Source organism: Protopterus annectens, chromosome 7.part0 (assembly GCF_019279795.1).
Source record: "Protopterus annectens isolate FY-2018-M chromosome 7.part0, PAN1.0, whole genome shotgun sequence".
In the NCBI taxonomy this organism is placed as follows: Eukaryota; Metazoa; Chordata; order Ceratodontiformes; family Protopteridae; genus Protopterus; species Protopterus annectens.
In genome coordinates, this window is record NC_056739.1 from 1,595,931,232 (window position 1) to 1,596,003,320 (window position 72,089).

Sequence of the window (72,089 nt, forward strand, 5' to 3'; positions counted from 1 at the left end):
TCTGATCATGTGCTTCACCTACAAAAGCCTTGCTGCAATATATTCAAAGCAGCTCATTCCAGCTACTGGAGAGAGAGAGAGAGAGAGACAGAGACATACACACACACACAATCTCAAAGTTGTGTCTTTCAGCTTTTCCCGGTTAGGGGTTGCCACAGTGGAACTCTGGTCTGCTAATGATTGGCAGTTGATTTTTACATGCTGAGTTGCCGGCCCTAATGCACAACCTTCAACGAAGGTACGGCCATTCATGCATGTCTCCACAGTAGACGCTCTAGCTGAGAATCGAACGGGAAACGTCTTGCTGTGAGGTGACAATGCTACCGCAGCACCACCACCGCGGATACACACACAATCTCAATAAATAAAGAAAAATAGCTGTAGGCTAAGCCAGGAATAAAAACAAAGTTTTGAACAGACATCACTCACATAACAGGTATGTAAAGTATATATGCATGTAATTGACTGTAGTACTTGGGCCGTAATAATGGGATAGATGATGTTGAATGATTTATATGTGCCAGCAGGTGTTGTTGTTGTTGCAATGATGTTCAGGTGAACAAATGCTATGGACACTAGAGTATGTTCCTGTGGGTGGTAGGCCATACTCATCGACTGTGCAGAGCAGCACTGACTGACAAGATGTAAACCATCATAGTGTGTGTTGTGTAATAGAAAACATGTCTAGTAGTGTGGCCAATAGCCAGTGGTGGAGGTAATGGCATAATGATGGATATGTGGACTCCAGAGCCCACCACTTGCAGGATACTCAGGTTAATGTGTAATGTAGCATGCTGAAAGGCAATAGGTGTGCAATAGGTGTACCTGCAATCTGTCCATGTATATACCCCCCCTTAATGTTAAGCTGTGTCCATATGTGGCACCTGTCTGTGTTGTAGCAAGGCAGAACACTCCAGCTGTGCAGGAAGGAGAGTCAGAGATTGTGGACCTGATGTCTGAATGTACCCTATATATGTATAGATCTACAGATCTACAGACACCTACATGTATATATAAACACATATATACAGCATAATATATATCTATACATATATAGAGATATATACATGTCTGCGTCTACATATATACAAGCACACACACATATGTACACACACATATATATATATATATATATATATATATATATATATATATATATATATATATATATATACACACACACACACACGCCCAGTATTTTGAATCACACTGCTGCATGCTATGTAGGAGGGGATATCACACATATCAATCCACACAAATATACAGCAGTAAATGTGTGCAACATGGACAGGTATGTCACTTGTGAAATCCTTTTTGGGACCACATTGTACTTATCGGTGAAGGTGGGATTGTTAATCTGGGTAAGGATAGCAGGTATATTTGTGGAGGTGGGTTGGTAGATAGAGAACAGAGCCTACAGGGGTGGTATATGACACATGTGGTGGGTAAACACACTGGATGGTGAGTGTCATATGCAATATGGAAGCTATATGAGCCCCCATATGGAAACAATGGGAACAAGGCTCCCACTCATTACCAGTCACAACAGCAGTTGCACAGACCTGAAGGTGCCTTGGCTGGAGGCTGAGCAGGAGTAGCATATGGACCATGCGAGTGTGTACTGAAGGCTTCAAGGTTCTGTAGCATATCCCCCTGGTTTGTGTGTAGCTCCCTATGCACCAAACCCTGGACCTGACCACAGGTTACAGGATCATGTCTGTGTATGCCCTCAGAGGGGGACACACCACCCCTTGAGGAGGTTCCACCTGAAGGTAGTGCAGACCAGTAGTTGAGGAGGCCCCAGGGTGGGTCATGCAAGTAATGTGGTCTGGTAACATGGCCAGATGAGGTTGGAGAGGTGGCTCTGCTGCCAAATATCCCCCTAAACATGCTATTGTGTCACTGTTATAGAACATACGTGGGTAGTAATATTCTACACAATCCCTGAACATGTCCAAAAGCATGCATAGACATACCTCCCAACTGTCCCGAATTACTCGGTTTTTACCGAGTTTTGTGGTCCAAGTAATGGGGTGCCACGATTCCCGAGTGGCACCCCTTCATTTCCGATTTTTTTTCCCTTATTTATTAGTTTTTTTATTTTTTGCGCTTTAGCTGATGTCATCGCGTGTGCGATGACGTCATCTCATCAGGGCTTCCAGCCTGTCGGAAATGAACTTGCAGCGCATGCATTTCCGGGTCTCTGGCTGTTTCAAAATGCTTTGCGAGCGGGAATGAACCAGTCGGAAAGGTAAGGAAGGAGAAGGCGACACGAATGGAAGGGATTTATTTTATTTACAAGGCTCGGAAATGAACCAGCTGGAAAGGCAAGGAAGAATTTATTTGATTTAGAAGGTGACACGAATGGCTCGGCTCAGAAGACAAATGGATTTTATTTAGAAGGCTCAGCTCACGGAGAGGAAGGAAGGATTTATTAGTATGGAAAGGTAATCTGAAAACTGTGTGTGTGTGTGTGTGTGTGTGTGTGTGTGTGTGTGTGTGTGTGTGTGTGTGTGTGTGTGTGTGTGTGTGTGTGCATGTGCGTGTGTGTCTGTATTAAAAAGTTACTGTCTTTTTAATACTTCTAGCTAGCTTAGATCCTTGGTGGCTAGCAAAAAAAAAAGACTTAATATTTAGCCTGGATATTGCTTAACCTTTTAAAGCTGGATCTTTCTCATGGGCTTTTTAGGTGTCAATAATGCAAGGTGCACATCCAAGAAACCATTAAGGTTTGTGAGCCAATGTGCTGAGCAAAAAAATAACCTTGGATTTCTGTGCCTTATGGAAACAAGATTGGATACCCTTTCTACCTTTCTTTACAATGGTGCAAACACAGGTCTGTGGGTTCCATCAGTCTGCATTTGAAAATTTAAGGTATATTTATTAAAATAACTAGTTATTTAGAGATATTTTCTTATTTTAATAGTCACTACCTACATGATGTCATTGCCATATATAGAATTAATGATCATTAAGCCAGCTAAAATGGAAGCAAGGTAACAGTGTCATGATGTCATTGGAGAGAAAAAGTGCCTGACTTACAGTGTATGCAGTACAATATGCAGGTTCACGTATTTAAAGTTTAATGTACGCTTTATAAACATTTGGTCTACAGTTTCTTCAGTGAGTGGCTAAGATGAGAACATTTATTAATAAAGCACTTTGTTTTCAGATCTTTTTCTCCATAAGCAGACATCTGCTCTGTTGATAGAGTAAATAATTTGAAGCCAGACACTTCAATAATGCAGCATCTGTACTTTATTATTTGTATAATACTGTCCACAAGGGAACAGTTATTGTAGCTACTAACCCTCAGATGTGGTGTACAGTTCTGTTAGTGAGTAATCTAATCTGGTTGTATTTTGCACTATAACTTTAACCTGTGCAGATGTAAATAAACTAATCGCCATGTATTTTTTTTTTGATGAGCATGACTTTGTTTTTTCATACACTGAACTGCCCTTTCATTGTGGATGCAATTAAACCTTCCCTCTTTACTATCCTGTAGTTAGCAGTTATCTCTAAAATCAAACTCAGTAGGTAGTAAGCAGGTGTATTTGGGGAAAAAAATCTTCAGACAGTAGCCTGGATGTTGTGAGGTTATGTGACATAAAAATACATGCAGAAGTGTAATCTGAGGAAACTGCTTAAATTCTGTATGTAAAGCACTGTGATTATTTGCTTCTAAATGGTTTTAACTTTCTGTTTTTATACACACATTGGGAGTTTTCTTCTGAAATAACTGTTCCTATAAGATCATTTCTCCCATGTAACACACTTCATTTAAAATGCCTTTGCACAGTGCAACATTACCTGTATTACTGGATCTATAGTTTAGTAAATGCAGTTGTATTACTTTTAACTCAAGTCATGAAAGAAAAGGGTCCTTGGACCAGTTTACTTATCCAGTTAACACATTTAAAATGTAAAATAAAAGTGGTGAACATTATATAAGACCTGCAGCAGGCTAGATACCGTTGAACATCTGATTCTGGTAAAACAATTTTTTTTTTTTAAATATTTTTATTCATTTCCAAAAACAAGAAAACATGAATGCAGGTTATTTATGACAATGAAGTATTTACAAATTATTTAAAAAGGTAGGCTAAAACCTCTAAACAGATATCAAATATTAAAACCAAAATAAAGTATTTACAAGGGTGTCTATTGTTGACATATAATTGACTTTCTATACAATTGTTTCCTGATTATAATCTGCTGCAGTCATTATTCTCCAGTATTTCAGTTACTTTTTGCCATGCTACGTATAATTATGTCGTTCTTTCAGTTCTTCCTTTAATAGTGTTCATTTCCAATTGCGATACTGCTGACACCATATTCATGAATTGCTTAAAAGTTGGAGAAGCTTTGGATTTCCAGTTTGATGTATTGTTCTTCCTTGCAATAGCTAGGAGAGTCCATAAGATTACATATTTTGTTCTTGGCACACAGTCGGTACAGGTGCATTAAACAAAATAATAGATTTGGAAATCTGGAATTTATCATTGAATAGTAAAACAATTTTTTAACAACTAGTCTTTGCATTAGTAAAGCAGTATGCACACATTAGTGTTTATCATAAATGGGTGAAATAGCCAGGTAATGGGACATTTGAATGGCTGCAGGGGGACTCTGGTGCCATATTTTGGTTGTCTGTTCTTCAGTTTGCATTTGAAAGATGGTATCCCACAATCCCATTGGAGTGGGTGAGGTTACATAATTATGTATGCAACTTTTATGTTAATCAGCGTACAGATTTGTACCTATTTTTTTATGGGCCTTGTCCAGATTTTTAATGTTTCCAGGTTGAGAGGTATGTGCATAGATATTCCCAATAACACAGAATGTCAGATGTGCAGCAATCACATAGCAAGCATACCACATGCATATATGGAACCATAGTGGCCCTGACAATGCTATGCAGGTGAATAGTCTGTAACACACCAGCAATGACAGTGTCCACACAGGGAACATGGCCACAGACACATAGCATAAAGTGTGTTACAATACAATACATATATATCCCACTGTTAGTTAAGGTGTGCCATACCTATTAAGTTGTGTGAATAGTTTGTTGTTGCAGATTTTGGGGGGGGCAGAAATGTGTATTAAGAACTTTGGTAACCTTGCTGTATGATTTGCTGAGACCTGTTTCCATCTTTATGTCTTTCAGGCAAGATGTCCTTAGGGCGGCTTCCATCATATTCCACAGAGGAAATGGAGATCATCCTCAGCTACCTCAGCAATCACTATGCATTACTGTTTGGCAGGCATGCACATGAGCAGCAGGAGCGGACCACCCTGTGGAATGACCTCATCCACAGGGCAACGATGTTGGACACCATAACCAAAGTTAGGAGCAGATCTGGCATTGTTACTCTGACCTGTTTCTCAATGCCTGCAGGCATGCTGCTGCTGCAGTATGGGGTGGGGGTCACCTCGCAACAGGGGGGGATCATGCAACCCATCACCCCCTGACACATGTGCAACAGCTCCTCAGCAGCCTAGGGGCACCTGACCATACCAATGTACAACAAGTATCAGACAGCATTTTGGAGATGGGTGTTACCCATACCCCACCTGAGGAGTGTGCAGGTAAGGCCACAGGGAACATCAGTAGACCACATGTGCATATGCATCTGCATCTGTATAGGTGGAGCATCTTCATCTTCATTTGGCTTTTCCCAGTTAGGGGTCACCACAGTGGATCACCTGTTTCCATTTCTTCCTGTCCTCTGCATCTTGCTCTATCACACCAACCACCTGCATGTCCTCTCTCACCACATCCATAAACCTTACCTTAGGCCTTTATCTTTTCATCTTACCTGGCAGCTTCATCCTTAGCATCCTATTCCCAATATACACAGCATCCCTCCTCAGCACATGTCCAAACTAAAGCAATTACACCTCTCTGACTTTGTCTCCAAACTATCCAACCTGAGCTGACTGTCTAATATACTTATTCCTAATCCTGTCTACCCTTGTCACACCCAGTGCAAGTCTTAACATCTTTGACTCTGCCACATCCAGCTCTGATTCCTGCCTGTTTCTCAATGCCACTGTCTCCAACCCATATAACATAGCTGGTCTTACTACCCTCTTGTAGACGTTCCCTTTCACTCTTACTGGTACTCGTCTGTCACAAATCACCCACTCCACCCTGCCTGTACTCTCTTCTTCACCTCTCTACCACACTCGCCATTACTCTGAACTGTTGATCCCAAGTATATGAACTTATCCACCTTCGCCAACTCTACTCCCTGCATCCTCACCATTCCTCTATCCTCCCTCTCATTCACACACATATATGCTGTCATAGTCCAGCTGACCTTCATTCCTCTCCTCTCTAGAGTATATCTCCACCTCTCCAGGGTCTCCTCAACCTGTTCCCTACTCTCACTACATATCACAATGTCATCTGCAAACATCATAGTCCACAGGGAATCCTGTCTGATCTCGGCTGTCAACCTGTCCATCACCACTGCAAATAAGAAAGTGCTCAGAGCTGATCTTTGATGTAGTCCCACTTCCACCTTAAATGCATCTGTCACTCCCACTGCAGATCTCACTGCTGTCATACTACTCTTGTACATTCGCTGTACCACTCTTACATACTTCTCTGACACTCCCGACTTCCTCATACAATACCACAACTCCTGTCTAGGCACTCTGTCATATGCTTTCTCTAAGTCCTGAAAGATACAATGCAACTCCTTCTGACCTTCCCTGCACTTCTACATCAACAGTCTCAGAGCAAACTTTGCATCTGTAGTGCTCTTTCTTGGAATGAAACCATACTGCTGATCATTAATAATCACCTCCCTTCTTAAACCAGCTTCCACTACTCTTTCCAATAATTTCATGCTGTGAATGATCAATATTACCCCTCTGTAGTTACTACAGCTCTATATATCACCCTTATTCATATAATCCAGTACCAAAACACCTTTCCTCCACTCCTCAGGCATCCTCTCACATTCCAAGATTCCATCAAACAATCTGGTTAATCATGTCACCGCCATTTCCCCTAATCACCTGCAAGCTTCCACAGGTATGTCATCTGGACCAACAGCCTTTCCATTCTTCATCCTCTTCATAGCTATCTGTACCTCTGCCTTGTAGAGCATGCATATTTGATATGTCATAACTATTGTTTGTTGATGCATAACAGATGTGCATACGTGCTAGTATTGTGGACTTGTACTGTTGATGTACTGTAATGCTGCACCCACCCTGTAGCAATGCCATAGCTATGGCCATTAACACTGCATCTCTCACACTCTTATGCAGGTCCCTCCACTATATCACCATGGCAGCAGCCTGTAGCTGATGAGTATGGTTTATATTGATGCTTGACAATACACCGAGCATGTACTGACTATGGTATATGCCATGCACACATCTAACACACCTACCCTTAATGCATGCTGTATATGTTCACATATTATTGCTGTTACATGCACTGCGTCACAGTGGTGACCATGATGGGGTATTGGAAAGGTATGTCAGACACCTGTGGGATAAGTAATGTCCTGTCATTGTGAAATTTGTCCACAGGGATTAACATAATGGTGGCACACACAGACTACAGTAGGGACACGTGTGAAACATCACCCCTGTACAGTGCACCAACAGTTATATACCAGTATTACAATGGCAACTGTTACAGATGTACACTATGCCATAATGTATTAGTGTGGTCCACATTATTAGCTGGGACTTGACTGTAACATGTGCTGTTCAGCGTATGGAACACTGCAAACTGACACACATGTGTAGCCCATACTTGTCAAGCATCTGCAAAAAGCCTGAAGATGGGGAGGGGATGTCAGCATGACACACCAGTGCACTGCAGCAGGGAGCCATAAGGATGGTAAGAAAGGCAGCATCTGCACACAGACTGGGTCAGTAACTGTGGCAGACATAACTCTACGCCCACAGAAATAGTGAGGGCAGTGTGTGATCACCAAGGGGTGTGCATATCAGTAGACCTTCCAATCATGCAGAGTTGGGAAACATGTGTAGGGCAGACTGACCATACACAAGCAAATGCAGATGGGCTAGTATTCCCCTGACAGGAATAGTGACTGCTGTAATACACATAACAATGGGTGCAACAAAACATCATGATAATCGTGTGCACAAATAGGCACACACACACGACTGTATGCAATGTGGTTAGCATCTGCACACCTAAACACCTTTAGTAGACACTGCATGTGGATGTACAGGACATATGGCACATATCAGGCTCGTGTACTGTTAATATATGTAGCGATGTTGTCCCATGGCAGATCAAGGAATGGTACATCACATCAATAAGAGTGTGTAGACTCCCCATAGCCACAGTATGATCTGGCAGTTGTCTGTGTAATACTGTTGGATTGTTCATACATGGTCTGCTAATGTTGAGCGCTGTAAACTACACATCAAGCATTCACAACTACCATCTGACCATGCATCATCCCAGGTATGTTTTGCTGGAAAACATAGGGTCTGTGAGCATTACAGCTGATATAACTGACACAGTACTACACATTCAGCAATGGGATGTACACCTGTGAGTTGTGGTGTACAGTACATGGCAGGGTGCATAACAGGTGCACAACAAAACTGTGTACATGGGTGCAGTGTTCCCCAGGGGAAGGGGCATCACCTACTAACACAGGCCATGCCTCACACACATGTATACTGTTGCTAGTATGGATTGACTATAGTTGCACTACATGCTGTTGTGTACCATATATTATGCATGTTGACAGATGGGTAATGGGAGGACTGCGTGTGTACTATCATTGTGCAACCTCACCTGTATGTATGTCTGTGTGTGTGTGTCTCTCTGTGTGGGTGGGTCTTCATGTTGTCTGTAGGTTCAATGTGGTGTAGAGGAGGGAGGATGTTGCATGTAGGATGTGTGTGTGGTTGTGTGGGTGTCCATGTATGCACACATGTGACTGTGGAGTTTATGATATGGCAGTACTTCCCTTTGTGATAGTGCAGTACATGAACATGGACTGACACAAGACACAACAGGAATAGTTGTTTGATATGTAATCACAGGACAGCTGATGGTCTAATAAGGTCTGTAGCATGGGAAATGCATTGGGAGGGAAGGTAGATACCTGGTATACCCTCAATATCGCATACAGCAGAGAGGTGAATGACGACCCATGTAGGCAGCACTACAGATGCATTGGGGAATTACTAGACAACAGCAGGGAGTGTATACATATATCACAGTTATCACATGAAAGGTTGATTGAGCAGCATGTCAGGCATGTACTGAGCAATGCCTACACATGACACTACAGTGTGTGACATTATGGAGGGAACATATCAACCTCTCACATATAGGGGCCAAGCTCACAAAGTCCCAATATACACAGGGTGAACACTGAATGACAGTAGTAAGGCCATGTAAACAGTACTACACTCAGGTCATGGAGTTAATGGAGTAACAGGTCTTGTGTTGTGGCAACTTTTGTAGGCATTTAGAGGAATGAGATGTTAATTAGTGACATTAATGAGTGTATGTCACCAGGCATGATGCATGATGGGCAACTTAAGGGAATATATGTGGGACTGTCAGTAGCATCACAGATAGGTAGGTATTAAGGTGGAGTGTGTGTGTGTGTGTGTGTGTGTGTGTGTGTGTGTGTGTGTGTGTGTGTGTGTGTGTGTGTGTGTGTGTGTATTGTTATGTAATGCTGGACAGGTCTTAAAGTGTGTTTCCTTTTATCTCCCACAGGTGGCAAGGTGGGTCAGCAACCTGTTGTTGCTGTGCACGCAGACACTGACAATGATGAGACCATGATTGAGGCACACATGGGTTTGTCAGGGGTCGACACAGTGCCAACATTTGACATCCCTCTCTTAGCCACCCCACCCGCACACACAGTTTCAGTGCCTATACATACCCCATTACCAGTGGCCATAGCTGAGTGACAGTTGGCAGTTAGTGGCAGTGCACAGGGTAGTGTGGTTACCATGCCAGCTGTATCTGTCCACATCAGGCATAGCAAGATGTCCAGCAGGCCACCACATAGGTGGATGTACCAGGGTGCTCATGGTAAGGCTGCTGGTCATCCTGCCCCTGGCAGAAGTGCCACAACTGGTACCACCAGGTGCATGCTTCAGGCTGTCAGTGAGGCAAAGACACATATAGAAATGTACAACAGACAGGGCCTGAAGCTGCAGAGGGCTGCCTACTCATCTGTAAGTGGCAACATCTGTGAACTTGCTGCTGCCCTCCGTGAACAGAACGAGATCATGGATAGGTGGTGGGGTGAGATGATGGGCCTCTTCGGCCGTGGTATGTCTGTGCTTGAAAACCTTGTGGGAGTGGTGCGATGGCCACATGGATGTAGATCAGAAACAACATCTGATGGTCAACGTGGATGTGTTAGGACGACAAGCCGTACTGGAAGTAGTAGCCCCAGAACATCACTGGGGGTGCTGTCCACACCACACCAAAGCAGGCCTCATGCACGTGGCCCTGGACAGTCCCAGGCAGGACATGGTTCCAGCGGACATCTGTCATCATCAGGGGAGAGCAGCACCTTGAGGCCTGTACCTGCACATGCCCATGGAACCCTTGGCAGGCACAGTCAGCATGTCTGTGGCCAGAGGTGGTGAACTACACACCCTGCCAGGTATGGGCTTCAGCCATTCAAAAACACCTGTATGGGCAGCCACATGGCAGAAATGTGTGCATGCATACCCACACACTATACAAACACATGTAGGGCAACCCTATACCAACATACACCACATCACCACACCCCATCCAAATAATTAAACCCCTCACCCACACACATGGTATCAAATGTATGGACCATCCTCGGCCTCTGGCAAATCAGCAACACACCCTGTGCATATGATGATGCCTGTGCCACATCCCTGCCATCCATAACATCGATGCAGGGACAGGCTAATATGGTTATGATGCACACAGTGACTGTAATACAGTGCAGCAATGTACTGCAGTGTAACATGTTGTCTGGAGTAATGTGTAATGCACACATGCAAGGTAGTTTAGCCATCCAGCTATGATGCATGTCAGCTGTTAGTAACACTGGATGATTGTGATCTCCATAATGTTATCCATTTGTGTTGTAGGTGTACATGTGTCAGCAGGAGGATGGTTTGCAGTCATTTTCCACAAGGGTTATGGCACTGTGGTGACACCATGGCTGTGGCTTATATTATTATGCACATATGTCACAGGATTGTCTAACAGTTATTGCCTGTGCCAGATAGACAGGTGACCCACTGGGACATGTATAATATGCTACCGTATGTAGACCCATCCACATACACGCACACTCTTACATGGCAACTCTGTGACTAGACCCCTACCTAGGTATGTAGTGCTACTGAACTGTGTGGCTTTCATTGCACACAGCAGACAACATTTAGGGTGAGGTGTGTACCAGGTTACATGCTACATGCAGAGCATCCACAGACATATACAGTATGGTAATGGTGTATGTAATGGTTGTATATGGATAACACATAGTGTGACATACCATTATACACACATTGACAGACACATAACAGGCATACACACATCCGAGGGACCTGGGCCTAGTGGTGCTAACTAGTCCATGTGTCCAATGTGTCACAGGTAGGCTGCACACAGCACATGTGTAACTGGGCTGTATTGTGGTTTCAGTTACCTGTATGGTTGATGGTGACAGTGGTCACCATAAAGTGGTATATGGGGCATATACCAGGTGTACCATGGTGTATTGGCAGTGTACACAGCACCCACATCCCCCAGTGGTTATTGTATGCACTGGAACCCATGATGATACTCTGAAATACCAACTATCACACATTGCCCATGACTGCAATACAATCCATTATATATCACAACAGTGGTACTGCAGGGATATGCACCTAATGCAAATGCCACAGGCATAGTAGTGTGTTGCATTGCCATGCCTCACCTTTGGGGGGGGGGGGGCGACAACACTATCTGTACTACTGTGTGGCAAGGTGTAGTGTAATAGGAGTATGTGGCCTCAGAATGGTGTACCCTACAGATATGCAGACATGCACACATACACACACTTGCCAGACCTCAATGGGTTTCACATGCCAATCGACCCATTTGTACAACACTGTTGTGCTGGTAATGCATGGCTCATGTAGCCATTAGGGTGAGGAGTGTAAAAGGGTACATGTCATGTCCAACACAGCAGCAGCAACATTTGACTATGGCAATGAGTGTTGAGGTGGTTGTGAAGGCCGTCATGGAGTTCCAACCTACAGGTGTACTAACACACAGACACTGCTATCCTCAGTAATCCACACATACACATGTGTCAGTACTGTGGTGCATTGCTGTAGGCGGTCATAGCTGTGTCCATGGCTATTGTCCATGATGAGATGGGTTATGTAGGGGTTGTGTGTACATTGGTATCATGCTACCTGCCATGTGCCAGCAGACAGTCTATCGAAAGACACCACTTTGGTGACCATCAGGGTGAGAGTGACATGCATCAGCCAATCCTCGGGGTGCCTTCTGCACATGGCCACTGAGGTGATCCAGTTGAAATGTATGCAACATGTATTACAACACATGCTTAGTGCCTGTGTTGGAGACTTGTACCCAAGCACGTTCTGTTGACTGTGGTAGTGTAGTGTAGGTACCCATGGCTGGTGGTCCATACAGGTTGTTGTCTCCTATATGTGCCAGTTAGTACACAGCTGGGCAGACTTGTCAGTGTCAATCAAGCATAGGTTGTCTGTAAATATCCCAGCTGGATACCTGCCATCTATACATCTGTAGAGGGACTCATAGACATCAGCTTGGCAAGTAGCTATGCAGTAGGATGAATGTGTCGACAGATGGATGTTTGGCAACAATATGTATGCCAGTACTAAATGTTGTATCCCTCACTAACATGTTTTGTACAGACAGTACTCTACAGTGGCATTCCACATGTCTGATCATTATCCATTAGGGGATATACATGGTGACACAGCTCACACATCAGGAACATGAGACTGAGGCCTCAGAGTCCAGCTATGCCTGCAGGTGTGCTTGTTGTCAGTAGTACTTTTAGCACTCTACCCTTGGCTGGGATAGTACTGTCAAAAGTAGTACCACCATTTTACACTAAATGCCAGTGTGATAGCATGTACCCTGGGTTACTACCCCTGCACGTAACATATTCATATGGATAACAGTGCTGTGCACATCTCATATACTTGTGTGTCCCAGACATGACACTTCCACCCCCTGCCACTGTAATGACAGCACATAGACACATTTATTATACATGGCATTACATGCATTTATTACAGATGTCAATACCCAGGGTTTGACATGGCCTTGTATTTTAAGCAGAGATTGTCTCTGAGTATATAATATGCCACAGAGTATAGCTGGAGGTTTTTGAGATGGTTAGCATAGGGCATGTGCTTTAGGCCTGTGATACTTTTAGTGATGTATTTCTGTGGCCTTTGCAGCTGTTGTAGATGTCATGTGAGGTACATACCAAATGGGGCATTATACTCTATAATGTGTGTAATGAGGGATGAGTACAGTGGAACAACTACCTCTGTTTTCCTGGATGAAAAGCCCATTAGTGATGAGTTGTACCACATAGAAGGATCACCTCACAGTTGTGGCATGTTGTTATTGAATGTGACATCACTGTCCACCTGTGTCCCTAAGTCTGTCATCACACCTTTGGTGTTTAGTGTACTACCACCTATGTGGTAATTCATGGGTACATGGTACATTTCTGGCCATTAAGCTTGAGCCCATGGCTCTGGCACCAAGCATCTGTTTCTGTAATGCCCTTTAGTAGAATACCCACATCATTTGGGGATTCAACAGTGGCTCCCAGTTTGCAGTCATCTGTGAACTTTGTTAGACAGGGTCCCATAGTGTTTGCATGTACTTCAGAGAAGTAGATACCAAACATGAGCGGTCCCAGGATTGAACCCTGCGGTACTCCACTTGTCACTTGTTTGTAGATAGTAATGGAGTCAGATACTTTTACAGTGTGTGTGTTCTACCAATAAACCAGTTTGCAACCCATCGTGTGACATGGAAATGTATGGCCAGCTTATGTTTCCAGAGTGGGAGATGGTGCTGAAGGCCTTGGAGAGGTCCAGAGAGGCCATGTGGACTGCCTTACCCCCTTCCATAGCTCTAGAGACTGATTCAAAGAAGTCAATCAGGTTCAGGAGACATGATTGCCCCTTCACAAGGCCAAACTGGGTGGGGTCCAGTGTTTGAGGCTTGCAATGTCTTTGTTTATATGTTCCATTATAATGCATTCCATGCCCTTGCAGATCAGGCTCAACAGACTGATGGGACAGTAGTTCCTGGTATCCAAGGTGGATCCCCCCTTGTGGAGTGGGATAACTGTAGCTGTGTGCCACTCAGTGGGCAGGAAGCCTGAGGCGAGGCTATGATTACACATGACACATAGGTGAGGTGCAAGTTAATTTTGTAGCTCATGTAGTACACAGCCTGGAATGTCATCTGTTCCCATGGATGCTGCATTCTTAGCTGTGAAGAGTGTGGTTTCTACCTGTGTGGCCATGATTACTTATATTTTGCAATACTTTGGTATTGAGATGGGCCCTTTAGGGGGTGACAGGGGGGTGAATGTGGCAGCACATTGATCTGCCAGGATATTAGCAAAATCCTTGGGATCAGTATATTTAATGCCATTTTGTTGTAGCTTAGATCAGTTCTGAGCATTGCCAGTTAGATTCTAGACATAACTATAGAATGACTTGTTGTTGTCTTTGGAATCTGTGGCTATTTTATATATGTAACTAGCTTTGGCAGATTCTATGAGGGATCTCAGCTTCTTACTGAGGCTGGTAAGGGAGTTGTTTGCATCCTGGAATTATCCCTCTGTCTTCAACAGTCCCTTCCTTCTGTTGTACAGTTTGTTTATGGCAGGGCTCCACCATATTGGCTGTCTTTGTTTGGAGGGGGGCATCTTGGTTCTATTTGTGATGGCATGATACATGCACGAGTGGATGTGCTCACACAGTGCCTCACTGTAGGATTCAGCAGTTGATCTATCATCTCCCATCTACATGGGTGTATCACAGTTTCTCACGTCTGACTTCAGTAGCATGAAGTTGGCTTTGTAGAGGATTTTTACGGGGGTGTCCTTCCTGGGGTTTGGGGGTGGGATGTGTACATTGACAGTGAATAGCTTAAGGTCAGACCTGATCAATGAGGGGGTGACCACTGGTGTGAAGCATCTATCTCCCAGGTTGGTAATGACCAGGTCTAGGATATTTGAGCCCCTGGTTGGACAATGGATTACGTGATCCAGGGCGTTAGAATCCATGACCTCCAAGAACTATTGGGGAAAGGCATTGTTACCTGAATAGTTATCCCAGTTAATGAAAGTGTAGTTTGAATCACCCAGTATGAGGGTTTTTGGTTACATCTCAATAATTTCAGTACGTTTAGTAAGGTTTAGTGAGGATCTTGGATCATGGTGGGGGATCTGTAGCAAGCTACAATTTGGATTGCAGTCTTACCTAGTGTTAGTTGCACCAGGAGATATTCAGATGCATTGTGTTGGGAACCAGCCTGGATGTGTGAATAACCTTGTTGAATATGGACACTCCTCCTCCTGTAATGTTGTGGTCTCGTTTTGGTGGCCAAAATGTGTGGTAAGAGTGGTAGCCTGGTATTGCAGGGGTGCTCTCTGGAGCGTTGAACCGGGTCTCAGTTACTGGGCAGATACCGATGTTCTCCATTTGTAGGTGTGCCTTGAGAGAGTGCATGTTTAGGATAAGATTTCAAGCTTTGAGTAGCATTACCTTCAGTTTTGCATGCTTGTATCTGTTACATTGGTGGTTTTGTCCTTTGAACCTTGCCTAGAAAAGGCACTATGGGGGCTGGCAAGTGCATTAGCCAGTAATCTAAATCCCAGGGGCAACAGGTGCAGACCATTTCTGCAAGGCATTGTGATTTGTCAATCATGTCATCCCAGGCAGACAGATACTGGATCCCCTTTGAATGACATCAGAAGTTTAGTCAATTGTTGATATCATTGCTGTGTATATGTATATATGTGAGTGTTTACATGTATATATATGTACATATATATCTCCATATATGTACTTGGATATCTATATATCCATATACGTATATGGATATGTATATGTGTATATATCTATACAGATATGTGGGTAAATATGTGCACATATATGTTTACCATATGTCCAGAACATGGAGTGGAGACCTACCTCAACACCAGTAGTCCCAACCGCTTAGTGCAAGGGGATGTCATGGATGTATTGCAGTTATATATGTAGACTGTTGCTACTGTAATAGGGGTTATCTTAACAGACATGTCAGGTGTGGGAGGTCAGATGTGCTGTAGACATGTGCGCCATTGCATATGAACAGACATCTTAAGGACATCATTGTACAGTATCACTGCTAGTACAGTAATGATCCTGTGGACTACATCAGGGATATGACCAATATATGTGGACAGTCTGGCACTCTGTGGGAAGTCCTGAAGTGTACACATGTCCACTTCATGCATGACATATGGACCACACCTCACAATGGGGATGTGACTAGCCATGTACATGGGTATAGCACAATACTGGACTACATATGCCCACAGAGTTTCTGCACGCACACACGCCAGTCTGTCCTGACACATAATACCTGGTGGTGCAGAGGTCACATACTACCCAGTAGATGCTGACATACATCTGTACAGCACACCACTGCTTTGTCAGAAATACACAACAGTTATGGTGGCCTGGCAGCAGTATGTCTTGCAAATAAATGGACATAGCACACTGGGCATGTCACTAAGCACTGTGCAAACTACAGGCAGACTGCCACAATACTGGACTATATTTTGTATAGGGGAATACACATGTACCTGCGATTATAGTGGGTTTCACACTCAGGTCACAGCACCAGTGTGAGAGACACCTGTGCAAGTGCATACCCACATCCAATGTCAACCCAGCCACAAACACATGCGATATACAAGCTTAATATGACACTATAATGACTGTCTGTTAAACACCATCCTCATATGTGCCACTCACACAGTAACCCTATATGCACTGATCATGGCACAGTGTGGTCCGATGGCTGTCTCTTGTATGGGACACATGTGTGTCTCCCCCTACAGACATGTGAGCCAGTAGGGTACCATACACTGGAGCAGCATGTAACATCAGATAGAACAGAACCATTAGCAATGGCATCTACCACAGTCTGTGCACAGCCCAAGGTACGTATTCGCAATACACATACTGACGTCAATAATCCTAACTTGGGGTTCTGCAACCTGTGGCTCTGGAGCCACATGTGGCTCTTACAACCCACTGTAGTTGCTCCCTGTACCTCTGAGGATTAATGGCCACAGTACCACACCACCCACATACACACACACACACACACACACACACACACACACACACACACACACACACACACACACACACAGATCAAGCATTCCCAACATACGAACACAACTATGGACGTACGTCAGGTATTGTTCTTATACACTTAGTCCTTTTATATTTAGGATAACTATATGTGTAACCTTATATGCTCTGCTAGCTTCATTTTAGGGATCAAATAGCTGTTGTGGCTCCCGATTACTTTCATTTTGTGGAGGACGGGCCATACATGGCTCTCTGGATAGTGAAGTTTGCAGACCCCTGCCCTATGTACACAGACCACAGTACTGTACACACAACTGCCGAATGTCCAAGTAATATCCTCAGAAACACCACTACTATACACAGTATGTCCAGCAGTCTGTTATCTGACCGGCTTGTTATCGGGTATGATGTCAATCAATAATGGAGTACAGAACATATGCACCATATATATGTGGGCTTCATCCGCACAACACATGTGTGCCCCTCTGCAGTCTATAGGTCAGTGTATGTAACAGTGTTATATGCCCCTGTAAGTCAGTCTATGGGATGGGGTATGCACCATAACTATCCTAGGGTGTCACAACATGTGAGGTATACCAGTATTCAGCTGGCTTAAGGTATACGGATGTACATTACCATACATTTCACCTTGTGAACATTGCTGGCCTACTGCTTACTGCCATATGGACTCTTCTGTTTGTCAGTGTGATTGTGATGATTGCAGGTATGCATTGTTGTGTAGCAGATACCTCCCATTGTGTCAGCCTAGGTATTTTCCCCCAAGGGGTTGCATACACAGTGTATTTAGAGGCTGCTGGGACATACATCTGCATCACTTACTGTTGAATGATTTTTTTCCTGTGGACGAGTCTGTCTTTCCTGTTGTACTGCTTGAAGGCTTTGGTGTGGACACCAACATATGTTATGCTTTTGGATTAATATATTAAATGATCTGTTTGAGAGTTGCATTCATCTGTTTGTACGTATTTCAAAGTCTACACAGCTATATGACAAAGTATTCCTCAAACCCAGAAGGAATGACACCGCAGGAGCAATAATACGTCCTTTATTAAGACCACAGCTCGCCAACAAAAATTGTAGCAGTATACAGAATATAAAAACTAGTATTAGCCGTGGCATATACCACTGTAATAGTGCACAAATAAATTTTTAGAATGTATGCAAACCTGTGTGTGGTGTTACATTCTTTGACTTCTCTGTAGGTACATGTTTCAGGCAACAATTGTTGTTTGTATGGGTGACTCATGCACTATCCATCTAATGAGGTTGCAACTGCTAGGGATACTGGCTGTTGGTGTGCAACCACTAATTATGTATCATCCTAGACATACCTTTGTGTGTGTATGTGTAGTTACACGCATATATATATATATATATATATATGTATGCATACCTGTGTCTGTGTATATGTATCTTAGGAATGTTTATTGCTTACACATTGTACATTCACTATGGTAGCCAGACTGTACTGTATGATTCGTTATCGATACGAGACTCACATCATTCAGGTGGCATGGCTTACTGTTAACATCTTGTGGCCCAACATCTCACTCTCACCTGAAAAAAGGGCAATCTGTTCCCACAAAAAATCTTGCCTCATACATAGCTGTCCATTCCACACACATGTCCACTGGACACATGTAATCTGGTCTAATTGGCATCACAATTTATTTTTGTTGACCTCACCCTCTCCCAGGAGTTTGAGCGTCCAAATCTACCTCCAAATTCAGTGTGTATGCACAGCTGTGACTACACATTCACACACAGAGATATGTACCATAAGATACATATGTAGGAGGTGCACAAAATATGGAACAGCCACTATTCCTACAGTTCACACCTGAACAACTGGACACTGTATGGGCCACCCATACAAATGACAACCATTGCCTGCAACATATACCCACAGAAAGGTCATAGGAAAAAACACCACACACAGGTTTGCAGGAATGAAAAACCTTTATTTGTGTACTATTACAGTTCTATATACTATTGTTACTGTAATTGGGATTGTATTCACAGACATAGTGTGTGTGGGGTGTCACATCTGCTTTCCACATGTGTGCCATTGGCTACTGACAGACATCCTAAGGACATCATAGTAAAGTACCACTGCTAGCACGTACTGCCCCTGTTGACTGTAGCAGAGATATTGGCCAGTATGTGGGGACATTTTGACACACTCCGTACAGTCCAAAGGTATACACAAAACCCCTTAGTGCAAAACATGTGTACCATGCCTGACAACATGGATGTTAACAGTCATGTAGATGGGTATAACACATAACAACTGGTATACATATGCCACCATAGGTTATGCATTCACACACACCTGTCTGGCCTGACATGTAATACCCACTGGTACAGGGGTGCCATGGCCACATACTACCCACTAGATATTGACATACACCTGTACAGCATCCCACTGCTCTGTCTGACATGACTGTTAAGGGAGGCCCAGCAGCAGTACATCTGGCAAGTATCTGCACACGACATCTCACTGGGTAAGTACACCAAGCTGCTAGGCATGTAACAATGCACCGTGCAGGCTACAGGCAGACAGGCTCAGCACTGGCCTACATCTCCTATGGGGGAATGCACATGCACCTGCATATATAGCAGGCTGTACAGGCATGTCACAGCACAGGGTAAGATACACCTGTGTGAAAGTGCATAACCACAACCAGTGTTGTATATATTACAGTATATGGACTATCTGTTCAATACCATCCTAATATGTGCCACTCACACACTAACCCTACACATACTGGGCCACCACACAGTGTAGTCTGATGGCTGACTGTGGTATGGAACATGTGTGTGTATGACCCTACAAACATGTAAGCCAATATGGTAACATACAGTGGAGCAGCATGTAGCATCAGATAGGATGGGGCCTAGGACAATGACAACTACCACAGTCTGTGCACAGGCCAAGGTACATATTAACAATACACACACTGGTGACATTCACCATAAGTACACATATCTCAGTACTGTACAAACAACCACAGTATGTCCAGGTTATGTCATCAAATATAACCCCTACTGTACATAACATGTAGCAGTCTGATATCTCACTGGCTTATTATCAGATACGATGACACTAATTATGGTGTACAGCACATATGTACCGCTTCATGCATAACATATGTGCAAAGGTTGACAAAGTTGGGGCTGGAAGCACATACACAGGGACAATATTGACATGTTGCTGTGATAACCTCATACATTTAGTGTTGTAACAGGGTTTGTTGCAACATATGTCCTATGAGGCATATGAAATCAGTAACTGTCACGGCTTTCACCATCTACAGACTGCAGTCCTCACACTACCTTCTGCAGTCCACAGATGCATGTTCCGTTGGTAACACATGAAACCAAAGACACAACACACTGCCCAGTCTGCAGATGACCATGCAGATAGGGATTCCTCATAAACATAGAACTGACATGGCAGGTATTGAGACATGTAGGACAGCCATATCCACACACACACTGTGAAACCAACATTACTCCAAATGCAGTATAACAGCACTTACAGTCTGTAGTCAGATCAGGCACAGCCCCCTCCTGTGTGTTGCCCTGTTTCCACAGTGTATGTTGTTAGAGGTAAATCCCCAATCCATCTGAGATACTGTTTGCCAAACACCAGATCTAGTTCCTACTCACAGTGAATGAAAAGGGCCAACACCAACATGATGTTCCAAGATATTGGAGTGTGTTTCCATGCAATTGGCTATGGGAAAGTTACCACAGCTGTTCCACATGCAGTCAGCTAGGGGAGGGCTGCAATTCATGCAGAGGCCATCAGCTGATCATGAACATCACTTAAAATACACATGCTGCTGCTTAAGCAAAGCAGGTTTAGGTCTCCACATCCACCAGAGAGGAAGTGGGAGAGATAGACAGAGACAAAGACAAGTCAGGGAGGGGTGGGAGAGTAATACCTAAGCATGATTGTGTCACATGCCTACCAGCAAAGGGGTATCAAACCCCTGACAACTATGTAGTGTTATCACAGTTCTATGCAGTAATTGGATGCACCACATGGGTTACCTATTGTGGAGCCCTGAGAACATATATGTGATGGTGAGTGACATCAGCAACAGGGATACAGTAGCTATACGGTAGGTGATGTGCATGTGCCTGTCCGCATGAACAGGTGCCACTGTCAACACAGCCACACTCTCACAGTGAAGCACACACATTAGCAAACTTGGCAGGGCCAGGATTAAAACTCATCAGTAGTGGGATTGCCACAGCACATCATTGTGCAGGTATCACATGCACCACATGGGTCATATGGAGGTTGTATGAGCAAAGGGTATGGGGAGGTGTCTGACATCAGACAGCATACTTCAGTATGCCAATGGGGGTTGTAGTCAGTGTGGATGTGAACATACGCACCATACAACACACACTCAAACACACAGGGTGCCAGTACTGACATGCATGGGAGCATGTCTGCACGGGTGTGTGGTGGTCGACTGTGCCAGATGGCTATACAAGGCTAAGCAATGGGTATATCTTGGCATCAGGCCACATGACAATGGTCTGCATTGTGTCTCAGGGCTGTGGTTTCTACATTTGCCCACACAGGTGGGTATTGTATCCCCCATCCAGTCACCTGGGTGACTATTGTGTGTGGCCAATGCTTTGCATCGCTTAGTCCATGACATGGATGGTATCTGGGATGTGCAGACCTCCCACATGCATGTACAGTGACATGTGGAACTGTACCTGGGGTGTCTGGCCCATGTTGTGAACACATATTTTCATCAGATGTGCCAGTCTTGTCCACCTGTGGTGGGAATTGTAATGGGCAGCATGTTTACCCTGCACCTACATTTATAGCATGCTAACAGCATTCCCTGGTGTCAGTGGCATCTGTCCATACAGGGCATGTTGTCAGGCATAGTGTGTCCTTTGTGGGTCACATGTGATAGCACCACAGGTGTTGCAGATGTCCATTGGGGAACATGGGGAGGGTACATTGTCTGTATGTAGGTGCATATTTGACAGATGGACAGGGTGCCCTGCCCTCTGTAGCCCACTGCTATCACTCCATTGTTACTATCAATGATCAATATGCAGTGTACTACCCACATATTGGATGTTGCCTAGGCATGTGTGTGTATATAAGACATGGGTTGAGAATGTGCTCTGGGTAATACCGGGGTTGCTAACTGTGATTGCCTGGCCTTGATGTGACATGTATGGGTATAGCTTTTCACCCCAACCTCCCAGCTATTTCACATCTGTTATCCCTGTATGGTGGACATTGTGATATATAGTAGGGTCACCATATAAGAATTATGCAAAAGCTGCTCCACATTGGCCACACACTCACAACCACCTCCACACAGGATGCAAGTTACAAACACACAAACACACACACACACACACACACACACACACACACACACACACACACACACACACACACACACACACACACCTGTTATGTCTGGGAGTAGAACCCCTACCTAACTAGTTTATTACACTACATCACTACGCAGTTATAGTACATGCCACACAGATTACTGAAGTACTCCTTTCCCAAAGGCGTATATCACATTGGATGACATCAGCAGGATTCCCAAATTAGGACATTCTTATTGTAGTGAGTATGACTAGCCTAAAATGCATTGCTCCCTACACAGACAGTGACAAACACACAAAACATTCACAACTGATATGTGTGGGTATAGAACTCCTGACAGTGGTCTATATCACACTACAGCATGGAGCTGTTGTAGGACACACCACGGGGATTACTGGAGAACTTCTTCCCCAAAAGTGTATTTCACAATGAATGACATCAGCAGGATTGCCAAAGTAGGACATTTGAATTGTAGTGAGTGTGACTAGCTCATAATGCATTGCTCCATACACAGACATTGAAACACACACAAAACATCCAGAACTGCCATGGGTGGGGATGGAACCCTGCCGCAGTTCTAAATCACACTTCAGCAGTACACAGTGATGGCACGTGCTATGGAGATTACTGAACTACAATTTTCCCAGAGGTGTATTTCTAGGTGGGTGACATCAGCAGCCTTACTAACATTGAGTATATGAATTGTAGGGAGTGTGAGTACCCTAAAAAGTATTGCTCTCTACACAGACAGACACACACACTTGCCATGTCTGGAATTAGAACACCTACTTAACTACTTTATCACACTACAGCAGTATGCAGTTACAGGACATGCTACAGAGATTACTGGGCTACAACCTTCCCAGAGGTGTATTTCTAGGTGGATGACATCAGCAGCCTTGCCAAAGTTGAGTATATGAATTGTAGGGAGTGTGAGTACCCTAAAAAGCATTGCTCTCTACACAGACAAACACACACACTTGCCACGTCTGGGATTAGAACACCTACCTCACTACTTTATCACACTACAGCAGTTTGCAGTTAGAGGATGTGCTACAGAAATTACTGGGCTACAACATCCCCAGAGGTCTATTTCTAGGTGGATGACATCAGCAGCCTTGCCAAAGTTGAGCATTTGAATTGTTGGCAGTGTGACTACCCTAAAAAGCATGGCTCTCTACACAGTCAGACAGACAAGCACACAAACACACACACAGTTCCCAAGTCTGGGATTAGAACTCTACCTAACTAGTTTATCACACTACAGCAGTGCACAGTTATGGGACATGCCACATAGATTATTGGGATACAGTACTTCCAAAGGTGCATTTCACATTGGATGACCTCAGCAGGCTTGTCATAGTAGGGCTATGGGGAGGGCAGTGTGTGTGCATGGGCCATAACCCATTCATCTAGGGGTTGACCCATCACATGCAGGCACACACAGGGTCATATTTCACAGGTACGTGTATACAGCTGCTAGATGACTACTTCCTTGTACAGTCATGTTGCACAGCTGGCATGTGCACCACATAGTCTGTCATGCTGACAGATACTGGTGGATAGTATCTGCAGTGAGTGACATCTGCACCTCATGTGTTTGGGGCCCTTTGGCTGTGTGCTGGGTGGGACAGGCCTGGATGGCTCCTTGTCACAGTCACCCTCTTCCACACATTTATGTCCACCTACCTTTGGCTTATTATAGTGTGTTGTCCTTACATATATGTCTGTATTCCTATCCACAGTGTGTGCAAGGCATGAGTGGTGCATACTGACGAGTGTCAGCACTAACAACTGTGACTGTCATATATGTCTGGTCCACTGGTGTTTGCAGACATGGCCTCTATGTGTTTAAGTGTGTGAGCATGCCCAGTATGACCTTTCAGTATGTTGCTGACTGACATTGCCTTCATTTCTTTGTGTGTGAGCATGCCCAGTATGGCCGTCTGTATTGCATGTGTAGATCGGGTCCAGGTAGTTTGTACTGCAATGCTGACCTTTATGTTGTACACCGACAGGTAGCATGCTGTCTCTGCAGGATATCCATCAATCATTTCACATTGACTGTTACTACATTTCTGCATAGCGGGGGGGGGGGGTACACCTGACTGTTTCTACAGTTCTACACAGGAATGGGGGGGGCACACCTGACTGTTACTATATTTCTACATAGGATGGGGGGGCACACCTGACTATTTCTACATTTCTACACAGGATTGGGGGGCACACCTAACTGTTACTATATTTCTATGTAGGATGGGGGAACACCTGACTATTTCTACATTTCTACACAGGATTGGGGGGGCACATCTGAATGTTACTATATTTCTACATAAGATGGGGGGCACACCTGACTATTTCTACATTTCTACACAGGATTGGGGAGGCACACCTAGCTATTACTATATTTCTATGTAGGATGGGGGGCACATCTGACACTTGTACACATTTGCTAGGACTGTACTGGTATGTTGGGTACTCCATTTCAGTCTGTAGTCTTACCTATCGTGCTGGCTAGAGGCATACCAGTGTACTACAGATCTTAGCTTTTAATTACATACATATTAGTTTCTGACATCCTACCCTTCAGAACTTACATCCCACTGCCTGATCTGCTGAAGTCTGTCTGTTTAGGCCGGGGGGGGTTACCCATAGGCCTCATTCAGAGGCCATCGCACAGCCTTTGTTTGTGTTTGTCTACACCTGTCTTGCTGGCTGTGACTGTTGTTGGTTATGTGACCCTCCCGACTGGCATGTGTGAGTCACTTACCTTGTGGGTGTCCCAGTATTGAGGGTGGTGCTGCAGGGCTGCCTATGTAGGATGCACATAGTACACTTCCTTCACATGGTTAGGCACAGGTAGTATAATGTCTGGTATCCCTTTTACTGTATGTGAGAATCAGAGAGAGGTGTTATTCCTTGGGTCCCTCCCATGTCAGTTTATGTGCTATGCGTTGCCTCTTTGCCAAGGCCAGGGCATACTGTGCACACCTCCTTCTGCCTACTAGGGCAGGCTCAGGTTGTTCCTCCTCAGAGTCACTCTGTGCCTGTGCAGGCCTTGCCAATGGTGGGGGGCTGTGTGGCCCTGCCCTGTGCTGTTCCTGCTGCAGCTGTTTCTGTAGGATCATATTGTGTAGCATGGAACATACAAGGACGATTTGGGTACATGTAGCTGTTGAGTACTGCAAGGCTCCACTGGATGTGTCCAGGCACTGGAACAGTGACTTGAGCATCCCAGACACATGCTCTACTATAATTCTGGTCTGTGCATGAGCCTCATTATGGAGTTCTTGTTCAGATGTATGTGCATTTCTGATGGGTGTCATCAGCTACGGCTCCAGTGCGTATCCAGCATCCCCCACTAGGTGACCGTGAGGGATGTCCCCACTGGCAAATCTCTGGTACAGGTGGGTCAGATGCCAGATGTGGGAATTGTGATAGCTTCCAGGGCAGCCAGCACACACATTCATTATTATACCCTGGGCATTGCACATGACCTGGCAGTTGATGGAGAGGAAGCCCTTGTGGTTGATATAAACCCTACCCTGCTCAATGGGTGGTGCTTTGATGCGTATGTGCATGCAGTCTATTGCACCCACTACCACAGGGTATTCTGCTATTTGGTGGAAGAGATGCATATTGCTGACCAACGCCTCATGGGTGTTGGGGAAATATACGTGCTCACCGACATGTACTGACATGGCATCCAGGAACTGGTGGAGTACCCTGGATGCTGATGCCTGTGAAATCCCCATCATATCTCCAGTTGGCCTTTGGAAGGTACCTGCAGCTAGTATTCTTAGGCCTACACATACCTTGGTATCCACTGGGATGGGTTCTCCTCTGTTAATTTTTGTGTGTCAGGCGTGGCTGGCACAGCTCAACAATTTGCTGTAGGAGGTCACTGTCCACCCTATAGCACTTCACTATCTCCAGCTCATGTAGCCCCTGGTAGGTTTCCCTGGGTCTGTACCCTCTTCTCCATTTCCTCACTGTGGGTTGGTCAGCAGCATTCACATTCTCACCACCCTCAGCCTCTTACACAAGTTGTATGATAGTTATTGCAACCCCTAGCATTTTGCTGTTGTGACTGTTAAACGTTCCCTGCTTGTTTACACCAGTGGTGTAGAGTGTGGGAAAAAACAGAAGGGGAGGTATTTGCTTAGGGCTGGGCTGGTCTGCTGCCTGTGTAATTGGCTGATTCTGATACATTTCACCTGCCAGCTAAACTAGTTCTCCTTGATTACCTTCCTACTGCTGTTTTCCCTTCCCATTGCCTTCCTGTTTAAGCCCATGTGCGTGATGCACAGAGTGCTCAAATGTGCACACTGCTGCTCTTTCCAGGTTTAGCCTCTTTTTTCTTCCTGTAAAGCCTGGTGCGTGGCATGCACACCAGCTTAGGCTTTGTATAGAGTGCTAAGCAGGTTTAGACATACCACCTAGCTAGGAGCAAACCTGAGCCACAGGCTCCAATCCACTTATAGTATGCCTGACACCCCCTCCATGATGTCACCTAACTCCTAGGCTTGCACCAGGCTGTTCCTACTCTTACACTGTTGGAACCTGACTCACATGCTGGGGAAAACTGGGATTCATTATCATTCCCCTCATTTGCATAGGATTGCCTGCTAATGCATAGTTACATGTCTCACACTGAGCCTCCCCCCTTAGCAACCACTACTCACTGGCCAGATTCTCTTCTGCCTGCCATTGACTTGCATAGCAGAATACTGATTTTTAGTTAGAATGCTTATTTTAGGTTTATTTTATTATTTTCCCCTGATCCTGTTTGCGCGCTGCTGCCCTACGCTTAAACAGCCGAGATTGGCTAAAAATAAATAAAAGTTGATTTTGTTATTTTTATGTTTTGTTTGCAATGCCAATGGCCTTATACCTGGCCATTGGCATGCTTCCTCAATGATATGCAGCCTTTATTTGGAGCTGTCACAGTTCCATTTTGGATTTTGCAGAAATGTACTTGGTTACTAACCAAGTACATTTCTACAGATTGCACTAGTCCTGCACATACAGTCGCAAGTTTCCTGGATCTCAAAATCACCTAATTTGCATGAATTTCTCCTGAAAATGGGGTGATTTGTATACAAGGGCTTAATCTATGTAGGATTATTGCAGGAGCTCTCGTGCACACCCCTGCAGGCTGTTCCTGGATTGCACAACAGACATATTTCCTGCTACAGCTCCTGCACTGATCCTGCATTCTGTACAGGGCATAGCGAATCTGGGGGATAATGTTTCATTTATTTTAATTAGCTTTGAGCACATTTGACTTATTTTTCCTGTAAATTACCCGGAAGCCATTTCATGTACCAAAGCTGGAGCTTGAACTGCTTTTTCCTGAACAGCTGTGGGATTCTTTCCAGACAGTGTTTTTTCTTCACTTTTTCTAGTTGATTTTCTTTCAGGCACTCTAAGTGCTCTGGCTTTTCTTACCTGCCCATGTAGTCAGCTTCTCTCCATGAAAACATGAGAACAAAATGTACAGCTGAGGACTTCTCAACTCAGACTGAACATTTATTTACTAAAGGAAAACTTTTCATTACATTTAGTGTTTTCTAATTTACTTTCTTACACAAAAATATTAGATTAAGCTAAGGGTATTAATCCAGTCATTCAACCATGTAGAAGTAAGAGAAAAATATCAACTCTACATATATTATAATCTGCGCACCTTTACACTCCACCCCACCTCAAACCCCAAGATTACAGCATATTAACTTAAACATGCTTTTGCCCAGCCATTCTTCTCTTTCTACATTGTAATGCCTACATTTCTTAAAACTAAAAAAAAAAAAAAGGTGCTTGTTTACTTTAGTATCTTTATTGTGTGCAAAAATAACAGAAAATGCTTTACTATGTAACAGGTAATTTATATCACAAAATGTTTTATACAAATACTGTTTAGAACAGAAATTGTTTAAGAGTTACTTTTTTTCTTTCATAGGTTCATAGGTAGGTACTAGGCTATCGGCCCAAGGGCCTACATAAGCCTAGCCAACAAGGTTCCCTGGCTTACGCCACCCAAGAAAGTTATTTTCCTGTGCCACTGTCGAGCAGAGACACAGAAGTGATCCCCGGGGTGTATTTCCTATTTCCCATCCACTCATCAAGATTTTTCTTGAAAAGTGCTAATGAAGAACTTTGCTTGACATAGATGGGTAGCTTGTTCCAGAGTATGGGAAGTCTCTGGGATAGGAATCTATCCCTCCAGCATGTCCTGTTTATTGTGGTGACAAGGTTTAGGTCCCTAGAGCGTGTAGCTTGGAGGGATTGGGATTTCTTTAGGTGTAGCATGTCCAACAGCTCTGGGTTTGACACAGCTTTATATGTTAGGCAGAGATCACCTCGGAGAAGGCGATATGCTACGGAGTAAAGCTGGAGTTTTTTGAGACGGTCAGTGTAGGGCATTTGTTTGAGTCCAGTAATCCTCTTTGTGAGGTACTTCTGTGGCCTTTCCAGCTGCTGCAGATGTCTTGTGAGGTACATTCTAAAAGGGGCGTTGTACTCTATAATGGGTCTAATGAGTGTCGAGTAGAGGGGAACGATGACCTCTTTTTTCCTGGATGAGAACCCTTTTATGATGAGGTGTGCCACGTCGAAGGACTTCCTGACTACTGTGGCGATGTGACTATCAAAGGAGAGACTACTGTCCACCTGGGTCCCAAGGTCTCTTATCACGCATTTGGTGTTAAGTAGATTGCTGCCTATGTGGTAGTTCATGGGTACAGAGTTTTTACCAAAGGAGATGACACTGCACTTTTTGGCATTGAGCTTGAGGCCATGGCTCTGACACCAGGAATCTGTCTCAGAGAGGCCCTTCTGTAGGATGTTCACATCATTTGGGGACTTGACTATGGCTCCTAGTTTGCAGTCATCTGCGAACTTCATTAGCCAGAGGCCTTCTGTGTTAGCCTGTACTTCAGAGAAGTAGATACCAAACAAGAGCAGTCCCAGGACGGAACCCTGTGGTACTCCACTTGTCACTGGTTTGAGGTCAGATTTGGAGTCTACAATTTTTACAGTGTGGGTTCTGTCAGTGAGCCAGTTGGCAACCCATTTTGTGATGTAGAGATTTATGCCTATTTTATTGAGTTTAGCTATAATTCCAGAATGGGGATGGTGTCGAAAGCCTTGGCGAGGTCAAGATAGGCTGTGTGAACTACCTTACCCTCATCTACGGCTTTGGTGACTGCCTCAAAGAAGTCGATCAGGTTCAGGAGGCATGATCTGCCTTTCACAAACCCGAACTGGGTGGGATCCAGAGTTTGGAGGTTACCAATGTCTTTGTTTATGAGTTCCATGATGATACGTTCCATGGCCTTGCAGACCAGGCTCATCAGGCTAATAGGTCTATAGTTCCTTTTAATGCCCTGCCAAACATTAATGAGATGAAGTGGGGTATATGCTTTTTAGTAACTCATAAGATTAATAAAGTTTAACAATGTAAGCCCAGTCTTTCCACTTTTTCTTTCAAATCCATATTTGACAAATGCGACTGATGCTTTATAATCTTACATTAATTCACTAATTTCAGTGTTGCTGGTCTTCTTCCTGTTCATCTCCATCTCCCAACCCTAGACTCTGCTTCAAGTCAAAGGTAAACCTGATTATTCTCATCAGGTCTTATGCTTTTTTTTCTATCTCTCGAGCATTTTCCTTTCTATTTCCTCCTTAGCCAGTTCTGCATCAAAAACATTACTATGATCCTCCTGGAGAAAATATTCTGAAGACAGCTGGACACAGCAACTTGAATCTCATACCTGCAGCACTCTCTACATTCCCTTTTTTTGCTAGGATAAATTTGCTTCTCTTCTGCTTGGTGTACAGCAAATAATCATTTTCAACAAACACTCTACTGTCTCCAGTTTTTAATACTTTGCCCTTCCACATTTTTTTTTCAGGATTGACTCTTTCTGCTGGTATGGTTGTCTCTTTACTTATACACATCTTGGCTTTGTCATGGTCAGGTTTGCAGCATGCACATAATGTGCCCCCTTATTAACAAATCCTGCTGTGGAATATCAGTCGAGTTGCTGATTAATACAGTTTGTTCCTTCCAGTTTCCCTGGTGCAGCAGAAAATCTCAGGTTTTCCCTACATGCTCTGTCCTATAACTCTACAATTTTCAAAACAGCTCTCCTTCAGCAGTTTCATACTTAGCCAGCCTTTTCTTCATTTTGACCTTAGACTTTTGCAGTTTTATAAGTTCATCTGAATAACTGTTTAAAGCTCCTACCATTTTTCCTAGCATTTTGTTACTTCAGCTGATATGAATCTTTAATGTTTCATTTATTTTAATCTCTGAGTACATCTTCCTCTAGATTATGGGAAGCTATCTCTTGGACTAAAGCTGGAGCTTGAGCTGCTTTTTGCTAAACAACTGCAGGATTCTTCCGTGTCTTTGTTTTCTCTTCACCTTTTCTAGTTAATTTTCTTTCAAACTCTCAAGTTTCTTCTTTTCTGGAATCCAGGCAGTGTACTAAATAGCTAGTAACTGAATTTACCAAAATTGGTAGAGTTTTTGGCCATTATCTCTGGGATTCTTTCTTCATACTGGGAGAGCTGAAATTAAGCTGTTGATCAGTGTGCAGCCATCTTGAAAGTCCTTTCCCTTCTGTGTTTTGGACATAATTTTTCAGCATTTGTGATGCTTGGGATTTTGCTGTTTGGTGTTCCAAAGCAGAACTGCCATGTTGCCATTTCAGGAAAATCCTACCACATAAAGAATTTTTGCAGCCGCAATAATGGTAGAAATCATGCAACTGAACTAAATAAGATATGAGCGATCAAATGATCTGGAGAAAGAAGCAAGAAAGTAGCTTTCCCAAAGCTATGCACATTCACATACACATTCAAGCAGATACAGTGGGCAGCCCATATAAAGACACCACAGGAATGAGCCAACTGACTTTATTATATAAATGGGAAGGAAATGGGAAAAAAAAGACAGTCTGAAATGGGAAAGTGTAGCCAGAAGAACATACAGGAGGGCAATGGGAAAGTAAAAGTGGTCTGGGGTTGACAGGGGAAGTATATACTTATTTTGGGACAGGTGCACATTTTTATGAAGGGTAGAAGGAGAATCACACATGGAGAAGATGTGAGTAATAAGGGGGTGTAAGAAATTGAGCAGATTCAGACAAACAGAACACAGTCAAAGACTGACAGGGAGGTAGTGGCACATAAGAGGGGACAACAATGGAGAGTCATGGACTGACAAAGGTGGACTACAAACAGAAGAAGGGGAGTGACATAAAAGGATGCAGAACAAAATGATGTAGAGAGGGAAAGAAAGGTAAGGAATAACTACCAAGCCATCCCAGAGGGGAACTCACCCAGAAGTATCTCCATGGCTAAGATCATAGTTGGGCTCTGCCTCTGATGGCCTGATGGTCAGTGCCACACAATCACATGGCTTTACAATCCAAACAGTAAGATCACCAAGGTGCCAATTTAGGCAGTCACTGGTACATGTTGGCACTCACTAGCTACCACACCTCATGGCTGGTGGCTCAAGCAAGCCCATCTGCATCACTCTCAGATGTCGAACCTTCACCTACACCTGACAAGTAGCATCAGATACCACCACCAGGCCTCAAGGTCATCTCCTACAGGATGACCTTGGTGTCCCTGCAGAGAGACAGGACTAGCACTGCTGATGACCCAGTCACTGATGCTGTTGTTGGTGAAGAACCCTGTGGTTGCTCCTCACCTCTGACTGTACCATGACTGATCCTGCAGAAGAAGAAAATAAACTGAGAAAAATAAAACAACAAAGGAAAATAAAAAAAAAAAATGAAAACATGAAAAAAGAAAGGCATAGGTACAACTTCTCAGTTATATATAATAGAGCGGGAGTGCTACAGAATCCTGAAAGCCCAAAGGTCTAAAGACCAAAATCCTGAGACCAAAATCTCGAAAGTTCAAAATACTGAAAACTCAAAAAACTGAAAACACACAAGATAACAACACTTACTATATTCCAGCACAAGTACATACAGAAACAAATAAAACACAAACGGGTCTATATCAGTAGTTCGAATGCACAATTGTCCAAATGCTGTTACATTGAACTGGGAAGTTCGAAATGTCAAAATAACGAAGCTGCGGAACACCAAATTTTTTCCTAGGGAAAAAAATTGGTGGGTCGTTTCCATGGCTTTGCTATTTCCTCCATTGTGGTGCGATCTCAGAGTTGATATATTTAAGTAGGGGGGACATTGGGGTGTGTGGGGGGCGAAGCTCCCCTCATTAGGACCAGTTTGAAGTATACATGTGTTTTTTTGTTTTTTGTACCGGAACAGCAATTTCTTTCCCTGAGAAAAAAAAATCACTGTTCTGAGCATTCAAAGTTATTGCATTTCAAACTTCCGGGCTCGACATGTACATAGTCAAACTTATTGCAGTTCGACTATGTGATATAGACCCAACACAAACCATATTACTCTTCTCCAAGTATAAGCAGGGGGGAAAGCCCCCCTGCACCCCCCACACCCCCTGCTGCTTAAATATATCAACTCCAAGATTGCACTTAGTGTAGTGAAGTGCAATCTCGGAGTTGATATATTTAAGTAGCAGGGGTTGTGGGGGCTCATGGGGGCTTGGCCCCCCTGCATATAGTTGAAGGGTAATATGTTTCTGTATGTACTTGTGCTGGAATATAGTAAGTCTTGGTATCCTGTGTGTTTTCAGTTTTTTGAGTTTTCAGTATTTTGAACTTTCCAAGTTTTAGCCTCAGGATTATGGTCTTCAGGATTTTGGGCTTTCGTGATTCTGTTTCGCTCCCCATACAGCTTATTAAATTATGGCACTAGATAGAGAAAAATAAAGCAACAAAGTAAAAATAATACAAAAGAAAAGGAGAACATGAAAAAATAGGCAAAAGTACTGCTGTGCAGTTAAATGTTGTACAGTTTATTAAAATAATACAGCACTGCCAGTGATAGAGCACACTTACCCGACCACATGTGGGGCCTGGCCTGCCTCCTTTGGCAGGCAATCCAATTTTCTCCAGTCTCCCATGATCCTATAAAATAAAAAAATGTACTGAGCATAGCAGATTTCTGGCAGCACAAGGCAATTACAACTACAAATGCTAGGCCTGCTGTACTGTGACAATGCAAGAAGAGTATGCTTATAATAAAAAAAGTTGGATGTTCTATCCTAATGCCTTCTTCTCACTGATAGGAAAGACCTGAGTTATGCCATTCAGGTCCCTGTATTTATACTGGCACTGCTGAAAACAATGGCTGATGTCAGTGACATCAGTCTCCACCCTGGAAAGCTGATGCCAGGTATCCACTTTATAAAGGGAGTCCTCTTAGTCTCCCCAACAAACACACTTGATGATCCATCTCTGTATAGTAGGTGTAAAAAGAGTTTGACTCCTTGCTACACCAGATGAGAGACTCTACCAGAGTCTGTGACTGTAGATACCATGACCTCTTAGTAGGTCAACTGCAAGAGATAAAATGGTATCCTGGGTGCATGACCATGATGTGCATCATTGAGTAGCTGGGTAGGGAGATGCCCATTATTAGCAGTATGATACATGTGGTCAGTAGCATGATTCAAGGTGATATTAGTATGACAAGGCTTCATATTTCACATACAAGCTCATGTATACCCAGGAAATGCTAATACCTGGTGATGGCTTGGATGTGAGAGCTGGGCTAGTGATGGCTGCTTGTGTGTCTGCAAGGGATGCCACAGGTGAAAACTGGCACATGCCATTCCTGCATGGCATTGACTTACACCTGTGCATATTTTACTCAGGCAAACACATATGGTTTATGCTATAGAGTGACATCAGGACAACATGTACCACAAGGTATGTATGTGCTCACAGGCTATGTATAAGACTGGCATGTAGCAGAGCATGTGCTATGTGAAAGTGGGAGTCACAAATATGCTTCGACATTGCCACAGGAGTGTTATCTGCATGCATTCATAGGTTCAACTATTATAGGATTTAGAACAACAGGTCATACCATATCTGATGTCAGCAGGTCACTAGCCAAAGACAATGATGGTGCTATTCACATGGTACATAAACACATTCTATTCACATGATCAGACAGTGGCACTGACAGCAATTTCGTCAGTGGATAGTCCATTCTCATCAGCTGAGGTGACTGAGGGGTAAGGACCACCCCACCTCACATCACCTGTGTTCAGCAAAGCTCATCCCATTCATGTCAGCCCCACCACTGCTTCATAGGTGTCACTACCACAGATGACCTCAGTGGACTACACTATCTCTGAGGTGTGTGTATTGAGTACAGAGGATTGACATATAACTGCTTATCACTGCTATGACTACAGGACTGTCCCAGTCTTGGAGGCCACCCTTGGCATCAGTCAGCAAGATGTGCAGGTCTGTGACCCAAGTACAGAGAGGAAGTACTCACACCATGTCAGAGATACTGAATGGTTTGCATGAGGCTCTGCAACTGCTAAAGAGCCTGTGGAATAGTCTATAAAACATGTAAAGTGGTATGTCATATAGGGACTGAAAGTAGATATCCTTATCAAGGGCACTGGTGGCCAAGTTAGCAATCATTAATGCATCCATGCAGATGCAAGCAACGATCCACCATGGCCATGCAGCTGTACATTGCACCACATCATACTACCCTTGTGCAGATGTCACATACTCTTTTGGAGTTGGCTTCACTGTTTACATTTTTCATGGGTGCCTCTTCCCAGAGTATTAACACTCCCATTGACATGGCTGACAGTTGTCTGGCTCATTGTGAGTACACCCCACTAAGCAAACCAGTCAGGGTCTCCAAGTTCAGTTCCATCACACTCCCCTGTAGTTCTACAATGACTAACACTTGTCCATCACATTTCATTACAGTACCATAGATTGAGCTATGGAGGGTTTCTTGCACATGGTGCTGAAGTTATGCACCATCTCTTGGATAAGATGTTCCATGTCCTGATACTACAAGAACAGATGGTACACCCAGCCAGCATTCTACCCTTGAAGGAATCACCCCATCACTGGAAGATGTGATTCTTGACTTTCTCCATCTTCCAACTATGTGCATGACTCTTTCATCTACCACCCATGACCTCTCCATCTGTGTTTCTGCTGCTGCCACCTGTTGTTATAGCCAAACCCATCTGTACAAATGGTGATGGCTGTGGACTCTCCACCATTCTAGTCTGTGTGGGTATAAGAATGTCTCCTGTACAGCATGGCCAGTCAGTGCACTGCAATGCATAGCCTTGCTGTGTTAATGCATACATCAGTTGTATTCTACATTTATCTTGTCACAGTCTATAGTTGTGGATCAGATGCCACCTATATAAAAGTGCCATGGCATACTGCACCTGTCTCTGCCTCACGTGGGGTCCTTCCACAACCAGTTCCTCCAATAACTCCTCACAGTACTCCTCTTCCTCTACTACTGCCACAGGTTATGTCAAGAAGTGCCATAGTCCCCACGCTGTAAGATTTTTCATAGCACCATGTTATAAAGCATGATGCACATCATACATGTCTTGCTTCCAGTCCCTGCAGCATACTGCAGAGGATCAGTTGATGTATTCATGCAGAAGCACAGGACAGCAGTATTCTGAACACATATTCAGTGAACTTATATGTTTGTGACAGTGCAGTTTTACATGCCATCTCTGTCATGATCTGAGGACTGTAGCGAAGGATCATTAAGCAAGGATCCAAGGCATATCTTGTATCACCCACAACAACACATCACTGGATGATCTGCTACCCACATTCCTGGGATCTGACTATCAGGGAACTCCATCTGATCTTGTGGAACGTACATGAAATTCTGGTATAGGTTGCATGTGTGCCAAATACAGAAATCAAGGGAGCTGCCTTGGTAGTATACAGATACATTGTTTATAATAGCTTGTGCATTGTGTACCATCAGGAAGTTGAGAGAGTAGAAGCAACTCCACTTGATATACTGGATATCATGTGAACCAGGGGGGGGCCATCATGGCAATGGGAGTGCAACCAATGGGCCCAGGACCTCAGATAAATGGACTATTTTGCATAAAGACTCCATTGTCATGGTTTTCTCCTCTGCTGTGCTTGTCTAGCTGCTCCAGCATCACGTCAAGGCAATTCTATAGGATTTGCAAGGCCAGTGCCTGCAAAGCTGCTAACATGTCCTTTGTTGGATGATGAAAGATCCTGTTAGCGAGGATGGTTAATGCCATACAATCTTTATATTCATTAGGATAAGCAGCCCGCACAGCTCCCTTGATTCCATACGAAGATGTCACTCATCTAGTAAAGCCCATATGCTGTGTCTACCCTCACTGTAGCAGTCAACAATGTTCAGGTCATGTGTCATCCACTGGTGAATTCACGACTCAGTGGATGACAATGCACAGTATCTTGGGCACTGGTTCCCAGGGCAGCCCTTAATACATACTGACCAGTAACAGCAAATGCTGCTCCTAACATTTTAATATGAGTGCTTCTCCTGTACATCAAAAAATGATGGTGCTCAAACAAGGCAATCACGCCTGGCCATTGCACTAATTTTATATATTTCTGAATCACAGCCCAATGTTTGATTTCATAATTTGCATACCCAGTGGCTCTTGTTAGCATGTTGACTCTCATCTGCATGCCATTATGTGTCATTTACATTCAGTGCATACCATGCTACTTTCCCACTAGTATGACTGCAGTACTTGAGTCTGAACTGCTTCTTTCTGAATACCCACATACCTTCAAATTTCACAACAGACCTTTCACTTCTAAAGAAGGAATAGGCGTTGCTCTCTCACCCCTATTACTGCTTAAGAACTTGTCACAACCAAGGACATCTCATTAATAAACAGACCTTTCATTTCTAAGGAAGGGATGAACCTTGCTCTTTCACCCCATATAATTGCTTAAGAACTTGTCATAAACCATGTGACTTCTAAAACTCCATCAAAAATTGCATGAACCATCTCCACTGGGAACATATGTAGAAACAAGAGAGTTTTCGCTCTCTGCAACTCTTAGATGCATTGATATGACACACAAAGACATACTCAGAGGCTCTGATCAAAAATCTACCAAAACAGCAGAGGCCACCAAAGCAGACACCCAAACAACTACCACCCCAGGACCCAACACATGCAACACATAGACCACACACTCAGAGTGTCAAATAGTCACAGCCCTTAAGGCCAAACACAATGCCAGACACACTCGTCATTGGTGACTCCATAGTCAGACACACTGATGTCCCGCTCACCAGACTGAGTAAGGAGAAGGTCACAGTAAGCTGCCTGTCGGGCGCTAGAATCCGCCACATAACTCAAGCACTCAGGTCTCTCAACAGCAGGTACAAGTACGACTCAGTCATTGTCCACGCTGGTGTCAACGACCTGAGACGTACCTCCTTGGACTACATGAAAAGAGACATTGAGGAGCTCTCTGATTATGTAGCCCAGGCAGGTATGACCCTGACCTTGAGCAGTATCCTACCTTCACCTAGAATGATGCCACAATACAGTGATAAGATGATCAGCTTTAATAATTGGCTTAAATTCTGGTGTCATTCAAAGGGGATCCAATGTCTGTCTGCCTGGGATGACATGCTGGACAAGCCACGCTGCTTCGCAAGGGACGGCTTGCACCTGTCACCCCTGGGCTTCCGGATATTGGCAAAGGCTCTTGCCACCCCCATAGTGCCTTTTTTAGGCAAGGCTCAAATTCTAAACCTACCACCCTAGAACACAAAAAGGAAAAAACTAAGGGTAATGCTGCTCAATGCCAGAAGTCTCAATCTCAAGATGCACGCACTCGAGGCCCTTCTCAGTATGGAGAGCATCGATGTCTGTGCTATGACAGAAACCTGGTTCAAGGCTCCTGAGAGCACCCCAGCACTATCAGGTTTCACCTCATACCATGCGTTCCGGCCCCAAAATCCGGACAACACCAAGAAAGGAGGGGGGGTGTCCATATTCATAAAGGACACCCACACCTCAAGGTTGGTGGCAACGCACGATGCATCGGAGAACATCCAGGTGCAATTAACCATAGGCAAGACTGCTCTGCAATTTGTAGCATGTTACAGGCCACCCTCTCAAACTCAGGAACCTCACATGGCCTTCCTGAAAACACTGGAGGGGATAAATGTATATACAAACACCATCATACTAGGTGACTTCAACTACCCTAATATAGACTGGGAACACTACTCAAGCCCAAACACTCTAGCCCAAAGGTTCCTGGAGTTCATAAACTCAAATGCCATGGAACAACTAGTCACCATCCCCACAAGAGGAGAAAACATACTTGATCTCATCATCACAAACATGGGATCACAATGTTCAACACTGGAAGTATACCCCTCACTGGTGAGATCAGATCATAAACTAATCTCGCTGGAGGTCCTCATCCCGCCCCCACCTGAAATAAAAAAGACCACAGTGAAAAACTTCTCAAAAGTCGACTTCACACTTCTAAAAACTAGTGTGGTCTCCTTTAAGGCCCCTGAGCCAGTGGTAAACATTACTCAAACTGCTGAATCACTTACAAATGCCTTCTACCAGCACCTACAGGACTGCATGGATCAGGCAATCCCAAACAAAACTAAGACTCTTTGTACCAAAGGCAAGCGTCCAGTCTGGTGGACCCCAGCCATAAACAAGCTCTACAACAAAAGGAGGAAGCTACTACAAGATAGAGCAAAATCCTTGAAAGGTAAGACACCTTTGATCATTATAAGTACAAAAACTAAGAGCTCTCATAAAATCATCCAAGGCAAATTTTGAGAGAAAAATCGCCAAGGACTCAAAAGACAATCATAAGGCCTTCTTTAGCTATGTTAGAAACCTAGGAGGAAACTCCCAGATATGCTCAGAATTAGTTCAAAATGATGTGAAGATTACTGAACCTACACACATTGCCAACATACTGGCTGACAGGTTCAGTGCAAACTTCTCCCCCCCCCAAAAGGAGAGATATCTATACCAGAGGACTGTAGCCCCCCCCAAACATCTCCAATGCCCAGGTGAGAACTGCTCTCTCCAAGGCAAAAAACACAGCATCCATGGGACCGGATGGTGTCCCCGGCTGTGTGCTCCATGAACTCAATGAGGAATTAAACCCACAGTTAGGACAGCTGTTTAATCTTAGCCTCACCTCAGGATACATACCCAAGGAGTGGCGCACGGCGACTGTGGTCCCACTTCACAAGGGTGGTGCCTCCACCGACCCTGGAAATTACCGTCCCATTAGCTTGACAAGCCTTATCTGCAAAGCCATGGAGAGGATCATAATGGAACTCATAAATAAAGACATAGGAACTTGCAGACTTTGGATCCAACCCAGTTTGGCTTTGTCAAAGGCAGATCATGCCTTTTAAACTTGGTTGACTTTTTTGAAACAGTCACCAAGGCCATTGATGAGGGAAAGGCAGTCCATACAGCCTACCTCAACCTGGCAAAGGCCTTCAACACAATACCCCACTCAGGTATCATCGAAAAACTCATCAGCTTGAATGTAAACCCATACATCACAAGATGGGTTGCAAACTGGCTAGGTGACAGAACCCACAGGGTCAGAGTTGCTGGAGCCATGTCAGACTCAAAGCCTGTCACAAGTGGTGTCCCACAGGGCTCAGTCCTGGGTCCACTCTTGTTCGGCATCTACTTTTCTGAAGTACAAGCAAACACAGGAGGGTTATGGCTGACAAAGTTTGCAGATGACTGCAAACTGGGCGCCATAGTCGAAAACACATCTGACACAGATATCCTTCAGAAGGGCCTCACAGAAATGGATAACTGGTGCCAAAGCCATGGCCTAAAGTTAAACACCAAGAAATGCATAGTCATACCCTTCGGGAAAAACAAGGTTACCCCTAGCTACCATATAGGTGGCAATCCACTGAGCACAGAAGAAGTCATCAGGGATCTGGGGACCCAGGTTGACAGTAGCCTTTCGTTTGACATTCATGTTGCTAAAGCAGTTAGGAAAACCTTCTACATTGCCCACCTGATCATGAAGGGATTCACATCTAGATCAAGGAAGGTCATTGTCCCCCTGTACTCATCACTCATTAGACCTGTGATTGAGTACAATGCCCCATTCGGAATGTATCTGACCCGACACCTGCAGCAGCTGGAAAGGCCCCAAAAGTTCCTCACCAAAAGGATAAAGGGTCTCAAAAATATGTCTTATGCTGCCCGACTGAAAGAACTCCAGCTCTATTCAGTCTCATACCTCTTGCTCAGAGGTGACCTGTGCCTGACATATAAGGCCATGTCAAACCCAGATTTGATGAATATGCTTCACCTCAAAAAATCTAGATCCCTCAGAACCACAAGGGCGGGAGACTTAAACCTTGAAACGGTTATTAATGGAACGTGCTGGAGAGACAGATTCATCACCCAGAGACTCCCTATGCTGTGGAACAAAATCCCGGTACATGTGAGGCAGAGCACCTCGCTGGCCTTGTTCAAGAGGAATCTTGACCAATGGATGGGAGATCACAGATATACCCCAGGGATTACTTCAGTGTCACTGCTTGACAGAGGCACAGCAAAATAATAGGTATAGTTTTATTCAAACTAAAGGGGTGGCGAAAGCCACATAACTATGGGCTAGGCTTATAAATGCCCTTGGGCAGATAGCCTAGTATGAACCTATGAACCTATGACCAAATCATCTAGTGGACCAGCAAAAAGCACTGCAAGTGGAAGGGCTACCACTCTTTATAGTAAAACCAAGGCAGTTTTATTGATTCCACAGTATATGAAACACAGTAATCACAACACGGAGTAAACACATTCCAAAAAAAGAGAAAAAAAAATAATCTCGTGGCACAGTCAACAGTGCAACATGCAAATAGTTTCTGTGAGTATCCTCACATGCATCCAGGGTCTCTTCTGAAGGTTATATTCACAATATGAGAAATTATACACAGCTGAGAAGTACTGCTACAGAATCAGTGCCGCACTTAGTGGAAAACAATTAAAAGATTAAATGCAGCTTAGTACATATGTTTTTTTGTACAGAGTGATTCCATTAAAAAAAATAGCATAAACTCACCTTACATTACTGTCTAACCTTGCTAATTTTCATTAAATTGCAATGCAAATTTATTTATTTATTAATTTATTTATTTATGTGCATTTGTTTACCGGGAGGTCTACTGGGCCAAAGCGAGCCCGTTTTTAGTACAGGCCCACAGAGAAAAGCTCCAAAAACAAACGGCATGATAAAGCTACAGAATTAAAATACAGAAACCAAGCAGTGATGGTACAGAACACCACATTACAGAATAGGTGATAAAATAAAATAGATAATACTAGTTATACAGATGTTAGATTTTAAGTATGCAAGCCAAACAAAAATACAACAGATGACCTGGGCAACAGTATATAACACTGTAAATATTATTGCACCGTGGCTGTCATCAGAAAATAAATAAAAATTACCAACATGTATAACATCTAGAGATAACTGATATCTAAACTTTACAACATGATACAAACTGCGCCTCTTCTTCTTCTTCATTTCCTCCGTATGTTTTTGTAAGTAGCCCACTGATTATACAATACCATTAATACCATTAATACCTGTGGTCTGACACAGAGGTACCCTTGATATTGGCTGCACATTGGCCTGTAAATATTATCTGAATATCAAAGCAAAAGAAGATCTTTCAATTAATTAACTTTTTTTATGAAGGAAGCAGAATGGAAATCATCCAGCTTTACTTCTGGGAATAAAAATCACATCTATGCACACAAATATGCCATGTGGTAAATTTAAAATACAGATTAATATCTTTACACTCCCAAGTCTACAGTCAAATTCTACAGCTTTGATTGATTCAACAATTCTGCCTAGCTAACCAAAAAAAAAAAATAGAGCACACTTTATCAATAAATCAGGTCTGTTTGTAATATTAAGCAGTTAATAGCTTGTTATACTCATTTTGTGATATGGGAATTGAGTCGTTTTATAAGTTCAAACTAGATAAGCTTGTTTATTCATTGATTTGTTAATTAAGCAACATTTATTGATTTTTTAATTAAGATTTCACTAAGAACGAACTTAGTTTACATTTTAGATTTGCTGGTCTTCTGGTTATTTACAGATGCTTGCAGTGTGAAATTGTAAATCATATTCTTATCTATTGCAAACTAATTAACTGCAAAGTGATTCAGAGGAGAAAAAAATGTCAGATTTACTCTCAATTACAGTTCATGAACCACATTTGAAAATAGTTTAAGGAATATTATTTAAGGTCTGTTATCCTGACATTCTAGTTTTTACTCCTGTAACTTTTGAAGTAACATAGTCTTATTATGCTATCTTTATTGTTAACTGTTAAAGTCACTGTTCAAGATACAGAAGTATCACTTTTTTGTATCTGTGAGTGTTTTTATATATAGGTTGATCATAACTTACCATGATTAAACTCCAAAATGTGGAAAAAGACAGGCTTGTTGAGTATCTTTCTAATGTGCTTAACACGCTTTTTTAAAAATATTTTTTATTGAATTTTAAATTATCGTAGACTGTACAATATATAAGAGCACCACAATAATAGAAACCAATAAAATTAAGGTACAAAACATAAACATAACTATATACAAAGTCCATAACTACAAAACTTCCTTATCAGCATTGATATTTATCTAAAAGGTCTTTTAATTTCAGCCATGACAGTTTTTTTTATGTGTGATATTTGGTGTTCTGATATAGTCAGTTTGTAATTCTCTATTACAGATCATTTTGGCTAGAGAAATAAAATCTGAGAATGGGAGGAGTTTCTGACATTTCCAGTTTATTGTAACAAGTTTTCTTGCAATTGCAAGAAGTGACCAAAGAAAATGTGTTTGCATTTTTGGAATTGTACCTGGTATTGGTGCATTAAACAAAATTAGTAAACCTGTTATTTCACAGTTCTCCGACCACAATGCTTTGGTAAAATCTTTGAATTCAGACCAAAATGGTGTTACCAATGAACATTTTAGGAACATGTGTGACCAGTCTGCATCTAATTGTTAACAAGCTTTTGATATGCACATCTAAGCAATGTTAAGCTGTAATTTTGCTTTAGACCATAATACAGACCAATGCCAGCTATATAGTGATAGAAGCTATAGCAGGTCTATATCACATAGTCGAAGTCTTATAACTTCGAACACGTAATGTTCAAACCATTATGTTCGAAGTTATAAAACTTTGACTATGGATAAAAAAAAAAAAAAACAACGGGAAACAAAATAAACTGTTTTAAGCTGGGGGTCAAGCCCTGCTGCACCCCCCCCCACACCCCGCTACTTAAACATACCAACTCCGAGATCACACCCATTGAACAAAATGGAAACCTCCGCTTATGGATATTTCCATTGAAATGCTCAAACTTTTACAAATTCAAACTTATGGTCCCAACCATATGAGATTTGAACTTGTAAAAGTTCGACTACATGATAGGAATCCGCTATAGCAGCTTTTAAAGCTGTTAGATGCTTTACTCTGCCACACCTTTAAACAAAAAGTGCCTAATACATTGTTTAATGTCATTAGCTCCTCAGATGGACTGTTTTTATAACTAAAAGGACATGTTTTTGACATGGCTATCAAAATTCACTTCTTGAGCTATAATCCTCTCTTGTGGAAAGTTCTTGACATCCATAGTTCAAACACATAAAAGTGTTGGTTGTAATCAGACAGCCACAGAAACCTGATCATAATCATGTGTGTGTGTGTGTGTGTGTGTGTGTGTGTGTGTGTGTGTGTGTGTGTGTGTGTGTGTGTGTGTGTATGTTTATACATGTTGCTACTTAGAAACATTGAAGAAATAAAACTGCAGACACACACAACAATGGTATTCAAGTACCATTCAACAAAATGCATCAAAGCACCAATTTCAATGAAAAAACAGTTGAACCATCAAAGAACCCCAGAAAAAGTTTTTTTTCTGCAGGAGGCCAAGCCCAGCATGTGGGCTATGACCCCAACCCACCTGATGCCCATATATAACTCCAAAATTGTACAACAGTGTGAAAATGGGAAAACTCCCTAAATCCCACTGTCAGCTCACTTCGTACTTCATAAAATTGTGAATCAGATAGACAGTTAGTTAGGCGTTAGTTACTTGCCTGTTTATTAAACAACTATTAATTTCTAGAGATTTCTGTGCAGGTTATTGCATTTATAAAAGGGAATTAACGCTGCTTATTTTTAATTGCTTGGAGTAATATGTTATGGGAAGAGGTTGGGAGTTAATTGCCTGCATGCTTCTTTCAAGTATATATTAACTTGTCATGGGTATGGTACATGCTAAACAGGTTAGTTTGTAAACATAAGCAATAAAGGCCCATCCTGGTTCTAAAGAAATAAAAAAAGATTAGAGGGATCTGTGAGTAGGACAAGATGAATTGAGCAGTATAGGCTGGATGAGAAGTGGGGTAAGAAACATGTGACATGCTTGGGTATTTAGGTGCTTGTCTCAGAGTGCTTTAAAATAATAAAGAATGTGCAGTTTGCAGGAGATTAAAGAGCTTGTAATAAAATTGGAAGATAATGTAGCAACTTTAGATATTAAGGGATGGATAGTCAAGTGAGAAAGGACAAACTGGAACTACACAGGTGAGGACAAGAAAAGGGCAGGAAATTAAATGAAATGTGTACATGTCGGAAGAAAACAGGAAGAGGAGACTAATATATGGGGAGAGTATAGACAAATAGGGATGAAGACAGGTAAAAGGAGAAGAAAGAAAAGACATATAGGAAAGAAGTGACAAGGAAAAGGAAGCTATTGTGGAAAAGCAATGGCAGACAGAGGTGCCAATGTTGTAAACAATACCATAAGGAGAGTAGAGTGGAAGTGATCAGGCTGGATGCTCAGCTAGTTGGATGCAAAAGAGGGCAGTGAACATCAGACTGCAGTATCTACTATGGGGATGGAGTATATGTGAGATCTGTAGAAGGAATGGAAAGGAAGGTGTGGGTGAGAAGCACAGCAGAAGAAGGAGAGGACAGAAGACAACAGGATACAGTAGATGAAAACAGTGTGCATTGCTTGTAAAAAGTATGTAGAAAAGAAGTGAAAGGATCGGATATAGCATGGAGCTGGCAGCATCTGGCATGGACAATGACAAGACCTGTACTCTGGTAACTGCAAGCGAAAGGTTGCAAATAAGAACCACAGTAGCACTGGACAGAAAATGAAAGAGAGGAAATAAGAGATTCTGCTGACTGGGAACTCAGCTAGGGGATTAAGTGGCCTGCATAGAGAGGAGAGACCTGGATTTGGTGAAAAATTTCTCAAGGCTTCAACTTAGTAACATATGGGAGGAAGTAAGAAATGTGGTCAAGGACATGGTATGGTGATCACAGGCACTAGTGACCTATCAGAGGAGACCACTGAGGTGATAGTCGGTGGGCAAGATCAAGGAGTTTGTTGAGAAATTCCATAACAGAGGAATTGGAGGCAACAAGTATTGTCTGAGACAGCAGACAATTTACTGTTGGAGGAAGGATTAGTCACCATACAGATTGGCTGTGGCAATGGACAAGGAAGAAGGGATTTGATTTAGCAACAGGATAGTGAAACCTGACATATAGACAGATCTATATTAAGGGCGTATTTTAATTAGTAAAAAAGGGTGAGTAATGCTCAGAGCTGGACTACAAAGGACTTTTGTGCAGTTTGGTGTAACAAACCGAGTGGAAGCAAGTCATAGACATATGTAAATGAATACATTATATAGAAGCGATGCTGCCAGCTAATGAGTGAATAATGAGATGCAAATGGAGGAAATAAAAGCACTTTTCATTCATTGATGTCAATGCAGATTTTAGCATTTTTGTGCTCGGTATCTGTATATAAATTTTATTTGAACTGCATTTGCACTGTGATATTCCATGTGTTGCACCTAACGGAAATATTCAGCAATACATTACTCAAATGTCTGCATATGTATTTTGTTTAAATTGTATTTTGTGCTATTGTTTTTATTCTGACCAGCCCACCTTCCTGGTAAGCAAAGTCTAAATGATAAATAAAAACATGCATAATCTATGTGTGTGAGTGTGTGTGTGTGTGTGTGTGTGTGTGTGTGTGTGTGTGTGTGTGTGTGTGTGTGTGTGTGTGTGTGTGTGTGTGTTTTTCTTACTATTCTTTCTTACAGGGATGTTTCTCTGACCTACAAGGAGACACATTCAGTGTTCTGCAAGCATTTGCTTCAAGAATACTCAATAAGTCCCTCAGAATTATGTCACTGCATATAAATGAGAATATTTGTTTCCCTCAGAACAGAAGAGAAAGGAAATGTGTCTATATTACCTAATCAAACTTTTAAAAGTTCGAACGTCATATGGTCAACACCATATGATCGAACTTTTAAAAGTTTGAAAATGTAATAAAAAAAATAAACGAAAGGAAAAAAACTATCTGAATGGTTTAAGCAGGGGTGCAAGCCCCCTGCACCACCCACGTGTGGGGGCTGTGCCCACCACACACCCCTCTTTAAATATACCAACACCGAGATTGCACTACAGTGCAGAAAAGGGAAATCTTCCCATTCTGCACTGTACGGAGATCTCCGTTGAAATGTTCAAACTTTTAAAAGTTCAATCATATGGTGTCGACCATATGACATTCAAACTTTTAAAAGTTCAACAATGTGATATAGACCCAAGTGAAACAGCACTACACATGGTTTCTATAACATTGCACCATTTCCTGAGGTTGTAGGTGCCATAGATTGCACTCATGTGGTATCAAACATCACATATTGCCCACTGGAGCAAAGATAAATTAATAGGAAGGACTGCGCTACCCTAAACTGCCAGATAGTTTGTGAAATGCATGTGATTTTGTCTAGTACATGTGTGCATTACTAACCATGTTTACATATATATGGAATATGTATAACTTGCATGTTTACTTTCAGTGTGGAGATTTTCGTCATACTGCTTGGAAACATGGTGACATAGATACACATTACTCATGTTGGTAATGCCCCCTCCAAAAAAAATGATTTGTGCATTGTGTTTTGTAGGTGATAAGGGCCAGCCCATAGAACTATGTACAACTCTGAAAGAGTGGAAGAGGTCCAAAAAATAATCTGGATTTCTAGATGTAGAATATGATGAGCAGTTGTTTTGGCCAATGAAGACATGGTTTTCTTATCACGTAATGGTGAAGCATTATAGTACTCCCCAGAGATGGTAAAAAAAATACTAGTAGGATGTGCCATGCTCCATAAGATGATCATGCAGAAGGAAAGACATTTTCTCTAAGAATGTGTATGCATTAAACTACTCATTGGACTCCCCAGTAACAGCATATGAAGGCAATCACATATATTAAAAGCTGACAGCGGTACGATTATCTTCACTCCTCCAAGCAATGGGTGCAGTGCAGGGTAACAAGGGCAAGGTGGCATACTTCTCAGCCTCTTAGTGCAGGAAATCTGGACAAAGTCATAATTAATGGGGAGATAAAGGCCAAAAAATAGGGGCAAATTTTAAACATTGCTCTTATAAACTTAGAAAGTAGATAGAATAACAGGTTTGCTTTAACATGAATTTTCTGTAACACATATACCAGCTCTATGGCAGACTGCATGGCAGCAGATGGTGTGTGGATGATATTTATGTAATTATTTGTTTGTTTAAATATGTTATCCAGGCTAGAACACTGATCACAAATAACCAATTTCAGTCTCAGACAGGAAATGCATTAAATGCTGACAACTGCAGAGATAAATTGCAAGAGGTAATGTAAAATTAAGCAGTTGTTAATATTATATATTTATAACAATTATATATGTGATCATACATTTGTTAAGAGTATACAATATTTATATCCAGAAACAGTGGTAAAATACATTCAGGCTATTTCTAAAGTGTCATAGAGACAGGTAAGCAGGTTTATAAAACATGCATTGCATTGTAACATTTTGTTATATACAAATTAATATATCCTTTAATAGAGGGTTTTATAGATGGTTGAAATCACTTACAATACAAACTTAGAGTTCAAAGTAATTAGAAGTGCATTAGTGTAACATAGAGAATTATGAACAGGTCATCAATTGTAAATACTTTATTATGTGCTGGAGACATGAATGTCAAGAAATTCACCTCAAGAGGAAAGGTTGAGATGCGAATCTTGGCATCCACGTCAAGAATGCATAATGGTAATGATTAGAGACTTGATCATAATTCTTTGCAGTACATGGAGTTTTATCTCTCCATTTACTGCTAGTTAGAGTAAAAAATAGAAAGAAAAAAAACCACTACATTTTTTGCTGACATCTATACCTGGTAAAGCAGTTAGTGAGCACTGTCAAAAGGATAGCAACACCTATCAGCTGCAGATGGTATTTTGTGAGAAAGTTTGGAATAATTTGAAATACTACAGAGTTGTGCACTGTGGTTTGCTGGTTGGCACTGTCATTTGTGCAAGACCTTAACAGTTCTTAGAGGAGTGTTAACTGCTAAGATTATGTCTTGCACTACTGTAGCACTTAACTGATTTGTCGTTTTGATGATATTAGACCATAATCACAGTGTACCATTCTCTATAAGAATTTTAAAAATGGAGGGGTAAAAGCAGAGTATCTAAGGTGTCAGTAAGTGAGAGTTTATAACTTGATTAGGTTATATTATTTGAAATATTACACTGATAATTTACCATTTTCAGAAGGTGCATTTTCAGCTGAGGAAAGAATTTTGGGCAAGAGGGTGTGTCTTTAAGTGAAGTTGGTAAGAATTCTCAGATTTTTGGGACCTTGTACAGAAAAGTAGTGATTAGAGCATTGGTGTTTAGTTTGATGGGCCTGTAATTAGGGTGCAGGTTGATCAAGGTTTCTTAAGTTGTAGGTTTGGGAGTCTTATATTAGTCTGGATGCTAGTTTGTAGTAGTTTGAATGGCTGTGATTGAACAGTTTGAACAGTTGTGATACAAAGGGAGGTTTGCCCTTTGTTTGACAGTAAGCCATTTTGCTCCTTGTATTGTATTACAGTGGTGTTCTTTTGGTGAGTGTGTGATGAGCCTATGTATTTTATTGGTGAGTTTTTAAATAAGAATAGGATTTCATTTGAGGTATATGCTATAGTAGGAATGACATGTTCTAGTTGCAATAATAAAATGCCTTTTCCTATTGCAATTCTAGAGTGTTTTGAGAGGAATGGTGAGATTTTATTAACCTAGAAAAACTTTATGTTTATTTTCTTTCTTGTATAATTTAAGTGTGGTGAAAAGCTAAGAAAAGGATCTAGCCAGAGTTTAGGGTATTTAAATGAGTTAGTGTTTCTGATAGTGGCATTGTTGTGGTCTTGTGATTTCTAGTGTGAATGTAGTTTTGTTTAGTTTTTGTTTTGTATCAAAGAGAATGTTTTTTGTTTTCCATGAATAAAGTATAAGTTTGTTATTCATCCAGTGAATCAGGTGGAGGAATTCTGACTGAAATTGTTTTTTGTAAAGCCGTGAAGGATTTGAACAGTATAGTACCATATCACCAGCAGAGTAAGTGTGGAAAGTGAGTAAGATTGAGAGCGGCTTGCTGATATATGTGGAAAGCAGGACAGGAGCAAAAATGGACCCTTTTGAAACACCTTGACTTAGACTGACTAGTGAAAAGAGGAAGGCATTTTAACATGGAAGTATTAATTAGAACAGCTTTTGAACTAATGTAGGCCAGCTGGAATAATGTTAATATTAAGTAGATGGTGTAGAAGTAGATTTTGATCTAAGAGTCCCTTTGTCAGGTCAGTAAAGATGGCACCTGTTAGTTGTTCTTTGTCCATCCCTTGTAGGATATCATCAGTTAATGTTCATAGAGCTGTTGAGGCATGCTAGTCAGATCAAACAGTAAGCTATTTGTTATAGAGTAGGTTACATTCTGATATATATTTTGTTAATTGGGTGTGAATATTTTTTTGATGATTTTTCCCAGGATGGAAAGAATGGAAATTGGACAGTTGAGGAGGAGTTTGATAAAATTTGGTTGTTTTGGGATTGTATTTACTAATGCAAGTTTCCATATTTTTGACATGGTGTTTTATATTAGGCATATACTGAATGTATGCTGCAGAGGTATTGTGATGTAGATGAACCAGGTGAGAATGCCATCTGATCCTGGAGGACTGTCAAATTTTAGGTTTTTGAGAACTGGCACTATGTCTTTCATTTTAGCATGATTGAAGGAAAATTGGGGAATGTAAGGGGAGGTTCTGCAGTTGGTGGTAAGCTTGTGATCGGAAGGGCTGTAGGTAGGTTTCTGAATTCTGGTAGGAAGTCTGAGAATAAGAATTCCTATCCTGTCCAAGATATAACCTCCAACCAATCTGCCAAAGTCTCGGGCTCCATTCCACACATGCACCTAGACTGCTGTAGCTCAAACTTGAAAGGGAGAAAACAGCACCCTGGACAACAAAAGCCTTCAGTACTTTCATGCTGACTTCAAGAGCACTTCTTCTAGGCTTCAGAGGATTGGTAGTTGGCTCCTATCTTCCATTGCTAGCACATAAACACTCTGGTGAATGCTTCAATATGCATTTTTTGGTTTATTTCTTAACAAGAATAGGGAACGGGTCTCTTTAAGAAGGCCAGCATTGTCACTGTGTTTTCTATTTTAGCAGAAATATCTCATCTGACAGGATATTTTTAGCTGAGACAGGTTACTTTTAATAAAGACATTTATCAGTAGCAAAATTCTGCTACTTTTATACTATTTGTGTTCTTTTTGGGGAAATCTTATATTTTTAGTGGAAAGTAAGTGTGTTAATGTTTGTGTACACTTTGTGACAACTTAACTTCCAAACAGCTCCTTCAAGCTGCACTTACCAGAGGGTAAAGGTATTCACTGGGTATTATGGGAGAAAAGTGTGCTGTTTGTGCATTTATTTATGATATTTATTTGACTGGTGTGGGAAAGTATAAGTGTATGGGAAAGTTTAAGTGTATGTAGTGCATGGGAGCACTTAGTGACAATTTATCATCTGACTGATTCCTTTCAGCTGCACTTATTGGTGTACAGCCCTCTCTCTTGGTAGGAACATGGAAACATTTACCAATCTTTTGGTTCCTCCTCCTGCTGTACCTAAGAAAAAGACAACTACTAGTGAGCCTTTGCTGACACTGTGGGTTCAGTCAGTGCCTCGCTGACCCTCTTCAAGAGAAATCTTGATGAGTGGATGGGTAATAGAAAGTTCACCCCGGGGACCTCTCCAGTGGCTCTGCTTGATAGAGACACTGGGAACTAATGTTGGGCAGCACGATGCCAGGGCACATCTATGGGCTAGGTTTGCAAAGGATCCAGGGCCATTAGCCTAGTACACACCTATGAACCTATGAACCTTAATTCAGTCTGCAATTAGGGTGTCCTTTGGAAAAAGAAACAACAAACTAGATATAATTATTTTAAACACAGTATTTCTGTAGATAAGGATTAATTAATTATTTTGGCTAAAGACTTGTGTCAGGCCTTGATTCCAGTGGAACAGCAGAGAGACTTGGCTGAAAAATGTAGTTTCACAATACCTGAGAATCTTCAATCAGATGATTATAGGTTCATAAGTTCATAGGTTGGAACTAGGCTATCGGCCCTAGGGCCTATACAAGCCTAGCCTTAACAATTCCCTTGCTATTTCTTCCCACAATATTTACTTCCCTGGGCCCCTGTATAGCAGGGCGACTGATGTGATCCCTCTGGTAAATTTCCTATCTCCCATTATGCTAAGGATAGGGGCAGAGATTCTTCTATGTTTTCTTCACAAGTCCCTGATTCTGAATCTGGGGAGAGTGAGTTCTCAGTTTCTTTTTTAGAAGAAAGTTCTTTTGCTGAGCCTATGTCCAGAATGAATAATTTATTCCAATGGAAACGGGTAGATGTTCCCTCTTCTTTAGGAAGATATTGTGATATGTTGTAAGTGGATATGCCACACTCTACTCCTATTCTTCCTAATATGCCAGCCTAGGAGGATGCTTTTGACTTACTGTCTAATAATCCTGATAGTCAATCTTCAGTCTCTAAAAAGGAAGAGAGACTTTTATAAAGTTCCTCAATCTAACAAGTATTTGTTGTCTCATCATAGGCTTGACCCAACAGCTATTTCTATTTTTTTTCCAGCTGCTACCAAGTGTTTTCTCAGTGTTAATCCTTCTCCTCCTGAAAATGATATTAAAGCCTTTGACAGAATAGGGAATATCATTTTTCTTCTACAAATTTTCATTTGGATAATGAGGTTTTCTTTAGTCCTTTTGTTGCTCAGGTACTCATAACAGTTTGATGAAAGAAAAAAATTGATTCACATTGTTACCATTTTTTTTCAGATAACTTTTCTGAAATATACTAAATCCTCTAGTTCCTTTTTCAAAAAGCAAGACAAGCAGACCCAACAAATTTCTGGCAAGCAGGGCTCTAAGAAAAAGTGGCAAGAGAAATCTAATAAAAAGTAGGGATATGTTCAGAAAAAAAGGACAATCCTCCAATTCAGAATGACTACATCAACATTATCCCTTGCCACCTCCTTAAATCTGTTCCCACCACTGGTTTCCAATCTTCTTATTTGGCATCAGACTGTGAGTAGTTCAGGAGGGTTGCAAACACCTACCCATTTTCAGGGCATTCTTCATCTGTCAAAGAGGAAAGAACTATATCCTCTAGTTTTAATCATATGCTTTCCTTGGAGGTCATAGAACCTATGCCTCAAAATCAGATGAGGAAGAGATTCGATTCAAGAATGTTTCTAGTGCTAATGAAGGATGCAGTCTGGAGATCAGTTTTTGACCTTTCCTTTCTCATCTTGTTTGTGAAAGTACCAAAGTCCAAGATGTTGACCTTACAAAACCCATTACTCCTACTCCTCTTTGGAGTTTTTGGCAACTCTAGACCTGCCAAATGGTTATCATCATATTCCCATAGATTTCAGAGCTTTCCTCAGATATTCTGGGTTACATTATCAGTTCCCTGCATTACTGTGTTAATTATCTACAGGTCCAAGAGTGTTTACAAACTGTATAGCTCCAGTAATAGCCCATTGCAGACTGGAGGGCATTCATATGTTTCCTTATTTAGACAACTTGCATATCTTTGCAGGATCTTTTTCCAGGTGGCAGGAGTCAGTTGCATGGATTACAAACCTCCTTCCAAACCGAGGTTTTCATATCCAGAGTCACAAATCCTCTTAATTCCTTCTGAAAAGACAGCTTTTCTATGATGTCTTCAAGAGTCTTCCTGCAAAAGGCATTCCTAATTCAGGAGAAAGTGGATTTGTATCTGGAAGTCTTTCTAAAAGTTTCTCCAGTCAGTCTCTGACTTCAACCAGTGATCATCGTAGGACTCTAGGGTCATGGCATTCACGATTCTCATGATTACTCTTGCCAGGTTGCACACAATAAGAATCCAGTGGTTCTTAAAAATTATGTGAACCCTGCATATTCACCCTCTGGAATTTCAAATTCCAGTCTTGGGTTTTGTAAAGGAAGAACTGCCTTGGTGGAGAGAACAGACTTCCCTGAATCCAGGTCTCCCATACTCTCTTCCAACCCCTGTTCAATCTGTTAAAACAGATGCATTGGATTTTGCTTGTTTCAATGGGAGGAAAATTATATGATCTTTAAAACAAAGCAGACAGGTCAAAGCACATAAATGGGGTAAAGATGTTAGCTGTGATCCATGTTAAAGAATCTCTTCGTCATCTGTTGTCTCCTAGTCCTCTGTAGGGGGTCTATATCATATATTCAAAATTCCAAAATGTCGAACACCATATGTTCAAACTTGGAATTTCGAATATTGAAAACATTGAATGCTCAGAATAGCATTTCCCAGTGAAAAAATTTGCTGTTCCGAGAAGCATACACACAACACAAGCACACCAAAATAAATAAACCACACACATACAGTTATCAAAACCCAACCCCACACTAAACCACACATACATTACTAACTATCCACTTACCTTAACCCGCACCCTAACCCTAAGATCCATAACTATCGCACACATACCCTACGAATCTATACACAAACTAATTAATACACACACATACAGTTAACAAAACACAACCCTACACTACACCATACATACATTACTAACTATCCACTTACCTTAACCCGCACCCTAACCTAAGGTCCGTAACTCTCGCACCACAGTGGAGGAAATAGCGAAGCCACAGAACTGCCCACCGAAATCTTGCCCTAGGTAAGATTTCGATGTTCCGAGGCTTCGCTATTTTCACCATTCGATATTTTGGGTTCACTGTTTTCATGTTCTGCATTTTACCTCTTTGGAATTTTGATATAGACCCTCTACAGTTGATTACAGATGTTACCACAGTGATGCTGTCATAAGAAAACAGGGAGGCACCATGTCATACCCTCTGTGCAGGCTAGCTATGGTAGCTTGGGAAATCACTTTGAAACATTGTTTAACCCTCCAGGATTCATATTGTCCATCAGGACAAAATGTAGTGGCAGACAAACTGATCAGGATCAGGACAGACCTTCATTAATTGAAACTGAATGAGAGATTCTTCCAGGATTTCATCCATTTGTGGGGAACACATCAAATACATCTGTTTGCTTCCTTTCAAAGCAGACAACTAAACAAATTCTGTACCAGAACTCCTTGCAGCTAGGCCTGGAAAACAGTGAATTATTTTATTCTAGTGTTGGGGAGAGTTCCTTTATGCTTTTCTACCCCTTTCACTAACTCTAAGGTCATTTCGAAGATTCAGAATGACTCTCCAGTGATCATTGTGGTGATTTTCTTCTAGCCCAGGCAATAGTGGTTCTCCCTTTTTATGAAACTGACCATGGGCAAATACCACAAGTTCCTCACAAACTGCATCTACTCACACAAGACAGGGGGAGTTTGATACACCCTAGTCTGAAGCAACTTCAGGTTAGGCACCTCTTTTCTGAGCACATGCAACAGGTACTAAAGGAGTCAAGAAAGCCTGCTGCTTGGAAATTTCATGATGCTAAATGGAAAAGATTTACAAATTGGTATGCAAATGGTTCTTAGATATTTGTGTGAGTTACTTTTCTCTGGCCTTTCTTATTCCTCTATCAAAGTTCATGTTAGCCATTTCAGCATGTCTGCCCATTGATCCTCCCCTTTCCTCTCTGTCTTTAGTCAAGATATTCTTGAAAGAAGTTTTACATGTAAAACTATGTGGGAAAATGGTGGCACCTACTTGGGATCTTAATGTTGTGATGGAAAAGTTAACTCTGTCTCCCTCTGAACTACCTCATCGGGCTGATTTATGGTTCATGACATGGAAGATTGTACTACTTTTTGTTCTTTCTTCTGCAAGATGAATATCTGAATTGCAAGCTTTCATGGTGAGTGCACTCTATTTGGTTTTCCATAGAGATATGGTTTCTATAAGAACAAGTGCTTCTTTCACGCCAAAAGTTGTTTCAGAGCTTATTTTGAATCAAACCATCAAACTCCCATTTTTCTGTCCTGAACCTAAAAATCAGTGAGAAAGGATTCTTCATACTCTGGACATGAAGAGGCAATTCAGATATTATCTTGAAAGAAGTAAGTCCTGTAGAACAGCTGAACAGCTGTTTATCACATATGAAGGGACTAAGAAAGAGCATCCTGTGTCAGAACAGACTATTTCCAGATGATTGTCCCTTCCTATTGCTTTTAGTTATTCCAGCTTATGGTAAATCACTTTTAGGCAATATCAAGTCACATTCTACTAGAGCCTTGTCATCTTCAATGGAAAACTGGAAAGGGGTGGACTCTGAACATATATTTACAAAAGATAACAAACTGGATTATTTGGCCAAGTCCAGAACATGGTTGCTTTGCTAGAACCATTCTACAGGGTGTCCTAGATCCTAATTCTTCTACCTCCCAGGTTGAATAAACAGGTTCCTATTATGTAAATGAACGCTTAAAGTTGCGAACACTGTTCAATTGAACATGTTTACCCGAAATGGTGAAATTCCGAAAGACGGAACAGCAATTATTTTTCCCAGGGGAAAGAAAATCACTAGGCCATTTTTGGGACTTTGCCATTTACTCCACTGTGGTACGATTTTGGAGTTGGTATATTTAAGTTGGGGGGCTGTAGAGGGCACAGCCCTCCCACACACACTTTATTTTGTGTGCATGTGTTTTTTTGTTTTTTTTTTCATGGATCAGAATTTTTTTTCCCTGGGAAAAAAAAATCACTGAGCCATGTGTTCAGCATTTTGGATTTTTGAAGTGTTTGGGTCGATTATACAGCATTCGCAGTTTCAAGTGTTCACTGATATAATATAGACCCGAATAAGCTATGTTAGAGAAAAGGCAACCTGCAAATTGCCACCCTGATTGGAGAATGAATATTCTCAAGCAGGTTTTTAAAGTATGGGTAATACCTACTAAAAAAAGGGTGTTGCTCCACGCCAACAAATTAAGCACTGCCATGAAGCTCAGGAAGTTTAAAAATAAACGTCTGCCATTTTTTATGATCACCAAACAATACAGTTTAGTGATCGTAAAATTAAAACAAAAAAGTATATAAAAAAATAAAGAAAAGTATATAAAATGCGAGAAATGCAGAAATTATGTTCAAGCAAACCACTTTAATGAGGATTTTGATAAGAGTAACGTATGCACATTATTCTTATCAAACTCCTCACTGAAGTGGTTCATGTGGACATATTCGTGCATTTCTCATATTTTACTTAATTTTTGGTTCTACCAGTTCAAGTAGTGCAACTTTTTCGGTGCCATTTTTTGTTTCTTAGAAAAAAAGTGTGTGTGTGTGTGTGTGTGTGTGTGTGTGTGTGTGTGTGTGTGTGTGTGTGTGTGTGTGTGTGTGAGTGTGTGTATGTGTGTGTTTGTGTGTGTATACAGTAAATACTTACCAGACATATTTTGGACGTAAAACATTTCATCCAACAACAACATATACTACAACAAGTTTGAACATTAGGCAGAAAAAATATTTTACATAAAAAATATTAAGATATATGTATATATTACTTAAAAAACATAAACAAATACAAAACAATTTAACAGATAGCCCATTCTCTAAGCTCAACAATGCCCTCCACAGTGTGGGTAATTGTGTAAGCAATGACCCTTCAGGAGGTATAGATGTCCTCTGCCTATGGTGTCTGGCCTCAGAACACACTTGGGTGCATTATTTACACAACACACACACACTCTGTCAGGCAATATTACTTGCTTAATCTACCCATATAGCTAAAGGTTGCTGCAGTAGTGATACTGCTGAAAATAATACAGCTGTGTTAATTGCACTAACTATAATAATAGATGCTCAGAATGATCATTGCCGCAGTAACAACATCTTCCTCATTCTCCTTTTTGTATTTATAGTTATATTTTTCAATAAGATTATGTGTTTCTAATTATTCTCTTTTTTCAAGACTGAACTCTCTCCCTTTTGGGGGGGCAACATTTTTTTAGGGTATTTGGTACCCAGGCTGCTGTTTTCTCCCTTTGAAGCTTGAGATTCAACAGCCTGGGTGCATGTTTGTGTGTGTGTGTGTGGGGGGGGGTGAGGAGACTTTGGAAGACTGTGGCGGGCTGTTATATCCTTTTAAGGCAAAAACTCATATAACTATAGGCTACTGCAGTAGTGATTACTTTGAACATCTACTGTTATGTTAAGTGCAACTTACCTGTTCTTTTTAAAACAGGTTTCCATTGTATGTTCAGGACCTAATAGGGTAAGTACTAAAACACTAAGAAATTAACTCCAAGTCTGAAACTGTTGCATCACTCAGAATTCCCACTTCTCCAAGATACAGTGACCTTAGAGCCTAAGTTGTGTCATTGTGAGAGTTGCAGCCCACATCCACACCTACATTTAGAGGGATAAAGAAACTTTTTTTTAACATGGAGTAATACGTTTTACATTTCCCTGTTAGTCTCAGAGGCATGAGGCAGTAACTGTATGACGTTGTTGGGGGCAGTTAAGGAAGCACACATAAGATAACGCTAGAAGGCAAGGAATGAACATTAAGAGGAAAGTAATGTTAAATATATATACATTTATTATTTTATCGTATAATGAATTCTTTCCTGCATGTGGAACGGCAGCCTGATTTAAAAATATATTGTTACAGGGTAGCTTCTTTCAGGCAGGAAACTTGTATTTTTAGATATTTTGAGGGGGTAACACTGACTCCAAGTGTTTGTTTAGTCCTTGGTAAGTATACAGAGTCTGAATTAATTTGTAATCAAATTTAAACTGGAGTTTCAGCAGTAGGTTAAGCTATATATTAGAACTAAGTTATAGACTATAATTGGGCTATGTTATATGCTTGTACAGGGTATTTGTGAACTACAGGTAGAGGGCACAGAGTGTGAGCTTCAGGGCTATGAGTGGGAGAGTGGAGTAAAACTACAGTATTCAGGGATTAAGTGTGGGGCTAGAAATAGTGTTGGTGCAATGATGTTTAATTGAAAAACAGGACATAGAGGGGGGCAATTTACTATAGGGGACAGACTATAGGTGGCTTTAGACCCAGGGCAGCATTTTACAGGACAAAATATAACAGTACAGTAAAGGAAATTAACCTTGGCCACTTGTAGGATGGACTTCAGGTAGATAGTGAGTACTGTTTTTCAGGGTAGCTTCTTTCAGGCAGGAATTTTATAAATAAATATAATAAAATAAAATAAATAAAATGAATAAATAAATAAAATGAGCATAGGTCTGTGAAATGAATAGTGTGGTAATGGCTTATGACTGGGTTCTTATATAGAATCCACTCAGAACAAAAGTGTCATCTACATGGCAGCCTTGTAATTTCAAAGACTATCATCTGCTTGAATGTTATGAGAAAAAAACAGCAAGGAACCCAGACTGGTCATGTGTGGTACCTCTGAGAGATCTGTTATATGACTACATATGTGTATAGTAAATGTGCAGCATGTCCATGTAAGATCATGACTGGAAATTAAGTATGAAATATCTCAGTACAAGTACAGTAGGAATATGATAGGTAGGGCAGATAGGCATCTCTGAATGTGGATGAAATGAGTTAATAGTGGCTAGGGTTTGAGAACTTGTCATCCGTTTAATGTGGCCCTGTTAGTATTGTAAAATTAGTGTAAAATGTATACCTATGGTTTTCACTGTGGCTGACATATGAATGAGAAGATGTAGTTTAGCCAACAGATATGAGATGATTAGTTATTTAAACTTTATTTTGCATATGGCAGTAGCTACTGTAATTTGAACTGGTCTAAATCATGGTTGAGAAGATGTTAGTTTGTAAAGTATTGCACTTAAAGGCAAGGAGCTCTCCTTCATTTAAGGAAAGTAAAATATGATGATACATAGGGAGGCTGGGAATATGGGGTGGTGAGATTAGGATTCCATCTTAAGTCTGTGCTGGAACAGTCATTTAGCACAGATGCTTTTATTATCTCAGCAACAGTCTCCATTCCAGATGAAACTGTGCTTACATGATCCCTGTTACTGCAGCAAGGGCAATATAGTGCTATAGGAGAATGTGCATGTATAATCCAAAGACATGTCACAAAGTACAAAAACTGTCTTATACAGTGTTCCTCCTTGGCTGGTGTTATAGGTCACTGTAACACACCGATTCTGTAGGAAAAGACTGTGTCCTTCCAATATATGTGAAGCAGCTGCCTCAGAAAATCTGCAAATTCTTCAGAAAACTTAGGCTGCTGTTATGCCTTTCGTCTAACAATTTACACATAGCATTCAGTGGCAAAAGAATGTGCTATCCTATGCAGTGTTGCTTCTGGTAATAAAGCTCTACTCTCTTCTATTTGGTTGCTTGGTCTCAGTCCAGTAGAAATTTTATCACTGTGAGACTCATCTTTTAATTACTGAATAAGCTGATTCATGGCATATAGAAGCATACTATTTTTCAATAAGTTAAGGCATGTCTCACTAGACATCATCTCAATAATCTTGTGTAAAACTGTGTGAATCAATATGTCACTACTGTCTTCTATAAACATAAACTAATAGCTTTATTGACACTGTCAGAGGCCAACAGTTCTTAATAACAACTGGAAAACCTTACAGCCATCATATTGTGAAGCTTATTATAATCCATATATATGCTGTACATAATGTCACTCCGCGGTGTCTTGTATTTTTATAACTATGTCATAAAGTCATGTCCTGATGTCAAATATACCTTAAATATAATATGAAATATATACCTTAGCATATGATATCTATAAGCAACAGCAGAATGAAATATGCAGTTTAGGACTGAAGTTCAATAGATAACCAATGCTCATCAGTAGTTAAAACACTGGCTGTAATTCATAGATATAGGCATAACAAAGCAACTCTTACTACACAGATGTACTAAGTTGCACTGCTCCACTATTAAGTGATTCATACTCATGCACATTCCCATAAATGCAATTATCTTATTAAGTGAGAATTTGCCTGACTCTGAATTATTCAGCTTGAGCAGTGTTGCAGTACTCAATTAAGCTCACTACCAACCTGTACTGCAAAGTAGCACAGGTCCTATCAGACCACACATGAGCACACATTATCCCCCCTTCACACACATGTATACATGCACACACACACACACACACACACACACACACACACACACACACACACACACACACACACACACACAATTATCAGTTGTCCCTGATTTTGCACAAGACCCTAACTCTGCCTAATATTTTTGCTCTGTCCCTCATAAGATTTTGGAGGGAATTTAATAAAGCCTACATGGACTTTTTTTCCCTGTAGACATCATGGCATGCTGCTTACATGAAAGTAAGCAGGTTTGTGATCCAGTAAACAGAGCTGGGAGGCGTGCACACACGCGCCAACACGAAAGCATCCTTGGCATGCAACTCAACTCATAAGTAGGTGGTTTTCCAGCAAATGAGAGAGGTAGAGCGATCCAGCAACCAGACAGGCATGTCAGTGTCTGTAATGTATATGGAAAAATTCCATATATGCAGGATTTTAAACAGGCAACAGGGGCTATAAAAGTGTAGTTAGATGGACAGTAATAATATAACAGACACAGATATGACCAATACTATCCACAGCGTGTCCATAAATCTTATGGAAATATATTAAAATAAATTTATTTTTTTAATTATGTGGGTATGTTTGCACAGAGCACCACCATGTACAAACATGCAGTTATGAAAAAAAAAATAGTGTAAATATCAAAATTTATAGTATGTGACAGAAATGTATTATAGGACCCTGTGTGGAGTATGCACAATGATGGAATGGTCCTGTTGCTAACAAGGTAGGCCTGGAACCATGTAGTTTACAGGTTGTGTGCAGTGATTCCTATGCAAATGAGATGGGTTAACTAAATAGCACATTTGGGTATCTATGTCTGCATATCGCTTCCATGGAGGCACAGAACCATGTCAGTGTCCACAGAAGACATAGCTGACAACAGGGGGGGGGGTCTAAGGACTTGCAAGCTCATTGGAGCTCAGCTGCACCTGTTTGCATGGCATGGTGTTGTGCTCAGTGGGGGAGGGGGGGGCATGTCCACATCAGCTAAGCTTTGTTTACCTTCAGGGCGCATGTTTGCAGGTGTTTGCATGGCGTGCTGCCGTGCTGAGCATGACTTTTATGGGGGTGTGTGCAGTGTCTGCTGAGCATTGTTTACCTTTGCAGTGCATGTTTGCGAGGTGCGCTGCAGTGCTGAATGAAGAATGCTGCCAAAAAAAAATAAAAAATTGGCTGAGAAAGCCAATGATATATTAATTACTGATGACCCCTGTTTCACTTAAACTAGGGCAATTAACACTCCTTAATGATGTACTTGGCAGGTGGAATGCATCATAGGCAGCCAATCGCATAGACTGGACCTACAGCAGAGCACTATAAAGGTTGCATACACCCTACAATCTGATTTCACCCCATACTCTGCACCAATGGAGTACAGACTTGGGATTTTTAACTGAAGGAATGCTAGGGGCTGCTGCAGGTCTGTTACATCTGTATGTGCTAGATGCTGAGGTCAATGCTGCTGCCGACACTAGGTCTAGACTGAGAAGGAGAAGAGTGTTCAGGCCCAGGGTAACCTTCCAGGAGCTATGTTAGCTGGATATTGTAGAGTGCTACAGGGTGGACAGAAACATGCTACAAGAACTCACTGAGCTCTGCCACCCACAACTCAGACCCAGAGTCAACAGAGGTGAACCCATCCCAGTGGAAACAAAGGTATGTGTAGCTCTTAGGATACTAGATACAGGTACTTTTCAAAGACCAACTGGGGACATGATGGGGGTCTCGCAGGAATCAGCATCCAGGGCACTTCACCAGTTCCTGGATGTCTTGCTACCACATGTCAGTGAGCACATTTATTTTGCCCTCATCCCTGAGGTGAGGGCCAGCAGTATGCAACACTTCTACCATGTAGCACACTACCTGAGGTACTGGGTGCCATAGATTGTACTCATGTACACATCAGGGCACCACCCGGTGAGAAGGGTAGAATTTACATGAACCGCAAGGGGTATCAATCCATCAACTGCCAGGTCATGTGCAATGCCCAGGGCATTATCATGAATATGTGTGCTTGCAGCTCTGGCAGTTATCACAACTCCCATATCTGGCACGCATCACAGCTGTACCATATGTTTGTTTGGGGGGACATCCCACACAGCCATTTACTGGGGGATGCTGGCTATGCACTGGAACCATGGATGATGGCACCCATCTGAAATGCACACACACCCACTGACGAACACCATAATGAGACACACGCATACACTAGGAATATCATAGATCATGCGTTTGGGCTGCTGAAGTCACAGTTCCTGTGCCTTGATATATCTGCTGGAGCCCTGCAATACTCTCCAGCCACATGTGCACAGATGTTCACTGTATGTTGCTACACAATATGATCCTGCAGAAACAGCTACAGCAGGATCAGCAAAGGGAAGGGATACTCAGTCCCCCACCAGTGCCTAGGTTCCCACAGCCATACCCACAGGAGGACACAGAGGAGGAATCCCCTGAGGATGTCCCTGTAGGCAGACGTAGGTGTGCCCAGTATGCCCTGGCCTTGGCCAAGAGACAATGCATAGCACATGCACTGACAGCCAAGGGACCTAGAGACTGACACGTTACTCCGACTCGCACACACATATACTAACAATGATGCCAGCCAGCCTACACAACCTGCACCTAACCATGTATTGGATGTGTACTGCATGCATCAGACAGAGTCAGCCCTGAACCACTGTTCCATCAACTGCTGCATTCATAAGGTAAGTCACTCACCTATACACCACTTGTAAGGAGTACTAGAATATGGTATCATATGTATGGATCTGCTGCATGTATGCAAGGGAATATAGTAGGTTACTGGGCTACTTGGAGAGACCTAACTGCCACATGGGGCAACAGGTACCAAGTCGAATAATATGTTCTCCATAATATTCACTAGGCCACATGGCTGGAAAATCCACAACATTATTCAAGGGAGATGGCACACAGTGGGGTCACATGAAAGTTGCACAACTGTCTATGCCAGCAGATGATGGGCTGGTTGTCCTCCACCCCCAACACATCAGTGTTCCCATACAACTGCTGTAAGAGTAAGTCAGCAGTGATATAGCAGCAGACCAGTCATTCCCATGGCTGTGACATAGAACCTGAGCACATGTTGTATGTCCATGTAATGCAGGGATGACAATGTATGTCTGTATGCTGTTGATTGTATGATGAATGATACATCTCTGTCTGGTGGCCGGTGTGGCAGAGTATGCTAGGGACACCACCATGGTTGATGGTGTTGATGGTTTGACTCTGGCAGCATCCACATCTCTTGCATGTGAGGTAGTCATATGTTGTCACTCCCGCAGACTGTCATACCCCTCAATCTGTTACTGCAAGACAGCTGGACAAAGTCAAAGAGAATGAGGGGCAAAGGGACAAAACTACAGACAGACAGACATTGCACATGATCTGACTAACTTAGAAGGTGACTAGTATAACAGTGGATTGCATCAGAACAGGATATCTGTAGGATATAAAGACTGTCACTTAAATGTGTCTGTAGTTAGTACTATTCACTGACTACATTATACAATATTTTGCCATAACACCACAAATGTATGAAGAACAGGCCAGAAATATGGGGTGAAATGCTGGACATTACACAAAAACTTGTACAGTAAGAGGTGTGCAAACTCTCATCATGTGTGTGCTATTACATTGTGTACCCCAGTCACATATTAATTAAAGCACACAGCCGGGGAATGACGTGGACAATTTCATGGAAGTGCTGTACTGCAGATACAGGTGCAGCTCCCAATGTCTGTAGCACATAAAATCCTAGACTGAAGTACAGGTAGCTCTGACCTGGAGTCACCTTGTAAGTACTGACAGTCCCACTGGGCATGCTCCAACACTTAGCTAACTTCAGCGCAATTCTGTTGCCTTTTCCTCACAAAGACCTACTATGTGGAAATACGTCTGTACATGCAGACAGCTAATTATCCATATATGTCTGACCCTATCCCCTCCCACATGCTTAGTGTATCTATCAGAATGTACCCCAAATACATATAATACCTATATATATATATATATATATATATATATATATATATATATATATTTTTTTTTTTTATTTATTTATTTTGCATTTGTTAACTGGGTTGATCCAGCTGGGTAACAATTTACCCTTTTTCAGTGGAGACCCAAGGGGAAAAGCCCCAAACAGACATACAAATAGAGACAAGTTTACAATAATACAGAGCAAAACAATGTCATGAATACACTGGATAAGAAAAAAAATAATGTACTCCATGGAATTAAACATAGCTATATACAAAAATATAATAATAAGGGTGAAAAAGGAAAAACAAAAATAATAAATCCAAGAGGTATGCAGTAAGGGAATAAAGGTTATAGATAAACATTTGAAAATAATATGGCATTATTAGATTAGTGGCTAGAAGGAGAAATTGTGTATGTACAAGGGACCTCAGATCAGAGGAAGAGATGATACAGAAGAAGAAAGTAGTAGAGGAGGGATGAAGTGATCTAGAGGGAGGGTGTAGAAGGGAGAGCATATAGATATAGTAAGTTATAGAAATAAGAAAAGGTCTTATAGATCGGACGTAGTGGTAAAGTGGGTATAGGGAAAGGGAGGAGTTAAGTAGGATTTGTAGAAGCTGCTGGTGACAAATCTAGCAATTTTGTTGTAGGTTTGGTCAAGCTTTGCCAGCAGGTTATTTTGAATATTAGAAAATAGAGGGGAGCCATAGAGGAGGGCAGGGAGGAGATAGGATTGGGCTAGCAGCAGTTTTGAGTTGGGGGCCAGGAATTTGTTATTTCTGTAAAGCAGGCACAGTTTTTGGTGTGTTTTCTTTATGGAATGAAGTATGTGGAGGTCGAGTTCGAGCTGGTCATCTATGATGACACTCAGGAGTTTAGTGTGTGAGTCTGGTCTTATGATGGTGCCATTTAGAGGGGATAAGAGAAAGCTGGATTTGTGTTGGGCTAGAGTTTTAGGCAGGAATAATAAGTGCTTAGTTTTAGAGGGGTTCAGGATGAGTTGATTGTTGGTGAGCCACTTTTCAACAGAATGAAATAAAGTTTGGGTGGAATGTTGCTAGAGTCAGAAATGGAGATCAGAGTTGAATCCTCTGCGTACTGAATGATAGAGGAGAGGTTACAGGCAGTGTGTAGGTCATTGGTGAAGAGAGTGAAAAGGAGGGGACCGAGAATTGAGCTTTGAGGAACACCAGTCTGAACTGCCAAAAAGGGAGAGAAGGAATTTAGCCATTTAACTGCTTGTAGGCAATTGGACAGGTAACTTGAAAACCAATTTAGTGTGGGGATGGAAATGTTCAACTGAGAAAGTTTATGAAGGAGAAGGCTGTGAGAGACAGTATCAAAAGCTTTTGAGAGATCTAAGAAAAGGCAGGACATGAGTTTGTTATTGTCTCTGGCCTCAGCTACAGTATGAGAGAAGGATAAGAGTGCAGAGTTAGTACTGTGTTTGGGTCTGAACCCATGCTGGGTGGTGGTTAAAAGATTGTTTGGAGTAAGGTGAGAAAGTAGTTGAGAATCGATACACTTTTTGAAAATTTTGGAGAGGGGAGAAAGAATAGCAATGAGATGGAAGTTAGATGATTCTGTGGAGTTACCTCCTTTATGTAGTGGGATAGTGTAGTATTGCTTCCAAATAGAGGGGGTAGTGGATTCTTGGATTGAGCGGTTGATTAGAATGGTGATAGGAAGGGCGATAGAGTTAGCAGCAAGTTTAAAGAATTGGGGAGGTAGGTTATCGGGGCAGGAGAACAAGGTTTGAGTTTAATGAGGAGAGTTTTAATATAACTAACAGAGACATGTTTGAGCATGAAGGGGTCTGAGAGGTTAGTGGAGTCAGGTTGGGGATGTGAAAAAGGTGTGGGCTTGGTAGTGGAAGTAGTAGAACTGGAAGTGGAATTAGAGGTAGGGTTGGGGTTGTTGGCGGTGTTAGGTACTAGTTTAGAAATGGTATCAATGAAGTAGTGATTTAAATGGATGTGGGAAAAGGGTTGGGAGTTGTGGGTGAGCCAGGGTTAAGAAGAGTTTTTATGGTTGTCCAGAACTTCTGGGGGTTAGAAGTGTGCAGAGATTGGACAGAGAAGTGAGTTTCTTTTGTCCTGGTTGACTCTTTTTTTTGTAAGGTTTCTAAATTCCCTGAGGGCAGCAGATTTGCTTTTCTAATATTGTTTCCAAGTGGCATCTCTTTTATGCATAAGGTGGAAGGTTTCTTTGGATAGCCAGGGGGCATGTTTAGCTTTGACTTTTATTTTCCTGATGGGGGCAAGAGAGTTGAGTATGTTTAGGAATGTCTGGTTGAAGTAACTGACTGTGTCATTTAAAGGTAGAGAGTATAGGCAGGGCCAGTTAATTTTGGAGAGGATTTCATCAAAGGAGGTTCTACTGAATTTTCTTAGGTTACGGATGTATTTTATGAGGTGAGTATTAGTGAGGTTGGGTGAGTATCTAGTAATAATGGATAGGCAGGTGGTCACTGATGGAATCAGGTAGTGTACCTGGCTGGTGGTACCAATTTGGAGAATTTACGAGAATCCAGTCAAGGATAGAAATGGAGTGGTCTTTGACAAGGCGGGTGGGAGAGGAGACAAGTTGAGTAAAACCATGTAGATTGAGAATATGAGAAGGTGTAGTAAAATTAACCGAGTTCCAGTCTATATTTACATCCCCAAGAATGATAGTTTCAAAGGGGATGTGATGAAAACACCAAGATAAGATGTCTTCAAGGATGGTAATGTTATTCCCTGGTGGGATGTAGACTGAGACTATGGCTAGTTTTTGGTAGGTGTTGAGATGGCAGGTTACCATGAGTAGCTCTGCAGGGTGGAAGGAGGGAGGGGTAATGGTGAATGGTAAGATATTAAGAGAGTCAGAATAGAGAATAGCGACACCACCTCCCCTTTTGGTAGCTCTATCCAGTCTGTAGATGTTGAAACCAGGGGGACAGATCTCTGAGTCGTGGATGTAGGGTTTTAGCCAAGTTTCTGAGAGAGTTAAGATGTGGGTGTTATAGTGTTATATGAGTGCATGGAGTTCAGAAGGGAAAATAGATGGGGAGGTAGTAGTAAGAGAGGGAGTGATAGAGATGTAGGGGGAGGAATTAGTAGTGATAGTAGATGGAGTGGAGGAGTTGGAAGATGAGAGTTGGTTATTAGGACCAGGGTTGGGGTGTATATCACCTGAAAGAAGTAGTGATGTCAGGATAGAGAGAAAAAAGTTAGGTTGGGGGAGAGGATACAGAAATTTGGATTTTAACTTGGGGATTTGTTTTGGTGAGGGGAGTAATTTTGTTTTGAAAAATAAGTAGTGTGGTAGAGTGTACTGAGTGCGGGCACAGAAGAGTAAGGTAGCAGCTGGATAGAACTTGGGAGGGATTTGGTTCCTAGTGGAGGGTAAGGGGAGGATTACAGGGGAGTGTGATAAGATGTGAGGTATGTCAGTGTAAATAGCAGAGGAGAGAGAAAAAGAAATGACATCATCTTCAGTGTGCATAAGAGTGTATAATATCTTCAGTGTGTATAATATCTTCAGTGTGTATAAGTTCAAGATATATATAACATTAATGACCATAAATAAGTCAAATATAAATATCTCATATCACTTATTAATAACAGTTTGAATATCATGAACCAGCAGGCCTGAAAATTCACAAATAGCCACAACTACATACATGTCTATATAAAGGAATGTATTTGAACACACCCCTCTTATATGCTTTGATATGCACTAATTCCAAAAAATGCTGTCCATTGGGTCCTCCTCCTTCGGCTTTTCCCAGTTAGGAGTCGCCACAGCGGAACTCTGGTCTGCTAATGATTGGCAGTAGATTTTTATGTACTGGCTTACCTGGCCTAACGCACAACCTTCAACGAAGGAACGCCCATTCACGCATGTCGCCACACAGAAGACGCTCTAACTGAGAATCGAACGGGCAACATCTAACTGTGAGGCGACAACGCTACCACAGCACCACCACCACAGTTTAATTAGAGCAAATTTGTATACCTGTAACATCAACTATCTTGAAATATGTTCTCATGCGAAAAAGCTCCCACATATTACTCAACAGGACCATAAATTACCATATAATCATTTAGCAAAAATCAGTGAGTCTGTACTATTGTAGTAGACCATTGCTGGTTACAAAACTATCATGTTAAACAAAACAGACCTGCATACATTTGGAATGAAATAAAATGCTTGAAGCAGTGTCCATCATTACAACACTGTAATTCCCTTAATCTTCATGGATGAGAGGCTCTAAGTAACTAAATATATATGCGCAGAAAAAAACATCCAGGCGTCAGCCTTCGCTTCTTCATATGTCGATCATATGACCTCACAGGTCCAAGCACGGTTTGTCCATAAATTCTTTTTAGTCACTGTACATATGCCCCCATAAACATTCCACAAATGAAGATACCATATGGACACCTTTTAGACTATATAGCATACTAAAGGCAGAAGCATATAACCACTAACTCCTGAGTGTAATGAATAATACAAACTATCAGGCCAGTAGATTTCACAACTAATACAGACACCAACACTGACAAAACATTTCAATTCAAGTAATGAACAACAGCTTTCACTACTACATTAAACCAATAACATGGCCTAAAATGTAAAAACATCATTACCAATACCATTGAACGTACGTATGAATACTAATGCTTCTTACCACTTGCTACTAGAATGTCAGAATGCAAAGTGTGCCATTTCAGGTGATTTTTAATTTATCTGAAGTAAACAGTGTCCAATCAAGGAGAGTTCTCTGACGGCATCTTTCTGAGAAAGCTCTGGGCTAACATTACAGTTTGCTGCTACGACTTTTCTGCTATGCTCATACAACCACTGGGTGATTACAGTTTGAGCCTCTTGCTTCAAAGTTAGAAGTTCTTGGGTCACCAAATTTGGATCTAGTGTTAGTGCTGAAATTATGTCTTGCACAGCTTCCCTTCCTCTGAACGTCGCAGCAGTGAGCCGACTCAGCCGAGTCCATTCTGTTCAATAACAGCCAGGAATCAATGCAGCCGTGAGCCAAGTCCTTTAGGTTCAATAATAATGTTCCTCCCAGCCAGAAAATGCAGCAGTTTAAAGGCTCCCTTCAAAAACGGTGGAATGCACCAGTGAGCCGAGTCCTTTCTGTTCAATAACGGCTCACAGCCAAAGATAATGTTACTCCCAGCCAGAAAATGCAGCAGTTTAATGGCTCCCTTCAATAACGGCGAAATGCAGCAGTGAGCCAAGTCCTTTCTGTTCAATAGCGGCTCGCAACCAAAGATAATGTTTCTCCCAGCCAGAAAATATATTAAAATGATACATAGACTCTCCACATATATCTACATAACTCATATACATAACGTACACACACAGCAACATTTATAGAGACATCCCAATTATACACATTTATATGTCATATGTATGTGTGTGTGGAGATATATGAATTTCCCCACATATCCTTGGAATACTGAGGTTATCTGCACTCACACATCAAAACAGTTGCCCAAAGGAACCAAACTAAGGCTGCAACAGTACATAATCTACTCACCCATAGATCCCTGTGCCTGTGGAATGTCACCATGCAGTCAGACACAGGTGAACAGGTGGTGTAATGTATAATTGTTACAACGGATGCCTTGAACAGGCCAAAATGTACCAGGCCACATGTTTGCCTATCTAACTGCACCCAACCACATATGGCCATACTGGTAACTGTACACAGGTATCCGACTCCTAGGACACCAGATACAATGACAGTCCCAAGCAATATCACTCTGCAGGCCGCACATATGCTGTCCAACATAGGGCTACTTTGAGTACTCCACAAGTACAGTGTCTGCAATCACATATACAACAGATGTAACCTGTGGTGTGTGCAATAAGTATTACAAGCTATAGTGTGTAACAGTAGATAGGTAGGGTTTTAATCTCACAGCAGCTAGCTCTCGCTGTGTGCATATGTAAATATATCCCCTTGTAGCACTATGGACATGCCCTGATGGGCTATCCCTGGGCAATTGTTATGCACTTTCTGGCCTTGTAACTAGCTGCTGGCCTCTAAATTGTCCTCCTCTACAAGACCTGCTGATGTCACCCACCTTAAGAGTACTGGCTGACAATCTGACATCAGATAAACACTGTGGCACATGCAACAAGTACTGCGAACTATAGTGTGAAGCAGTAGATAGGTAGAACCTCTAATCTCACAACAGCCCACTTGGTGTGTGTGTATATCCATATTGTATGCATGTCATAACCTTTGTAATGTACACATTGGTAGGGTTTTGCATTATTTTGCTGATTGCATGTACACATTGGTAGGGTTTTACACTATTTTACTGGTTGCAGATGATGTGGCCTCCCAAGTGAATGACCACAACATGGCCTGATAATATCAACAAGCATTATGTGTCCTACACGGATAGTACTAGCAGACATGAGGCATAGTGTTGCATCCAGTATTGTCATCTGTACTGTGTACTACTACTTACATAGGTATGTTTTCCACTGTACATGCAGCCAACATGCACTATGTGTGCACTGTGGCGTGTCCTGTATCCAGTGAATGAAAGTGCTGCTAGCCGGAATGTGACCATGTGTGCATGTCAGGCTGTGACAGCATTGTACATCATCTCACAGAGCAATAGGAGAGGTGCATATCAGTAGCATAATGGCCACACAGCCATCACATTTGGAGACATTGCTATCCCTCATCACAGGAACAGCACATATTGCCCACAGGAGAC